Source organism: Monodelphis domestica, chromosome 2 (genome assembly GCF_027887165.1).
Source record: "Monodelphis domestica isolate mMonDom1 chromosome 2, mMonDom1.pri, whole genome shotgun sequence".
NCBI lineage: Eukaryota > Metazoa > Chordata > Mammalia > Didelphimorphia > Didelphidae > Monodelphis > Monodelphis domestica.
Genome location: NC_077228.1, coordinates 196,457,371 through 196,529,459, shown reverse-complemented (window position 1 = coordinate 196,529,459; position 72,089 = coordinate 196,457,371). Strand labels below are relative to the sequence as shown.

Below are 72,089 nucleotides of genomic sequence, written 5' to 3'. Positions count from 1 at the left end.
ACAGCTAAGAAGTGTCTGAGGCCAGATTTGAATCTAGGATGTCCCATCTCTAGTCCTGGCTTTTAATCCACTGAACTACCTAACTGCCCCCTAATATTCATTAAAAAAAATTTTTTTTAAATTGAAGTTACAAATTATCTCCTTCCTTCTTACCCTCCTTTCCTTGGTCCCTCCTATTCTTCTTTATCCCCTGAGACAGTAAGCAATCTGAGATATATTTAAAATTTTTTTCATGTAGTCATTTTGTGGAAAAGATCTCCAACAAAAAATGGAAAGAAAGGAAAAGAAGGAAGAAAGTAAAATATAGTATGTTTTGATCTGTATTCAGACTCCTTTGGTTCTTTCTCTAGAGGCAGATGCCATTTTTCTTCATGAGTTTCTAGGATTGTCTTGATTCACTGTATTGCTGAGAATAACTAGATCACAGTTGTTCATGAAAAAATATTGCTGTTACTGTTACATGTTCTTTGGGTTCTGCTCACTTCACTTTGTATCACTTCACATAAGTCTTTCCAGGTTTTTCTGAAATCATCCTGTTCATCATTTCTAATAGTACAATAGTATTCCATTTCTATTATATATATCTATATCTATATATATATCGATATAACAACTTATTCATCCATTCTCCATTTGATGGACAATCCCTCAGTTTCCAATTCCTTGTTACCACAAAAAGAGATGCAACAAATATCTTTGTACAAATAGTTCCTTTTCCCTCTTTTGGGTCTCTTTGGGATATAGACCTACTAATGTTATTGCCAGATTAGCTACCTCTTGTAGTCCCGCCCTAACATATAGAACTGTTTTTGTTGTTTCAGTAGAAAGAAAGGTAGGAGACAGGTGGGGCTGAGATACAAACAGGGTCAAAGGATAAGACAGGGGAACTACAGATAAAAAAAATGGAGTTGCTCAACTACCTGCATTCTTTATGTCCCTAACACCTGTCATCAGGCCTCATAGAGAGTGAAAGCTTAACTATTTATTGAATTGAATTTAAATATAGTCTATGATAAACTTCTGTCTTAGGAACAGTCTTACTCAAGTGAGAGGGGCTCTATTATAAGAAAGCTGGCTACCAGGCGATTTTTTTTTAATTGCCAAAGGACCTGCATTGGTAGAGGGAAGATTCCTAATTTTTTTTTAATTATTGAAGTAAGTTTTGCTTAACAATGCTTTTCATAGGTTTCTATAAATAGGACATGAACACAAAACATCCCCATTAATAATTTAACATCCCTAGCTTGAGTGAGTTTCTAAGTCAAGACAACTCCACCCTTCAAACAATGCCCCTTACTTGCAGTATTCAGTTCAAAAACATGAAGTATTCACCATCTGTGTCCTTGTCTATGGGAGAAAGTTCTGTTTTTTAAAATATTGTTGACTTTTTTAGCCACTATAATGTTTTTATTTAAGTAAGATACATTTTTCTAACAGAAGGTATCCAGGATTGTGAACTAACTAGTTTAGAATCCCCAGAAAGAACATTTTATCCTTTATTTGCTTGGTTCCATTAAGAAAAATACCCCATTTATGAAGTAGGTTTAACAGCTGGCAATCCTGGTGGATGCCATGACTCAGTCTTGTAAAAATAAATTTGTGAGCTATATAAAATAAAATATTTAGATGGAAAACCTGTTATAGATTCAAAACTGTTTAAAACTCTTTAACTTGCTACTCAGGTTCAAACTGTTCAGATACTTTTGATAGAGGTAACCAAAAGTATCCTCAGTGTTGAAGTAAAGCTCAAATGTGAACTTCCCTTCAAGGCCAGGTGCAAGGGTGCTAAAGATACTCTTATTATGAAATTAAAATATTTACTGAAATATATAAGGATAAATAAAGGATTTCTAATTCTAAGGGATTCTAAATCCACCCAAATAAAATCCCTGGTTCTGTAAGGAACCACTTCTCCTGTGATTCACAGGCTGCACTACTCCTCCCTGATCTGACTAACCCAAATTTACACTATCTAAATAAAAACTACCGCTATTATCCTTATAAATCTTAGCTTCACCTTCAAATTATAAAATAGCGAAGGCAAGCTGGTTGAGTCTCAACAAGAATCAAGTTAGGATTCTGAGTCCAAACCAAAGACCAGGTTTTTCTTTGGTCTTCTCAGAGTTAAACAATCTACAAAAACCACAATAGATATTCAATAGTGTTTCCCAAGTTGGGAAAGAGAAACACTGAACTCCTTCAGATCTTTCCCTCTGACAGAGAGAGAGAGAGGCAAAGAGGTTACCTCCTCTAGCCCTAAGAGTGAGTCTCCAAGATTGTGTCTCTGCCAACTGCCAGAGAGCAACTCCCAACTGCCAGAGAGAGTAATTGACATAGAAAAATGGTTATAACTGTCAGCAGTTGAAATTAATACGCTCTCTCAGCTCTGCTTCAAACTCCAGTTCTTTCTCAAGTCACCCACTTTACTTCTTATCCCTAAACTAATAAAACAATACTTATTTTCTAATATCATCCTTACAGTCTACAAACAATGGAAGTATAGTGTTGGAAATAAGCACTATCCAGCTACTAGGCTATTGTATAATGTATTCAGAGGGGCTCTGCCCATTGATTCTGAATGATTCTTTTTTATCTTCAGCTAACATTTTAAGATGGCAATATTTCCCATTCCAGTACTCCAATGGATAACTGACATGCCTCAAAATTGTCTATGAGTTAGGGGGATGTCTACCCCAAGCACATGAAGACTTCCACCAGTGGAATGGGAGGATGAGAACACTTTTTTCCAATGGCTATGGAGGTGACTGTGGTATGCCTAGAACTTGGTCAGACACTGAAAATCCTAAGGTCATCCATTGCATCCTGGGTCATTGTCATTCATCTTGATTTTTCCTTAGCCACTCAACATGGATGACTCTGGAAGAGAGTGTGGCTGTTAACTTTGTGCAACTCTGCCTCACTTACTCCAACTTATGTGCAAGTCGAAATGTGTACTACTTTACCCTGCAACACGTTGTCATGCCATTGGTCATCTTAGAAAATGAAACATAAACAAGAACAACAACAACTTCAATGGATCTATAAGTCACTTAATAGGGTCCTTCCTTCTGGTAATGAAGGTTATGACCCCTCTGTGTCTAACTCTCCTGTGGGACTCTCAATCCTCCCAGTGTTTGCCACATTCATTATCTATACTCCCTCCAAAAAAAAAAAAGCCTTCCTTAAGTCTTCTACTTTTCAGGTAAATGCTGGCAGCAGTTATAGGGAAGATATGCATCTGTGGTGTATCAGTCTTCGCCCTTCTCCACTACTGGTAGAATCTTATTAATTAATAATCTCAGAGTTCAAAAGTGGTCTATTATGGGCATGATCTGGAATATTCTCACTAAATTATTAAATCTGAAGAAACTTCCTTTCTAATCAACTTATCCCTACCCTGAAGTAAAATGGGAACTCTCTTCTCTCATAAGCTAATTTTCCCTCTCTCAATCTTTGCCTTATGTACTTAGACAAAATCATTGTTAGTGGCCACCTCATTCATTACCCCTATCAAACAACTTAGCAATGTAGATTAAACATTCATAGGACATGTAGGTAGAATTACTTCTTTTCTGCCTCTTCCACCCTATTCCCAGACACTTTTGAGAGCATTGCTGGAGGAAGGGATTGACATTTAAGCACTGACCATGAATTTCCCCAATAAAGGGGGAAAAGGTGTGGGGTGTGGAGGGAACAAGGGACTGTTAACTGAATTCACTTTTATAGCCTGTTACAATTGTCCTAATTACTAGTTCCACCCAGATCTTTTCTTCAGAATCATACCTCTTATCTTTTCTCCTCTCATTTTCTGGTCTCCAACATCTTCCAATCCCATCTCACTTAAGTCTAGTCAGCTCTCCCATTTGGTGCCCTTAAACTTGAGCAGAAATCCTTTCTTCAAAGCTTCCAAACTTCTCAAATAAAATGAGTTCTCCTGAATACCTGTAATAAGTCTAGCCCAAAGATTTTTTTTTAATCATACTAGATATATCCTCCAAAGTGTTTGAGATCCTTATGCCTCTATTGATAAACCAAGACAGATAGTAGAGTGGAAGAATGCAGTATTTGAAGGCCATTCCTCAAGAAATTTTTTTTCTTTTAAAAACTAGAAAGGACCTAGTAGAATTCTCTTCTCCCTCCCCATTCCCAATCAATACTATCTGCTTTTAAAAGAATGCCTGGTGGGGGCAGCTGGCTGGCTCAGTGGATTGAGAGTCAGGCCCAGAGATGGGAGGTCCTGGGTTCAAAGTGGCCTTAGACACTTCCTAGCTGTATGATCCTGGGCAAGTCACTTAACCCCCATTACCTAGCCCTTATTGCTCTTCTGCCTTAGAACCAATACCCAGTATTGATTCTAAGACGGAAGGTGAGGGTTTAAAAAAAATGTATACCTGGGAAGATATATATGAACTATACAAAATGAAATGAACAGAAGCAGGAAAGTGTATAAAGGCACAGTAATATTATATAATCAACTATGAAAGATTTAGTAATTTTTTGATACAACGATTCAATAAATCCCAAATCCCTCCAGATAGAGAATTGAAAGATTCAGTGTACAGGGTCAAACAAATCTTTCATTGTCTTGCTTCCCTCTACTCTGAACATGGTTAATGCAGAAATGTTTTGCATGACTTCATATGTATAATGAGTATTGTATTTCCTATCTTCTTGGTCGGTGGGAGAGGGGGTATAGAAAAAGAGAATTTAGAACTGAAAATACAATTTAAAAAAGCTTTTAGGAGTTTTTCTTTTTCAAATTAATCTCTTTCATTTAAGAAATGAGATCATATTTATGTGTGTGTGTGTGTGTGTGTGTGTGTGTGCTTTTTACAAAATCTTAACTTCCATCTTATATGCGTATTGATTCCAAAGCAAAAGAACAGTAAGGGCTAGGCAATGGGGGTTAAGTGACTCACCCAGGGTTATACATCTAGGAAACGTCTGAGGTCTAATTTGAACCCTGAACCTTTTGTCTCTAAGCTTGGCTCTTTATCTACTGAACTACCTAGCTGTCCCCTTTGTGTCTTTTTTAAACAGAATAAAAACCAAACCACTCTTTCCTTGCCTAATGATTTTTTTCCTATCTTCCATAGTCTTCTGAAATGAGTTTTTAAAGCTTTTGCTCCCTCTGCTGGATGAATGACAACCTGAGGTGTTTTTGTAATGAATAATAAGGCAGCTTCTGATTTTAACTGATTACTTAAAATCTTCCAATCTAGTGACTAATTAAATCCAAGAGAATCTCTTTTAATGCCTGGGGCGAGGACAAGACAAATCTTGTCTCCAGATTAATTATGGTGTTTCAAATTTTCATTGTCTACTCTTTTTGTGGTCCAAAGGACATGGTTTCGTTAGGATATATTCAGATCAAAGATATAATAGGGACTTGGAGTGGGACCCTCATTGAATCCCTCATTATATAGATAAGGAACCAAGGTGTAGAAGAATCTAAGATACTTGGCCAAGTTTCACAGGCACACAGGTAGCAAGAGACAGAGGAAAGCATGTATTAAACATCAACAATGTACCAGGCATTTTGCACTGAGCACTTTACAAATATTATCACATTTGATTCTCACAACACTAGCTGAGAAAATTAGACATGCAGAGCTTAAGTGATTTGGCCAATATCTCACAGCTGGTATCTGAGGAAGGCTTTGAATTCAGTTCTTGGAGACTCTAGGCCCAGTATGAGCTATCTACTGTACCACAGGGTTACCTAATAAATGACTCAGCAGAGACTTGAACTCAAGTCCTCTGATGAATGGCAGATCTCCCACTGTAAACCCCCCAGCATTTTAACAGAGCTCTATTGGATTTTTAATCAAGACATTTCTTAAGTAATTATGGATAGTTTAAGAAATCAGTGATCAAAGGACTAGACTTTGAATGCTAAGTCTACCATAATATCTTCCCCAGAACATTAGACATATTTGATTTGTGTTTTTCCTCAGGGCAAAATCTCATTCTTGTTAGGCTCCCCTTTCCTGTAGCTTCTCTTTTTGTGGTTTCAGTTACTTATGGTCTGGATGGGCAGAGATGGGAAAATGCCCCTCCTCTGTGCCAAGGGCCCCCCTGCCTATGGTGACCATCTTTCTTTAATTACTCTATTTTCACTGGAAAGATTTTAAAAAGTTTTTTGTGTGTAGGGGGGTGGGGAGGTGGGAGGCCATGGAATGGCAAACTGAGTGGCCAGAGCAAGAAGATAAAGCCCAGTATTAAATGATAAAGTGAGCCTGGATGTTAAAAGTTAAAAACTAAAAACGAATTTGGTAAATAATGATAAGTAATTTTTAAAAAGGGGAGAGGAGTTAACAAATGGTGGCAGATCATCTGGGCTTAGCTCCCTTCATTAGAGCTTTTGTGGCATGGTTCAAGGGCATAGTTCACCTATTGAGGTCCTCCCTATGCCAGGCCTGGTGCTCCGCTTTACCTCCCTAGCTGCTCCGTGATGTTTCTTTAATGATATTTTTGTTGAATTGGATGTTCCTGTTTAGGGACTATCTTTTGCTGTTCTTCTTGTCCAGTTAAATGTTGAAGGATGTACACACCATTGTCTTTAATGGCAGGGAATGCCCACCGTTCCCATTCTGAGGGCTGGAATCCTATAAACCCACCAAGCCTTTGAGAGGTCAAGCAGATCCCTTGTCTGGGCTGCAGGTAGTACTTGGGCCAGTAGGTGGCAAACTTACTCTTCATAAAACAAATGCAGACAGCCAGGAAGGTATCAAGGCTGTGGGAAAGCAGGCTTTTCCGCCCAGTTGCATTGCCCCATGGGGCAAAAAAGCTTTCTTGAAAGTACATTTACATCCTGAACCACAGTGAAAACAAAAAAGAAGAATCTACATTCAATGTACATCTTAAAAAGAAAAAAAGAACTGTCTGTTTTAATATGAGAATTGCTGTCAGTTCATAAGGAGACCATTGGATTTCACCTCCCTCTAAAATACCTTTAAAAACAATGTCAGATTTCCTACTCAGGCCCAGGAGAGTGGGTCTGCAGTGATTTCCGGAGCCTCTCTGCCAAAAAAAAAAAAGTTTCCACCTATTCCTTAGATCTAAAGTTCTTTCCTTTTCCTCCATAATTAAGATAAATGAACTAAAACACGAATTTAGTTATTTGCTTAGGGGAGGAGGAGTTTTAAATGAAGGATAATTATTCCATCTATCAACTAGTATCATTTACTGACTTTCAAATTGGGCACCTGAGAGTATGCCAGAAAACTCTCAAAGTAAGATTGTGGACCCGGAACTAGAGGGAGTCTAAGAAATGATCTGAGCCAAACCTCTCATTTTCAGATCAGGAAACAGGCTCAAGAAGCAACTTGCTCAGGGACACACATAGCCATTATATTGGAAGTAGGATTTAAACCCAAATCTTCCTGACTCTAAATCCCATCCCACCTCTATCTAGCATTCGTCTCTCCATATATCTAACCCCCAAAGAAACGGGTGCCATTTACACTTATCTTTGTTTGCTTTATCTTCTTTTGACTTTGGAAACACTTTTGTCCTTTTTCCTGTGTGTGGTATGCTTTTCTAAGGATCCATATCTTTCCCATTTTCTTTGGAAAGAAGACTGTAATTGAAAGATGGAGGGGGATAGTCAGAAGTTTGAAGCATCTGCCTGTGCGTGTGTATGTATGTTTGTGTGCATGCCAAGCTCAGATACACATAGGTGCTGATATCAAAGCTATTCAGAAACCGGTGCATCTGGAATTGCGAAATGGCAATTATTTCATTCATCTTGTTCTTTAATCCACCTTAAAAAAGAAAGGTGTGAATTTACAATAACAAGCTCTGGCTAGTTGAAATATCCCTGAAATATATCATTTTAGAGTTCTCCAAGAACTTCATCCAGATGTATCATGATCTTTCATTTGAAATATTATAAGATATAGAAGATAATAACCCAGAACCCATAGCTGTCAATATGGAAATTCACTTTGATAAGAATTATTGCCATTATCAATCATATTCACCAAAGAAGTCTCTATAGGACAGGGCAGGAACTAAAGTTTCTTTGTCCATTGACTGAGTCCCTCAGGCTTCTCTTGTATTTAGACTCTAGTTGACAATTATGTTCCAGTTGCTGGTTTATTGGGAGCTTGAGTGGGCTGGGGAGGAATGCCCTTATTTTTACTCAGAGTTAAAAGCAAACAAACAAAAAACAAACCATTGTGACTTTGAGGCCCTGAACTTTCTTCATTCTCCAGCTTCCTGTGACTGAGATCACAGGTGACATTCACATCCCTCTAAATAATAGCATCTCTCATCTAGAGTTGAAACAGACTTCTTTCAGAGGTCATCTAGTCCAATCCCTTTACTTTACAAAGGAAACAGCTTCAGAGAGGGCAGTTGGCATGCAGAGAGTAAGTAGCAGAACTGGAATTTGAACCCAGGTTCTCTGAGTTCACATTAAGTGCAGTTGTCCCCATACCATGTTGGTGATGGGAGATTAGGATCCAGGTTGGCCATAGAGAGAGAGAGAGAGAGGTAACTGGAGATAAGGAAATGAAGGAGAAGTATGGGATGCTAGAGGCTAGAATTTGGTACTTGAACTTGTGCTCTGATGTCATCCAAACACGAGTGTCACAGTTGTTTTTTTCCTTTGATCCAGACTTGTGACTTCATTCAGTGAAGAGATCTCCCACTGCAGAAATTGCCTCCACTAATAGAGAAAGACTACTAAGCTATAACTTACAGAATTGGAGATTTTTCTAGGGAAAGTAAGACATTAAGTGATTTTCCTATGGTCAGTTGTATAGTCAGCATGTATCAGAGGCAAGACTTAGACACAGACCTTCCAGACAACTAGTCAGGCTCTATAAGTGTACCATGATGCCTTTCTGTTATGTAGTAGTAGTGGTAGAAGTAGAAGTAATAATAATGGTAGTAATGTAGTGGTAATAATAATAATTATAAGTAGTAGTAATAGTAACAACAGCAGCAGCAGTAGCAGTAGTAGTAGTACTAAAGTAGTAGTGGTAATCAGTAGTAGTAGTAGTTGTAATATATTGGTAGTAATTATTGTAATATTTATAGGGAAAGATGTGGGTGGATATGAAGAACAGGGGATATGGAAGATTTGTAGCAGGGAATGGAGGAGTTGAAGGGAGAGAGGGAATATGGCTGCTGGTGAGGCAAAGGAGAGAGATGCCCCCTGCTGAGAGGCTAGTTTTGAACAAAATGGGGTGTCCAAGAAATGAGCCTGCAAGGATGTCTTCTCTATGGATTGATGCCGAAGATGCCCCATAGCAGGTAAACACGGACCCTCCTAAGGGACAAACCTTTCCCCAGACTTTGGTTGCCCAGCAGGGGTCCAATAAGGACCATTTGTAGTTGGATGAAAAGATAGTCCACTTATCTGACTGCAATTTTCAAATAAGATAAATTCTAATAATCAGTTTGGATGGAGAGGTATCAGGGAAAAGGGAAGAGGGATGTCCCTAAAGAAGGTTGGATTCTTTCTCATCTTTGGAGCTGAGGCCAGGCCTCACAGGCTGGTGGAGGGTTTCTCTTATTCCTGTCTACACTATATCTGTGCTAGTTTTCTTAATTTCAAAATTTTAGCAGTAGACAGCAAACAACAAGAAAAGTTCTGACTTTCAGAGCTGGTTGGGCCTGTATCTTCTGGCTGAAGAAAGTAGAGGCACCTCTATCCAGACTGGGAAGCCAAAGCTCCTCCCACTTCCAATACCAGGAAGGAAGTCCTAGTCCCAAGACCCAACTGTCACTCCCAGTTGCCCCTTCTGCCATCAGCTGTCAGTCTTGTCAATTTCTTCTCTCTTTAATATTCCCACTGTTGCTTGTTCCAACACAGTGACAGAAAGTCCAGAACTTGTTTTAATTTCCTTTCCACATTATTATTATTAATAATATTATTAGTAGTAGTAGTAGCAGCAGCAGCAGCAGCAGCAGCAGCAGCAGTAGTAGTAGTAGAAGTAATAGAAACAGCAGCAGCAGTAGTGGTGGTGGTAATAACAGAAGTAGTAGTAGTAGCAATAGTGGTAGTAATAACAATAGTAGGAGTAGGAGTAAGTCGTGTTAGTCATGTAAAAGTAGTAATAGTGGTAGTAGTAATATACTAGCACTTTAAGGTTTGTAAAATGCTTTAAAATATTTCATTTGATGACAGCAATGGAAAGTAATGAATTCTGGAGGGGACACTAATGCATTGCTGGTGGAGTTGTGAATTGATCCAACCATTCTGGAGGGTAATTTGGAACTATGCCCAAATGGCGCTAAAAGACTGCCTGCCCTTTGATCCAGCCATAGCACTGCTGGGTTTATACCTTAAAGAGATAATAAGGAAAAAGACTTGTACAAGAATATTCATAGCTGCACTCTTTGAGGTGGCAAAAAATTGGAAAATGAGGAGATGCCCTTCAATTGGGGAATGGCTGAACAAATGGTGGTATCTGTTGGTGATGGAATACTATTGTGCTCAAAGGAATAATGAACTAGAGGGATTCTATGTGAACTAGAATAACCTCCAGGACTTGATGCAGAGTGAAAGGAGCAGAATCAGGAGACCATTGTACACAGAGATGGATACACTGTGGCACAATTGAATGTAATAGATTTCTCTATGAGTAGCAGTGCAATGATCTAGGACAATTCTGCGGGACTTATGAGAAAGAGCATTATCCACATCCAGAGGAAGAACTGTAGGAAAAGAAACAGAAGAAAAACAACTGCTTGATCTCATGGGTTGATGGGGATATGATTGGGGTTGTAGACTCTAAAAGATCACCCTAATGCAAATATTAATAATAAAGAAATAGTTCTTGATCAATGATATATGTAAAACCCAGTGGACTTGCACGTCAGCTACAGGAAGGGGGTGGGTGGAGGGAAGGGAAAGGACATGAATCATGTAACCATGCAAAAATATTCTAAATTAATTAATTAAATAAATAAACTTAATTAAAAACACTTCGTTTGATCCTTACAACAATCCGGGGAGCTAGATACTATTAATATTCCCATTTTTAGAGACAAATAGGAGTAGACAGAAGTAAAGTGACTTGGCCAAGGTCACATAGTAACTAATAAGTTTCTGAGGCAGTATCTGAATTCAAGTGTTCATTCTAGGTCCACTGCTTTGTCCACTGATCCATATGGCTATCATTGCTCTGATCAAATATTCTTACTCTTCTTTGTTAGATGAATTAATAAATAGATGAATATTAGAATAACAATCATTGACCTTATTTAAAGGATTTAGATCCAAATTCTGCATTATGTGCTTAATAACTATGATTTTGGGACACATGTAAAACTCAATGGAATTGTGCATCAGATATGGGAGGGGGTTAGGGGATAGGGGAGGGAAAGAACATGATTTTTGTAATCCTGGAAAAATGCTCTAAATTAATCAATTAAATAAAATTTAAAAAATATAACCATGACTTTGGCCTGTGGTATGACCCTCTTTTTGTGGCACAGCAGATAGAGTTCAGGTCTTGGATCCAAGAAAACCTGGATGCCTTCAAGTGATTCCTTTAATATTTACATTAGCTATATGACTTAAGGCAAATCACAGAATCTACCTAGCCTCAGTTTCTTCTTCTACAAAACTTAGGAATTGGTCCAGATAGACTTGGAAGTTTCTTCTAGCTCTAGCTCTTTTGTGTGTGTGTGTGTGTGTGTGTGTGTGTGTGTGTCCTTGTTGGGTGCCTGGATCTGGAGTCATTAAGACCTGAGTTTCAAATCTGATCTCAATTATTTTCTAGCTTTGTGACTCTGGACAAGTCACTTCACCCTGTTTGCCTCAGTTTCCTCATTTGTAAAATAAGTTAGAGAAGGAAATGGCACACCATTCCAGTATCTTTACCACAAAAACCCCAAATGGAGTCAGGAAGAGTCAGACATGACTTAACAACTGACCTCCCAAAGTTGTTGTGAGGATTAAATAAGACAACAATTGAAATGTGCTTGTCACATATTAGGTACTATATAAATGTTAACACTGTGAGGTGGAACTAGAGGTATTAATATAACTTTCATAGATGAGAAAACCATGCTCAGGGAGGTCAAGAGACTTACTTATTCATGGTCCCAAAGCTAAGAAAGGGTAATGATAATAGCTCTAAATGGTTTTTTTCTTTTCTTTTCTTTTCTTTTCTTTTCTTTTCTTTTCTTTTCTTTTCTTTTCTTTTCTTTTCTTTTCTTTTCTTTTCTTTTCTTTTCTTTTCTTTTCTTTTCTTTTCTTTTCTTTTCTTTTCTTTTCTTTTCTTTTCTTTTCTTTTCTTTTCTTTTCTTTTCTTTTCTTTTCTTTTCTTTTCTTTTCTTTTCTTTTCTTTTCTTTTCTTTTCTTTTTTCCCTTCAAAAAGATTATAGATTTAGATCTGGAAGGAATCTCATTGAGTTCAACTCTCTCATTTTCCAGATGAGGAAACGGAGGCACAGAGAGGTTACATGACTTGCTTGTGGTCAAAGTGAGTGAGAGTCAAAGGCAGTAGTTGAATGCAGGTTTTCCTGACTCCATAACTGATGCCTTATCCATTGCCTCTTCCTCCCTTCTGAGTCATTCCTCCAATAATCCAGGCATTCCAAGGGCGATATTTAACTCTCAGAGCCCCTGGGGATAAGACATCTCAACTCGGATTCAGAAAGCTGCATTCTGTTGCACTAACTGATTACTACAGGTTGGGTCACTGCTGGTAACTCAGGTGTGACTGAAGCTTCCTCTGGAACCTGTCATTCCAGTAATGACAGCCGCCTTCAGAAAAAACACAAGCCAAGGCATCATTAGGGGCAGGTCTGGGTAGTAATGAATGGATATTTGAGAAGGATGGAAGATTAGTAATAGGAATCTGTGTATTAGCAAAAGGGAAAAGAAAAATAACTTTGAAAAGGTTTTTAAGTTAAAACTTAGTTGCAGGCAGAATTCCAGCAAGGAAGGGGTGTGTGTGTGTGTGTGTGTGTGTGTGTGTGTGTGTGTGTGTGTGTGTGTGTGTGTGTGTGCCTTCTACAATGGAGAGATGTATGTTTTCTTTTTGTTTTTCTAAGCCCAAATCCAAATACTTCTGTTGACAGGACAGACATTTGGAGAAACAAAGGTAGTAATTATTGTGGTTGGATATGCAAGATAATTTGGGCTACCAGGATGTTTGGTTGGGCAAAGGATGGGTTTCGGTTCTTTATTTCCTTCTCAAAATTTCCCATTTTTAGAGCTTTCTTATCTTGAATTCCTCCCAGTGCCTACCAGGGTTCCAGGCATATAACTGAGATAATACCTGTTGAGGGATCATCTATTCACTTAAATTATTTTTTATTGTTGTTCAGGCATGTCCAACTCTCTCTGATCCTATTTAAGGTTTTCTTGGTAAGAATACTGGAGTCGTTTTCTGTTTCCTTCTCCAGCTCATTTTACAGAAGAGGAAACTGAGACAAACAAGGCTAAATGACTTATCCAGAGACATACAACCAGTAAATATTTGAGACCAGAACTGAACACAGAAAGATGAGTCTTCCTGACTCCAATCCTGGCATTCTAGCTTATATTCCACCTAGTTACTCCTTAGTAACTTTGTTTTGTTGTACAAAGTTGTACAAAGGATTGTACAAAGTAACATGGTCCAGCTTTTCTGGGTTGGGAATGGAAAAAAACAAAACAAAACCCAGAATTCTCTACTTCTTTCAAAATCTTCATTTAGTTTTTGGGTCTCTTATAGCATTACATATTAGGGCTTCTGAATGGGAATGGTATTTAGCAGTGTTTCCCCAGGTGACAATGGACTCAAGTCTTCTTGTTTTGTGGTAGATAAAATTCTGAAGTTGGTGCCAAGGAAACTCAGGCTTAAATCTCTCTTTTAGGGAGAAGAAAATAATTTAACCTTTATGAACATCCATTTCCTCTTCTGTTAAAAATGAGTATAATTTTTTAAAACTCTTACATTCGGTTTTAGAATCAACATTAAATGCCAGTTCCAAAGGAGAAGAGCAGTAAGGGCTATGTATTCAGGGTTGTGACTTGCCCAGGGTCACACAAAATGAGAATAATCTTGCCTGCAGTACTTATGTCATAAGGTTGTAGTAAGATTCTAGTGAGATAACATGTGGAAAGTACTAGTAATATCAGGTCAGTTCATTTGAACTGTTAACTTCTAGACTAAATATGTAGTCCTGAACAACAGAGGTATTACTTTTCTGTTAAAATGATATGGAGGGAGGGGAAAGCTATATGTCTCAGTGGATTAAGAGTCAGGCCTAGAGACAGAAGGGAGTCAAATCTGGCCTCAGACACTTCCTAGTGGAGTGACCCTGGGCAAGTCACTTAACCCCCATTGCCTAGCCCTTACCACTCTGCCTTGGAACCAATACACAGTATTGATTCTAAGAAGAAAGGTAAAGGTTCTAAAAAGAAGAAGAATGATAAGAGCTAATATTTATAGGTCAAGGGCTTTACCTGAATTATTTCATTTATTATTCCCATTTACTACTGAGGAAACTGAGGAGAGAGGTTAAGTGTTTACACAATACTGGTTCTAAGATGGAAGGTAAGCATTGTCAAAAAAATGATGTGGGAGATTTGGAGTTGGGCCATCACCCAAGGCTGTTTTTTCTAAAATAAAGGAAGCCATGAAAAATGCAGAAATTATGAATATGACTGTTTAGGAATGTTTCCTTTCTCTTATGGTATTGCATTATCCCAACTTTTCCTTTAATATATCGACTGTGATATGAATCTAGATAAGTTGTGGCCAGTAGCATCTTCTTCCAAATGACATGATGTAGGCAAAGTTATTGTGTACACCTTAAAGAGCAATATAAATATCAGCTATTATTATTTTTGCTGATATTATTACAAATGCATTAGTGATGCCTCTCTGGTCACTTATTTCACTAACAGAATACTGCTAAAGTAAAATCTTTTTCTGCTACATATATTCTGTGGGAGGCAGTGTGGAGAAAAAGGGAAAGAACATTGACTTGGCTTGGGTTCAGATTCCTCCTTCATCACTAACCATATGACCTATTCCTATATTCCTCTCTTGGCTCTGTTCCTGGCTTCTGGATTTTTACCCTTTTCCTTAGCTTTTCACTTCCCTTTTCTGCATTGTCTGTCCCCATTAGACTGTAAGCTCTTTGAGAGTAGGGACTGTCTTTATTGCTTGTATTTGTTATCTCCAGTGTTTAATAGATGCTCTTATCTTCCTTCCTTCCTTCCTTCCTTCCTTCCTTCCTTCCTTCCTTCCTTCCTTCCTTCCTTCCTTCCTTCCTTCCTTCCTTCCTTCCTTCCTTCCATATACATTTCTTATTCTTCTACCAGGAAAAAAAAGTACGTTTAGTATGTGTTTGTGTGTATGTATTTATGTGTATGCATTGTGGCCACATGTATGATTTGCCTTTGTATGTATTACAGAATTGATATAATTTGCTTAAGTTTGTAATTATTAGCATATGATTAATAAAAGAGATTTTATTTTTAGTAGGTATTACTGATGTGCTGTTCAAATGGACAGTAGAGTGAATTATACCATTTACACTTGTAGAAAGGTCTCCTCAGAAAGGTTACATCATCAAAGAATTTAATAGATCAGAAACACTGGCTTCTCCCATGCAGATGACCTCACTGAGAATCTCTCTGGAATTCTCCATTCTATTTGAGCAAGACCACAGGATGTCTCAATGAAGTATATGATGAGTCAGACACATAGGAATGAAAGCAAATATGTCATCCCAAAGAAGTAGAAAAACCAGTCTTGTTATGATAAATAAATATCAAATGAGATTACTTCAGAAGACTTGTAAATCTCAGAGACAAAGGATAGGATCATAGGTTTAGGGGTCATCTATTTTAACCACCTAACTTTGAAGATAAGAGACTTTAAGAGGCTAAAGCCACCCTCTCCCAAAGCTGACTTGTCTAAGGTCCCATAGATAGTAATCAAATGATTTGACAGGATTTGATCCCAGGTCTTTTAACTCCAAATAAAGAGTTTCCCCCCTAACTTTTCCCCTTTATGAGGTCTCTGATTTACATATATTTATTTATTTTGAGAACATGGTAGTTAATGAGATTGAGACAAATATAGTTTGCATAAAATGTTAGTCTTGGATTTGAGAGGACTTGAATTCAATCCTGCCTCTGGAATTTACTGGTCCTGTGACTAGATAAGTCACAGATGGATATAAATCACAATTACATAAATCATACTCGATCCCACACTAATGCAGCCACTGGTACTTGGCTCATTCACATGAAATCACAGAACATAGAATTGTAGGATTTGAAGGGACTTTATCAGCCATTTAGTCAAAAGTATACCTGAAAAAAAAAGGAATTACATTTATTATTATTCCCATAGGCCAAGACCCAACCTCTACCTGATGTCTCCTGGGGAAGTTTATTTCACTTTTCAATACTTTTAATTATTAGGAAGTTTTAAGCTTATATCTGTTGTGCTTAGGTCTGTCTCTTTGCAACTTCTATATATGACTCATAGCTCTTGTCTCTGGGCCCAAGCAGAATATTTTCAATCCATCTTCCACATGAAGGTAAGTCCTTAGATAGCTAACATAGGCAATTAGGTAGTACAGTTGATAGAATGTAGGATATGAAATTAAGAAGACTCATTTTCCTGAAATCAAATCCAGCCTCAAACACTTACTAGCTGTGTGACCCTGGGCAAGTCACTTAACCCTGTCAGCCTCAATTCTTCTGCAAAATGATCTGGAGAAGGACTTGAGAGACCACTAGTATCTTTGCCAAGAAAACTCCAAATGGGGTCATGAAGAATTTGTTATGATTGAAATGAATGAACAACACTCACAGCTCTCATGCTTCTCTGTCACCCTCAAATTTTCCTTTCCCAGTGTTCTATTAATTGGGCTAAACATCTCCAGTTCCCTTAATCATCTCCATGTGGAATGAATTCAAAACTTTCTATTGGATACGTTCAAGTTCCTCAATATCCTTCCTAAACTGTCTCTTAATCTCATTAATCTCCATGTTCTCTAAAGTGTGGTGGCTGGAACTGAATCCAAAACTTGTTGTGGGGGACTGGAGATTTTTAACCCTTCGTCCAGGGAGGGCGCCCTTTCAAGAATGACAGACTGGTGAAAAGCCTTTCAAGCTGGAGAGATTTATTGATTTATTTAGGTTGAATGGATGGGAGGCAGTATGCAGGGAAAACTGCCTCTCTGAAGAGAGAAAAGTTCAGGATTTTTATATACTAAAGGGATGGGTCTACGTGACTTGGAAAGGGAAGATAGGGAGGGGGATGAACAATGGGAACAAACAAGGGGCAATCAAGGGAGAACAGGGAACATAACAGGTGCCTTTGGGTCTGGCGGCTTAAACATAAGCATACATTGTTTATGACATCCTGATCATAAAGCCGGGGAGGTTACCTATGGAGAAACCTAGGGATGGTGGAGTTCATAAGTGATGTTTGAGATGTAGGGATCAGAAAGGTGGGTAAGTTATCTCAAGAAATCTAGTGTGTTTGAGATGGACACAAGAGGGATCCCCTCATGTTCAGACCCTTATCTTAAGGCTCCTATGTTTGTTCAGTTGCTAGCCCTGCAAAGCGAGTTCCTCATGTAATCTTTGATCTATGGTCTCTCTAGGAATTTGGGGTGTATGGAGGCAGGGCAGTGCCCACCACACACTGAAATAAAGTCTGACCAGAGCAGACTACATGGTGACCATTACCTTTTCTTTCTAGATATGTTCACAGCAAAATGAAGCTCTTTTGCATAGGAAAGTTTGACTAGACAGACTGAGTGAGGCTAGGGATAACTAGGGCAGGTAGGTGACCAATGGATAAAGCAGTGGACTTGGAATGTTCATGAGTTTGAATCCAGCCTCAGGCACTTATTATCAGTGTGATGCAGAGCAAGTCACTTACCACTGGTTGTTTCAGTTTCCTCATTTGTAAAATGAGTTGGATAAGGAAATGTTAAAACAATCCACTCTCTTTGCCAAGAAAATCCCCAAGTAGAGTCATGTGGCATCAGATACAACTGAACAACAACAGCAGGATATCTAGAGTCTCTTTCTAGCTCTACCACAACCTTGCTGGAGTTTGGAAGAAACATGGGCCTGTCTTTTTCAATCTGACAACATTCAATCTACTTAACCATTTAAAAAGCTTAAATCTGAAGGCCCAATAATGATGAGTTGTCCTTTTTCTGGAGCCACTTTACCGGTGAGTTCCCCACTGGAGATGACAGATTTCTTTAGGACATGTAACATTACCCACCCACCACTGAAATCCAACCACCATTGGTGAAATTGGAGCTGTAAGGGAGTACATGCACAAATATTGAAGGAAAGCTAGTCAACTCCCTTGGAATGAGGAACCTGAAAGGACTCTTGGTCAAAGGGGATTGTAATTCAAAGATTAAAGCGAATAATTGACCTTGGCAACCCATCATGCTGTGTGGAGGAGGGGAAAACACATTTCCACCTGCACATGGGGTGGGCCGAAACTGGTCAGAATGACTCTGCCCATGCCTTTAACAGGCAGAAGGCAGAATGTGGGGAAATATCTCTGTCTGTCTGTCTCTCTCACACACTCACACACAAAGAAGTCCTGCTATTTACCCATGGTGCCCCAAGGGAGCACAGTCATTGAAACAAAACTAGTTAAACTCCTTTCTTGAATAAGGTTTACTCAAAGGTTGCAGGCACAAAAGTTGTGCCCAGCTCCATTTTATTCAATTGTTGGAGGAAAAAAAACATAAGTGAAAAGCACAATGGAATAATAATGGGTGAGCTTTAAGACATTGGCTGTTTGTTTTAAGGAAACAGCAGAATTAAATACTAATTCACATTCCTATTTAATTTAAAGGTTTGCAAAGGGCTGTTTTTTCAACAATCCTGTGATGCAGTTCAAGTTTGTAACCTTTCACTCAGAGATGTTGCTACAGAGACTTGATGGAGGGGAAATATTTCTGTGAAGGCATCATGCAGATTTGCCTAATTTTCTAAGGGTGTTTGACCTTGGAAAGAACTTCCCAAGAGAAGCTATGTAATCAAGAGAGAGAAACCATATAGCCAACTCAGAAGAGAAGGACTGTGAGCTGGACTTCTCTTGCAAGTGGTCAGGAAACAGGGGGAATGGGTGCTATGTCTGTAACAGGAAATGAGGAATGTTGAGGAGTTAAGACTGTGGTGTGCTAGAGGATGTATAAGGGCATAGGACCATCATTGAGTGGATCAGCCCTAGCGTATTGGAGAAAAGAGCAGACTGTGATTTCTGAAAACTTGGAATCTAGTCTATAGCACCTGTCTTCCCTGTACTTTCCTAGAACCCTCTTAAGGAAAGATCAAAGCTCCCCATTACCTATCTGCCCACTTTATATCCTATTTCTCCTTTGATTAGCAGGAAGGGTATTAGGAAAGGAAAACATTCAACCTCTAATCTACAGCCAATTAAGCCTACAAGTGGAAGTCTTTTCAGTTTTTATTTGCATTTCAGTGTTATTTTAAATTGCTGTTAAAAGAAAAGGCCATTCTGATGATTTTAGTCCAAGCTAATAAGTGCACACATTGAGAGTAGGGAAGGCTATCCAAAGGGATACCCTTGCATGGCCTTTTTCTGATTCAGACTGAGGTGAAGGCAAATCAATTACAGAGAGAATTTCTGCAAGATTAGTAATCTTTGGAGTATCCATAGCCCAGACTGCTTTCAGATCTGGAGTGAGGCTTAAAAGGAAAAGAGACAGTGGGAGGGAAAAGCAGAGGTCCGAGTATTTCTTCAGATGATTATACATCCTGCACACAGCTCATGGCCAACCCGTCTTGATTCCTGTTAATACTGTTAGGGTACGGGTTTTCGCCCACCACCACAGAAGACCAATAGACAATGCAATTAAGCAAGAGGGTTGTTTATTGATCTGGCGTGCACCAGGGGAGCTCAGCCAAGAGAGTTCCGATTTTCCTTCTGAATGCTGGGACTTATATACTCTCCAGCATGTATGCCACCCCCCCCCCCCCCAGTCTCTATCTGTTACATACCATTGTTGGAACGTTGCCGGCATGTATGGCTTCCCCAGCCCTTATCTGGTATATACCATTCTTGGAACCTTGACATGTTAGTTGTTGGGGGCTGCTTGGCCCCTAAGTTCTTATCTGGTACATACTGCTGCTGGGGCCTTGACATATTTATGTTTCTGAATTTCCAAGGCTGGGCAGTTCCCTGCTCAGGCCTCCCTCAATACTATTATGCATATGAAGATACTAAGGTTAAGAGATATCAAATGTCTTAACCAGGGTTATGTGGGTTTTGAGTGGAACCCAGGGCTCCACATGTCAAAGAATGTCCATCCTTTGTACTATGTTAAACTGCCTTCATTCTATTTTTGTTTGTTTTTGGTCCAGTTTTGTGACTTTTTCAGTGTAGGACAACTGGTATGGAAACTCCTCCATACCATACCATACCATTCCATACCATCCATCTACTAATGTAGAATGGCATCCTACATGAAACTTTGAGAGGTTAAACCCATGATCACATAGCTAATACGTGTTAAAGGCAAGACTGGAACCCATGTCTTCCTGACTATAAGACTGACTCTCTACCACACCATGCTGCTTCTCTTTACATTATTTATACCCAGAAAATGGTACTATCATTAAGTGCTTTCTAATATATATATATATATGTATATATATATATATACATATATATATATACACACACACACATATATGTATATGTATATACACATATCCGTACTTTGTGTATGTAGCCACATTAGCAAATATAATAGTATATTTGGTTTTTAGTTCACAAATGTATATCAAGGATATGAGTCAATTTATATTTCTTGGCTTGAAGGGAAACTACATTGAATAATAGTTAATTTGAGGTCAATTTTAATCTTTATTGCTAAGTAATCTCTATAAGCCCTGCAATTATCTTTATGTCCCTCAATGTTTATTAAGAAAATAACAAGTCAGAAAACAGTGGTGAAGACTCCACCCAGGGCTTAGCTTTTATGGTTTCTTTTGAGACATTATAGCTTGGTCTCAGTATAATAGGATAACTCCTCAAATGTTGTTTTTTGCCAATTCATAAAATGATGACTTATTCTGAACCTGTTTTCAATATTTAAAAGGTGATATCCCCCTTGTATTTCTGATACGTGACTGCCAGTTTATTGAGCTTTTTTCTCCATTAAACATTTTTCATTAGTTAAATTGAAAACTTTTATTTCCCCCAATTCTGGATATGTCTAAAGAGTTCTTTATATATATGTGTATGCTTTGTTTGTTTTAAAGAGGGTTTTAATCTTTTACGTGCCATGACAACCTGCTAAAGCTATAAAACCCTTCTTAGAATGACATTTTTAAATGCAAAAAATAAAATACATAGGACAAACGAAGCCAATTACATGTAATAAAATTGTTATTAAAAAAAAAAACAAGTTTATAGTCTCCAAGCTAAGAATCTTTGCTTTAAAATATCCTTCATATATTTAGTAACATTTAACTAGGAGTCAGGAAACCTGGATTCTAACTCCAACTATGTAATTTACTACCTATGACTGTGACCTTTACCTTTCTGGGCATCAATGTCCTCATTTGTAAAGGAAAGAATTGCATTCGATGAACTTAATTAAAGTCAATTCCAGCACTAACATTCAATCATTCCAAACTAGGTGTGAGACTCTTGTCCAATAAGTATCACTTGATTATTCCAAGGAATCTGTGATCTCCCTGAGTAGTGCCCCCAGTAACATAGCCCCCTCTTCCCTGCTCATCCTCTGTGCCTCTTGTCTGTGTCTTCCTATAATTTTGCAGCTGGTGGGGGTGGGGGGTGCTTCCTCCCATCCTCTATCTAACAAAGATGTGGTCTATTACATCAGTTGTGCCTCACTCTCACAATATGACCAGTCCATCTTCTTTTTTCACTCATATAATTCTTCATCCTCCGTTTCACTTATCTTTAGAATCCTTTATGTGCAATGTGCTGCAACCTGCTCAGGCCCAGTGTCTTCATTGCCCTTTAGGATATATACATTTCAAAGCTTTCCAGACTGCAATATTCTATGACTCATGTCCATAGGCTGCATATGTGTGTATCTATATGATCCATACACTGAGGTGTGTAATCCATCCACCAGTACTTTGTTTTAATTAGGCCATTAAAATGTTGTTAACCATTCATCAACTAGCAGAAAGGAAGAGAGTCCAAGGGCAAACCCCGGCAACTTGGCCTCAATTTAACCTCTCCGTCCCAGGTCATCTAGAATCATCATTTATAGGTGAAGGAGTCTATACATAGGATATGAACCACATACTCAGTGTTCCATATAAACATGGGAAGGAACTAGAGGTCATCTAGACAACTCCTCATTTTATTGATGAAGGAACCGAGGCATAGAGAAATCAAATGACTTGACCATATCGCACGGGTGGTAAATGTCAGAGGTTGAAATCCAGTTCATGTCTCCAAATCCAGCACTTCTTCCTCTTTTCCTTCTGATATTTTTTTGTTGAGAACTTTGCATTTCGTCAGCACCTTTCTGTCTTCCCTATGGAGGTCTGGCTTGTAAACTTAGTGTGCAAGTGTATCCTCCTAGTTGACTGGGAACTCCTTGAAGGCAGTCATTCTGGTGATTTCCATCTTTGTATTCTCAGGACAAGTACCTTGCCCATTCCTCAGTGTGGTGGCTCATTGGGCCACTGTGAAGCATGTGTTGAAAGTAGAGGGTCCAATGTTAGGTTTGCTTGATGCTTGCAGGACTTGCCCATGGTCGTATGATAATTAAGCATGAGAGGTGGGATTTGAACTTAGATCTTCTGAACTCCACATCTACATTTATCCATTCTCATGCTTCTACACACATAGAAATTCCTTAATAAACAATGAATTGAATTTTGTTGACTACTACAGCATTAAAGAAGAATCACTAGAGTCACAATAAAAATACAAAAAGAGAATAACCCTTCCTTCATTGATTCTCTAAATATCTTTTTTTTAGCTTACCTTGTTTTTCCTTTTTCTGCTCTTCCATCCTCTTCCTTTTCCTCTTCTTCCTTCCTTTCACCACCTGCCACACTGTCCCATTCTCCACATACTCTGTGGTCCTCACACTAGCTTCTTTGCTGTTCTTTAAACAATACAATCCATCTCTCTACTCTGGAATATTCACTGGCTGCCCCCCCCCCCCAATACACTAGAGTAAAGTTCATCTCTGCTCCTTGTCTTCTCTGGTTTTTTTCAAGTCTCATCTAAAATTCCACCTATTTTTTACAGGACCTCTGCTAATTACTTCCAATTTATTCTGTATAAATTTCCAGTTTTTCCTCTTTTATTGCCAAACAACCCTGTAGTTTTTTTTATATAGTTGTTTCCCCCCAATGTATTATGAACTCCTTGAGAGCAAAATCTTTATTTGTGTCCCCAGCAGTTAGCATAGTGAGTAGAATATAGTAGGTGCTTAATAAATGTTTATAGATTATAATGATCCAAGACAGTTCTGAAAGACTTAGGATGAAAAATGCTGTCCATCTCCAGTGGAGAGAAAGAATTGATGGAGTTTGAATGCAGATTGAAACAAATTTTTTCACTTTATTTTTTTAATTAATTACTTGGGAAACATAACGAATATGTTTTGCATGATTTCACATGTATAATTGGTATTGTGTTTCTTGCCTTTTTTTTTTAAATACATTTTATTTGATCATTTCCAAGCATTATTCGTTAAAGACATAGATCATTTTCTTTTCCTCCCCCCCACCCCCCATAGCCGACGCGTAAGTCCACTGGGCATTAGATGTTTTCTTGATTTGAACCCATTGCTTTGTTGATAGTATTTGCATTAGAGTGTTCATTTAAAGTCTGTCCTCTGTCATGTCCCCTCAACCTCTGTATTCAGGCAGTTGCTTTTTCTCGGTGTTTCCACTCCCATAGTTTATCCTTTGCTTATGAATGGTGTTTTTTTTCTCCTGGATCCCTGAAAGTTGTTCAGGGACATTACACCGCCCCTAATGGAGAAGTCCATTACGTTCGATGATACCACAGTGTATTAGTCTCTGTGTACAATGTTCTCCTGGTTCTGCTCCTCTCGCTCTGCATCACTTCCTGGAGGTTGTTCCAGTCTCCATGGAACTTCTCCACTTTATTATTCCTTTGAGCACAATAGTATTCCATCACCAACATATACCACAGTTTGTTCAGCCATTCCCCAATTGATGGGCATCCCCTCGTTTTCCAGTTTTGGGCCACCACAAAGAGCGCAGCTATGAATATTTTTGTACAAGTCTTTGTGTCCATTATCTCTTTGGGGTACAGACCCAGCAGTGCTATGGCTGGGTCAAAGGGTAGATATTCTTTTGTCGCCCTTTGGGCATAGTTCCAAATTGCCCTCCAGAATGGTTGGATCAGTTCACAACTCCACCAGCAATGAATTAATGTCCCTACTTTGCCACATCCCCTCCAGCATTCATTACTTTCCTTTGCTGTTATGTTAGCCAATCTGCTAGGTGTGAGGTGATACCTCAGAGTTGTTTTGATTTGCATCTCTCTGATTATAAGAGATGTAGAACACTTCTTCATGTGCTTGTTAATAGTTTTGATTTCTTTATCTGAGAACTGCCTATCCATGTCCCTTGCCCATTTATCAATTGGAGAATGGCTTGATTTTTTGTACAATTGATTTAGCTCATTATAAATATGAGTAATTAAACCTTTGTCAGAGGTTTCTATGAAGATTTTTTCCCAATTTGTTGTTTCCCTTCTGATTTTAGTTATATTGGTTTTGTTTGTACAAAAGCTTTTTAGTTTGATGTAGTCAAAATTATTTATTTTACATTTTGTGATTCTTTCTATATCTTGCTTGGTTTTAAAGCCTTTCCCCTCCCAAAGGTCTGACATGTATACTATTCTGTGTTTACCCAATTTACTTATGGTTTCCTTCTTTATGTTTAAGTCACTCACCCATTTTGAATTTATCTTGGTGTAGGGTGTGAGGTGTTGATCTATTCCTAGTCTCTCCCACACTGTCTTCCAATTTTCCCAGCAGTTTTTATCGAATAGTGGATTTTTGTCCCAAAAGCTGGGATCTTTGGGTTTATCGTATACTGTCTTGCTGAGGTCGTTTTCCCCCAGTCTATTCCACTGATCTTCCTTTCTGTTTCTTAGCCAGTACCAAATTGTTTTGATGACTGCTGCTTTGTAATATAGTTTGAGGTCTGGGACTGCAAGGCCCCCATCATATGTGTTTTTTTTTTCATTATTTCCCTGGATATCCTTGATCTTTTGTTCTTCCAAATGAACTTTGTTATGGTTTTTTCTAAATCAGTGAAGAAGTATTTTGGTAGTTCAATGGGTATGGCACTAAATAGATAAATAAGTTTGGGTAGGATGGTCATTTTTATTATATTGGCTCGTCCTATCCATGAGCAGTTAATGTTTTTCCAATTGTTCAAGTCTAGTTTTAGTTGTGTGGCGAGTGTTTTGTAGTTGTGTTCATATAGTTCCTGTGTTTGTCTTGGGAGATAGATTCCTAGGTATTTTATTTTGTCTAAGGTGATTTTGAATGGGATTTCTCTTTCTAGTTCTTGCTGCTGAGCTGTGTTGGAGATATATAGAAAAGCTGATGATTTATGTGGGTTTATTTTGTATCCTGCAACTTTGCTAAAGTTGTTGATTATTTCAATTAGCTTTTTGGTTGAATCTCTAGGATTCTTTAAGTAGACCATCATGTCATCCGCAAAGAGTGATAACTTGGTCTCCTCCTTGCCTATTCTGATGCCTTCAATTTCTTTATCTTCTCTAATTGCTACTGCTAGTGTTTCTAGTACAATGTCAAATAGTAGAGGTGATAATGGGCATCCTTGTTTCACTCCTGATCTTATTGGGAATGCATCTAGTTTATCCCCATTGCAGATGATATTAGCTGTTGGTTTTAGATATATACTGTTTATTATTTTTAGGAATGACCCTTCTATTCCTATGCTTTCTAGTGTTTTTAATAGGAATGTATGTTGTATTTTATCAAAGGCTTTTTCTGCATCTATTGAGATAATCATGTGGTTCTTGCTAGTTTGCTTGTTGATGTGGTCAATTATGTGGATGGTTTTCCTAATGTTGAACCAGCCCTGCATCCCTGGTATGAATCCTACTTGATCATGGTGAATGATCCTTCTGATCACTTGCTGGAGTCTTTTTGCTAGTATCCTATTTAAAATTTTTGCATCTATATTCATTAGGGAGATTGGTCTATAGTTTTCTTTCTCTGTTTTTGACCTGCCTGGTTTTGGAATCAGTACCATGTTTGTGTCGTAAAAGGAGTTTGGTAGAACTCCCTCTTTGCTTATTATGTCAAATAGTTTGTATAGTATTGGGGTTAACTGTTCTCTGAATGTTTGATAGAATTCACAGGTGAATCCATCAGGCCCTGGGGATTTTTTCTTAGGAAGTTCTTTGATGGCTTGATGGATTTCAATTTCTGATATGGGATTATTTAAGAATTCTATTTCCTCTTCTGTTAGTCTAGGCAGTTTGTATTTTTGTATATATTCATCCATTTCTCCTAAATTGGTGTATTTATTGCCATATAATTGGGCAAAGTAATTTCTAATGATTGCCTTAATTTCCTCCTCATTGGAGGTGCTGTCCCCCTTTTCATCTTTAATGCTGTGAATTTGCTTTTCTTCCTTCCTTTTTTTAATTAGATTGACCAGTACTTTGTCTATTTTGTTTGTTTTTTCAAAGTACCAGCTTCTTGTCTTATTTATTAAATCAATAGTTCTATCACTTTCGATTTTATTAATTTCTCCCTTAATTTTTAGGATTTCTAATTTGGTTTTCTGCTGGGGGTTTTTAATTTGATCGCTTTCGAGTTTTTTCAATTGCATTTCCAATTGATTGATCTCTGCTCTCCCTTGTTTGTTAATATGAGCTTTCAGGGATATGAATTTGCCTCTGATTACCGCTTTGGCTGCATCCCAAAAGGTTTGAAAGGATGTTTCGCCATTGTCATTTTCCTTGATGAAATTATTAATTGTTTCTATGATTTCTTCTTTAGCTAAACGGTTTTGGAGTATCATATTGTTTAATTTCCAATTGGTTTTAAATTTGGTTTTCCATGTACCATTACTAATCATTATTTTTATTGCCTTGTGATCTGAGAAGGCTGCATTCATTATTTCTGCTTTTTTGCATTTGTGTGCTATGTTTCTGTGACCTAATGTATGGTCAATTTTTGTGAATGTGCCATGTGGTGCTGAGAAGAAGGTGTATTCCTTTTTATCCCTATTTATTTTTCTCCATATGTCTATTAATTCTAATTTTTCTAAGATTTCATTCACTTCTTTTACCTCTTTCTTATTTATTTTTTGATTTGATTTATCTAAATTTGATAATGGTTGGTTTAAGTCTCCCACTAGTATGGTTTTATTGTCTATTTCTTCCTTCAATTCTCCTAGTTTCTCCATTAGAAATTTGGGTGCTATATTATTTGGTGCATACATGTTGATTAATGATATTTCCTCATTGTCTAGAGTCCCTTTTAACAAAATATAATTACCTTCCCTATCCCTTTTGATCAGGTCTATTTTTGCATTGGCTTTATCAGATATCATGATTACCACTCCTGCCTTCTTTCTATCAGTTGAGGCCCAGAAGGTCTTACTCCATCCTTTAATTCTGACCTTGTGGGTGTCAACCCGCCTCATGTGTGTTTCTTGAAGACAACATATGGTAGGGTTTTGGATTCTAATCCATTCAGCTATTCGTCTACGTTTTATGGGTGAGTTCATCCCATTCACGTTCAAAGTTATGATTGTCATTTGTGGACTCCCTGGCATTTTGATTGCCTTCCCTAATTCTAACCTTTTCTTCTTCGGCTCTACCTTTTAGTCCAGTGATTTACTTTGAATCAGTCCCCCTTGTCCCCTCCCTTGATGTTTCCCTTTTTAGTCCCTCCCTTTTTGTTCCCTCCCCCTCCCCCCTCTCTTTCCCTCCCTTTTTGTTCTCCCTCTCCCCCTCCCCCCCTTGGTTTTCCCTTCTCCTTACCCTTGTTGGGTAAGATAGAATTCAAGATCCCAATGGATCTGGATGTTTTTCCCTCTCAGAGTTGATTTCCCTGAGATTGAGGTTTAAGTAACCCCCCCCCCCTCTTCCTCTCCTTCTTATAGGAGTTTTCTTCCCCTCCCCTTCCCCTGTGAATCTTTGTGTGAGAACCATTATTCTATTTGGTCTTTCTTTACCCCCTATTTATACATTACATTTTCCCCACATATTAGTATACATAGGTTGATATAAATGTAGTCCTTATAGAAGAGAGTTTGAGTAAAAGAAGATAACATTTTTCCCCTTTCCTTAATATTTACCTTTTCAGGTATTCCTTGCTCTTTGATTTTCGGTATCAAACTTTCCACAGAGCTCTGGTCTTTTCTTTGCAAAAAGTTGGAAGTCTTCTATTTTGTTGAATGCCCATACTTTCCCTTGGAAGTATATAGTCAGTTTTGCTGGGTAGCTGATTCTTGGTTGGAGACCCAGCTCTCTTGCCTTTCTGAAGATCATGTTCCATGCCTTACGATCATTCAGAGTAGAACTTGCAAGGTCTTGTGTGACCCTGATTGGCATTCCTTTATATCTAAATTGTCTTTTTCTGGCTTCCTGTAGGATTTTTTCTTTTGTTTGATAGCTTTGGAATTTGGCAATTACATTCCTGGGAGTTGTCTTTTGGGGGTTTAGTGTAGAAGGTGTTCTGTGAGCTCTGTCAGTGGATGTATTGCCCCCTTGTTCTAGAATCTCTGGGCAATTTTCTTTGATTATATCTTGTATCACCATGTCCAGTTTGGTGTTTATTTCTGGCTTTTCTGGGAGTCCAATTATTCTTAAATGTTCTCTTCTCCCCCTGTTTTCCAGATCTATCACCTTGTCGGTGAGATATTTTATGTTCTCTTCTAATTTCTTGGTGTTTTGGCTTTGCTTTATTAGTTCTTGCTTTAAAGCCTGGTTTTCTTTTACAGTTTGGTCAAACTGGTTTTGTAGATGCGTGAATTTCTTTTGCATCATTTCCCACTTTTCCTCCCAGAGGGCTTCCATCTTTTTGGTCCTTTCTGATTCAAATTCTTCATGTGTTTGTGGAGAGTTTCTATTTCCTTTGGAAGATTTTGGAGAATTTTCTTGTATATCTTCTTCTATCTGCTCTGTATTTTGTATTTTGGCTCCATAGAATGTGTCCAGAGTCGCCCCTTTCTTCTTATTTTTCTTGGTATTTTGGGGCTTCTGTGCTTCTGTAGAGTTTGTCATCTCTGAACGTGGAGGATTGGCTTTTCTTGTCTTTGTCTGGTGATCCGAGGCTTTAGTCCTGGGCAGATGTTGGTTCTATGAGCGTTCCCTGGGTTAAACTGAATATGCCTCACTGGAACTGGAATGGAAGGGTCGGACCACGAGGCCACACTCTCCCCCTGGCTCGATTTCCGGAAGTTGCCTTCAGAATCCCTGGCCGTGAGGCTGTTTCATTGGCCTGCGGGGGGATGGGCTGCCGCTTCCCCAAGCTCCGAGAGCACAGACTTTCACTGAGACTTGGATAGCAGGATCCAGCCCGTGAGGCTGTCTTGCCCGCCCTGAGGGTTGCTGTTGTTTTGACCAGCTCTCTGCAGCGGAGGCCCCAGGCAGTAACTTTCACCCGGACCAACCGGCTCTCTGCAGCGGAAGCCCCAGGCAGTAACTTTCACCCGGACTGGGACTTGGGTAGAAGACCCTGAGGGTTGTTGTTCCTCAGACCCTGCTCTCTGAGCCCGGCGCGGCTGCCGCTTCCGGGAGCCTTGGACTCTGCGCTCCTACCCCTGAGGTCCGAGGGATCTCGGGTTCTGGCTTTTAAGGGGAGCCGTACCTTTTGAACCGGGTCCAGGTCCAGGAAGAGGGTTCCCAGGGTCTGTGCTGTTGATCATTTTGAATTTCGGCGCCTTAGGAGCTTCTAGTTTTAGATCGGTCGGGAAGGGTTTTCCGGAGATCTGAACTTCAGCTTTCTCTAAGCCGCCATCTTAACCGGAAGTCCCGTTTCTTGCCTTTTCAATGGATGGGGAAGGGTGGTAGGGGGCAAAAGAATTTGGAACTGAAAAACATTTTTTAATTGTTAAAAATAAATAAATAATAAATTAGAAAATATAAATGCTTATTGATTGATCACCAGAGCCTAGCTGCTTAAATCTATGGAGATTCTTTTTTTTTTTTAAACCCTTACCTTCCATCACCAAATCAAGACTGTGTAAAGGTTCCAAGGCAGAAGAATGATAAGGGCTAGGTAATGTAGGTCAAGTGACTTGTCCAGGGTTACCCAGCTAGGAAGTAACACCCTGGGGATTCTTAAAAGAGAAACTTCCCACATACTCCCTTACTAGCAAAGGTAGGAAGGTGAAAGGTCTAACTAATAATATTGAAATCAAAATCATCCCTGTGGGTTTATAGTTAGGTAAGGAGATTATCCACACAGGATTTTTATTTTATTAGACATTGCATTGCCCTTTGGGTTACAAATAAATATTTATTTAATACTAATTCTGTTTGTATCTTCAGATTAGCCAATTACTATCTAAATGGGTGTTTTGTGTACTTTAGTCACTTTAGCCAATGGTTTTATCAAATGGAAACAATAAAATTCATCAAAAGTGCCCAGAATACTTCTTAGGAAGTGGGTGTGTCAGAGCTATGTAGGTGTAAACACTTAAGGTGGAAATCACACCTAAATACACACACTAATTGATTTTCAATGGTCTTGGAAAAAAATTTTAGATGTTTGGGATTTTAGAGGTGAGATATTCCTATGAACCCTCACTGACTTCCCACTCTTGGCAATTGGGTTATTTTCTCTTTATAGGCTTCTATTTCCTCTAGTCAAGTCTCTGCACAGCCTCCTCTGGGAATGACCTTGCCTTGGCTTCTTCACCTTTTCTAATCTTTCCAAATTTAAATCTAATCCATTGAAAATCAATTCGTGTTTCTGTGAAGTTTCTACCAGGGGAGTATTCTCTGACCCTTGGCTCCATCTTGGAGGCTAAAGTTAGTTAAAGTTAAAGTTAGTAAGTTTCTACCAAGATGAAAACGTTTCAGCTTCAGCTCAGGACAATGTGTCCTCCAAATAGAAGTCTGAGCATAGAGATCCATTATTGGAAGATGAACCATCAGGTGATTTCCCTTTTTCTTTCTTTTTTTCAGATATAGCAACTTAGGAAAACTTTCTTAAAAGGAAGGGATAAAAATATGTACAGGTAGAGGAAGTGTCTAGTGGGATTCATTCAGTCAAGTGGCATTTTTATTAAGCATCTACCACATGCCAGGAACATACTAGACACAGAGAGATGGCTCAGTGGATATATAGTGGGTCAGGAGTGAGGAAGACCTGAGTTCAAGTCCAGCTCAGGCACTTACTGTGTGACCTTGGGCAAGTCATTAAAACTTGTTTGCCTCAGATTCCTCATCTGTTAAATGAGCTGGAGAAGTAAATGGCAAATCACTCTAGTATCTTTGCCAAGAAAACCCCTAAGGGGGAAGGGGGGAAAGAGTTGGATGTGACTAAAAAACTACAAAAACAATAGCAATAAATACTTCTCTGCATTTATTATATTTATTGTTTATTATAGCACAGTATTAAACCATTACATTTATGAACTACAATGTTTTATCCATTATCCAATTAATGGGTATATGCTTTGTTTCCATTTCTTGGCTCCAGCAAAAACTGCTGCTCTCTAGATATGTTATTCTCTAGGAAGCCTTTCTTTTTGTTATTAACCTAGATATTGACAACCTGGTTTTAGGAAACTCCAAATTGACCCTTCCACCTGACAGTCTGCCTCCTAAGAAAACCCTTTGTCCCAGACTGAACCATAAATCCTCAAGCATCCTCAGATTACTTCAGATAGGATTAGCAGCTATAATCAAGCCTTAGGTAGCCTTTTGTCTTCCAAGCTATTTTATTTAGACTATTTCCAGGGGTTCCAGCCCCTGGCTTGGATCTTCCTTCTCTAGCCTCCATGTAGCCAATCAGTTTTCCTTCCTTCCTATATTCCCTAAAGTGTATATAAGACCCCAAGTTCTTGAGCTCAATGGATCCCATTAGTGGTACCTTTTCCCAGAGATATTGTTCCCAGAGTCTCAGCTTAGCTCTGTGTGCATGACTCTGTGTGGTGGCCGTCAGAGCATTGTCTCCCTTGTCCTGATTAAACATGTGCTCTTTCTAACTGCTTTAGTGGTTCTGTGTTTTTCAAGTTTAACAATATATACCTAGTGCTAGAATCTCTGGACATTTCAGTTCTATTCTCCACCCCTCTTTTCTCCCCTTTACTTTTATTAGCAAAGTTCGAATTTGTTCTTAGAAATGTTTGTATCATTTCTCATCTCCATCACTAATGCATTAAGGTGGAGAGGCTCAGTGGATTTAGATCCAGGCCTAGAGATTGGAGTTCTGATGTTTAAATCTAACCTCAGATACTTCCTAGCTGTGTGACCCTGGGCAAGTCACTTAAACCCCATTGCCTAGCCCTTACTGCTCTTCTCCCCTAGAAATAATACACAGTATTGATTCTAAGATGGAAGGTAAGAGTTAAAAAAATGCATTAATGTGTTCATTTTTTCTCTAGTAATATAATTTTTGTTGCTTTTGTTGTTGATGCAATTAACCTTTCAACTTTGATGATTCCTGCTTTTGTCGTATTTACCAGTTGGGGCAGCTAGGTGGTACAATGTATAGAGTCATAAGCCTGAAATCATGAAATCCTGAGTCCAAATCAAGCCTCAGATACTTACTAGTTTTGTGACCCCTGAAAAATCACTTAATCTTTATCTTAATCTTAATCTTCCTTAGTTTCCTGACCTGTATAAGGGAGAACAATAACACCTATTTTCTAAGGTTGTTATGAAACTCAAATGAGATAATAATTAGCACTTAGTTCAATACATAGTAAGCATGGCATAAATGTTAGCTATCATAATTATTTCTATCAAAGAATTCTTGATTAGTGCCATTATTAGCAGAATTTAAAAAATCTATTGTAGTCCAACCACTTATGAGTTAGGCTTCCAGAGAGTAATCTTATAGCTCAGAAATGTAATTCCTCATTGCAAGAGGACGTTTAATGAGGTTTGAGATTGGATTTAGATCTTACAGTTGAACAACTTTATTGATGGGAGTACTTGACTCACTGAATATACTTCACAAAGACATATTGGGTTATATCATACATATATTTTAGTGCCATATGTCTGAAGTCAAAATTACTATCAAATACACATTCATATTTAGACAATTTTTTCTTTTCTTTTCTTTTTTTAACTACATGCCTGTTTTAGTTTAATACAGGTTACATGACCTGTGGTGTAGTATATTCTTTTCTCTTTTTTTGTTTGGTGGAATGGTGTTCTAAGGACCCAAGAGATTAAGTTATTAAATATTAATCATTTGTCTTGTTATTAAATATATATGCAAAATTGTAGATTCTTAAACTCTTTCTCTCTCTCTGATAAACTCCTTGCTCTTTCTAGTAAAGCCAATGGTCCACTTTGCAGAATAATGCTCCTAAACTACTGAAATGATAAATTTCCATTGGAGGCTAGTGGAAATAAAGATTAATTTCTTCTCCCAATTCAAGTTCATGGACCCTGTGAAACTGGAGGTCCATGGAACTCAGGTTAATATCTGTTGATTTTGATGGGGAACCTCAATGGCTTAGTGGATTGAGAACCAGGCCTAAGAGATTGGAGGTCCTAGAGATGGGCGGTTCAAATTTGGCCTCAGACACTTCCTAGTTATGTAACCTTGTGCAAGTCATTTAATTCCCATTATCTAGCCTTTACCATTCTTCTGCCTTGTAATTAATACACAGTATTGATTCTAAGATAAAAAGTAAGTTTTTTTTTTAAATCATATTGAAAAGAGGCAGCCTGTTGGACTAGAACTAACACTGAATTTGGAGTTAGAGGATTTAGGTTTTGATTTTACCTCTGCCCTTTAAAAGTCATTTAACCTTGGGAATACATTTAATATCTTTGGGTTTAGCTTCCTCACCTATAAAGTGAAGGACTTGTTATAGTTTTAAATCCTATGGTCCCAGTGCTTCTTCATTTTTTTCTTTGGAATATTTTTCCATGGTTACATGATTCATGATTCCTACCTTTTCCCCTTTCTTCCTCCTCCCAGCACTGACAAGCAGTTCCCCTGGGTTATACATATATCATTGTTCAAAACCCATTTCCATGTTATTCATATTTGCAGTAGAGTGACCTTTTAACATCAAAACACTATTCATATCCCCACTGAACCACGAAATTGATCATATCTTTTTCTTCTGCATTTCTGCTCCCACAGTTCTTTCTCTGGATGTGGATAGTGTTCTTTCTCCTAAGTCCCTCAGGATTGTCTTAGGTCTTTGCATTGCTGCTAGTAGAAAAGTCCATTACATTTGACTATGCCACAATGCTTAAGTCTCTATGTACAATGTTCTCCTGGTTCTGTTCTTTTTTTTTTCTTTCCAGTTCACATAGAAATCCTCCATTCCATCACCACCAGATACCACAATTTGTTCAGTCATTCCCCAATTAATGGACACCCCCTCATTCTCCAATTTTTTTTTTGCCACTACAAAGAACATGGCCATAAATATTTTTGTACAAGTCTTTCCCCTTATTATCTCTTTAGGATACAAACATACCAGCAGTGGTATAGTTGGATCAAAGGGCAGGCATTCTTTTAGAGTCCTTTTGGCATAATTACAAATTGCCCTCCAGAATGGTTAGACCAAATCACAACTCCACCAGCAGTGTATTGGTGTCCCAATTTTGCCACATCCCCTTCAACATTTATCACTTTCCTTTACTGCCATATTGGTCAGTCTGCGAGGTGTAAGGTGGTACCTCAGTGTTATTTTTATTTGCATTTCTCTAATTAGGAGGGATTTAGAACACTTTTTCATGTACTTATTGATAGTTTTGGTTTCTTCATGTGAAAACTGCCTAAGCATATCCCTTGACCATTTGTCAACTGGGGAATGTCTTGATTTTTTTTTTTTTTGTAAATTTGAATTAGTTCCTTATATATTTGGGAAATAAAACCTTTGTCAGAGAGTTTTGTTGTAAAGATTTTCCCCCAGTTTGTTGCTTTCCATATAATTTTGGTTGCATTGGCTTTGTTTATACAAAAACTTTTTAAATTTGATATAACCAAAGTCATTCATTTTACATTTTGTAATGTTCTCTATCTCTTGCTTGGTCCTTTCTTCATTCTTAAAGGCTCACATTACCAGAAAGATTTAGGTTAGATAAACTTCCTGAATATCAGGAATGTGAGATAGGAGCAGGAGCCAGAGTGAAACTGTGACCTCACCTCTGAAAATCTTCAAAAATAGGACAGTAGCCAGGATATGTTGGCTACATAGGATGATCAGAAGATGGGTCAAATACTTCTGGTTTCAAGAGACCTTCACTGCATCACATATCCTAAGTCTTTCCAGTTTGGTGGAATTTCTTAGAGTTTATGATCTGTCCAGTTTTTCAGAACCCAAAGTCACCTTCACACTTAGATAAGGTATCAAGGAAGAACTTCAGTGGAGAGAGGAGGCAGTTAGAATGCATAGAGACATAATTTCCTTTCTCTACTCCCTTCAAAAGGGTAAGGGAGAGACACAGAAGGACTCATGTAGGCATGGCACTAGGACAAAAAGATGCCATTTCCTAGAATGCTGTTTGCCAAAGGTGCATGTTAGAAAATTTCCTAGCCGAGAAAGAAAAACCAAAACCTCACTTTCCCAAAATGGTGTGGCCAGAGAACTGTGGCAGAAATCACCAAAGAGTATAGGGAAAAGAGCCAGAAGGGAAAAGAATAAGGAGGAGGAGACCTGTAAGAGATAGCAGAGATGAGAGGAGCCATGAATTGGCCTGAAGTAGGAACTGGGACTAAAAGACAAGTAGTCAGAAATGTCTTACCATCCAAAGACTGTAACATTGTACTGAAAGGGGATAATATGGGAACTCTGGAACAGGATAAAGCAAGAAGAGCAGACAGCAAATGTCTTTGAGACTCATCCAGCAGGTCCCCAAGTTAATGGGAACTTTGAAACTTTCTGAATTGGTTCTGATAATTTCTAAGAACACAAACCAAAATGTTTCTAGGGGTGAGAAGAAAGAAACTATATTCTCCAGAGGAATGAGGTTATATTTATAAAGTGTTTAGCCTGGTGCCAGCACATAATAGATGCTTAATAAATTATTCCCTTCCTCTATAATTTTATTCAATACAGGAGATAATATACTGGCTCCCTCTTTAATCTTTTTGTGTGTATATATTTTTATGTATCTGTATATTTGTAAGTGTGCATGGGTGATGTTTGTGTGTGTGATTTCATCTATGTGGGGAACTACTGAAATAGAAACTCTCCATCAAAGCATATGTGTACCTTATATGTAACTTATAGTCTAAAAATTGGCCTCGTAATGATTAATCAGTTATTGTTTCTATGTTCCTTTGGTTATTTATAGAGACTTGGGGAAAGTGGGACACTTCTTCTGAGTTTGTGGAATTACACCTATTCATTTTGCCACTCTCAACTTGGAAAGTCCCATAATCTTTCCTTCAGTTAGAAATCAGATCATCTATTCTAATGCATTGTTTATTTTTTAATTAATTGGTTTTTATTTAATTAATTGTTTTTAATACATAAAAATCTATTTCCCCTTGTATTTGTGGTTCAGGACCAAGCTGAGTAAGGACACTGGTTCCAATTTGTTGGGCAATTGCCATGCATTCCTTAATAAATTTATATACTTGGAAGTATATAAACTTTTGTTTCCTTAGTCATTTCATCTTTCACGCACCACAGAAGTCTTTCTGCCTTGGTGTTATGGAGGAGGAGGGAAAGTAGCTGCTATGTGCTAGGTACAGGAGACACAAGTATATGGAATTAAACAATCTAATTAATTGTCAGGGATGATAACACCAATATCACTGGTATATTACTTTTGTCTATTTCATCAGCACAATCTACCTTTGAATTCAAATACTGAATATGTTCAAGCTTAGACTAAAGAAGGCAATATGGTATTGTGAAAAGTGAATCAAAAGTTCTTAGTCTATCAATCAGCAACTTTTAAATTAATCAATCAATAACTTAAAGTACCCTTACTTGACACTAAGGAAGAGAGCTCACAAGTCACTTTCTAGAGTAAGGTCACATCTCCAAAGGTTACTGTCACCTGCCTTGGACAATGCTAAGCAAATTGAAAAACTGCGATGGGTTCCCATAAAGTGGGGAAGGTACAGGAAGTGATGTGGAAAAAAGACTATAAAAGTCCTGAACTTCCTGTCCAGGAGATTGCTCCTTTGGACTTCTCCTTTGGACTGCTTCTTTGGAGGACTTCGTGTCAGTTAGCTGGGTGAATAGCTTGTCTACCTTTCCTGGCTTCTGGAGAGATTGGTTCCAGATAGTCCTTCCTTTCCTGGAGGAGGCTGTGTTGGTGGAACCCTTGCTGAAGACACTACCAGGTCTTCTGCCTGAAAATTACCAAGCCCCGCTGGGGATGAGCTGGACACTGGAGTAACACTTAGGGTGGTAGGCTAGACATTTCTCTACCCTCTTCTTACATTTTTCCACTTTCACTCTTTCTACCTCTTTGTAAATAAAGCTACTAAAAGTAATTTTGACTTAAGCTATAGTATTTTAAAGTCTGTGACCACAGTATTACTTTAGAACTTTCATATTAGCATAAAAAAACTAAATTCTATATTTGTACAGTATCGTAGAAAGGATGTTGGATTTGGATTCAAAGGATCTATTCAAATATTGACTCTGCCACTAACCACCTATGTAGAGAACATAGAGAAGTTACTTTACTCCAAAAGTTTTAGTTACTTTATCTGTAAAATGAAAGAGTTGGATTGGATGACCTGTAAGGTCTTGTTTCCTTCAAATCAAAGATTCTACATGGAAAAGAGTTTGGATTTATAGTCAGAGGATCTCAGTTTAAATCCTGGTTCCAAAGCTTCCTATCTGGATGACCTCTTTGGTTTTCAGTTTCCTCAACTAAGATGACTACTAAGGTCCCCTCAAGCTCTACTTTCTATAAATCTTATGAAGAACTTTTTCAGCTACCAGCTTCATGAAGTACATTCTGAAAAGCCCTGAGTTAGACAATCTCTTAACTTCCTATCTTACTTTCTAATCTAAAAAAATTAATTAAACTTAAATAATAAAAACAACATACTTTATACAATTGACACAGAGCTTTATTGAGAACTGAGATTCAAAATGAGAAGAATCTGGAACTGATAATAAGAGAGGAGATGTTTGAACTTGTATTAATTTACACATTAATTTGGCAAGCACAGTGAGAAAATAATTATGCTCCAAAGGAAAAAAATGAGTTCTAAAGTTTGGTATACTAAAAACTCTGAATTCAACACTTATAACACTTTCATAAGTAGTTTGTTCCTGCCAGTATTTTCATTAGAAAAGTATTTACAACTGGCAAGGGCTTTTATGTACTTTATTCAGGCTTCTGGATTTCATTGACTTTCAAAAGGGTAACTTTTCCATTCACAGTCTCCTTCATTATGGCCATGATCTTTGGAGCTGAAGAGACAGAGACAAAAAAAAATTAGAAAAAACACAATGAGCATGTTCTTCCCTCAGTTTATCCCCACTAAAACTTACCTTTTCTGAAGATTGCATGTTTTGTGCTTCTTGAGATAACAGGATCAAAAATACTCAGCAAATCTGGGTTCTTGTGAGCTTATTAATATAGAAAACCTTGGACAAAGATTTCTCTCATCTTCCCTAGCTTCTGGGTGCAAGTGTACTTTTAAAAAATAATATTTTATCCCCCCAATTGTATGTAAAAACAATTTTAACATTCATTTTTAAAAATCTGATTCTAATTTATCTCCCTTTCTTCCATCTCTTTCCCCTATCCTGAGAGAGTAAGCAATCTGATGCAGATTGTACATGTAAAACATTTTTTCCATATTAGTCATTTTTTGGAAGAGATTTAGAACAACAAAAAAGAAGAAAGTGAAATATACTATATTTTGGTCTACACTCAGACTCCATCAGTTCTTTCTCTAGAGGCAGATGGAATTTTTCATTATGTCTTTGGGATTGTCTTGGATCATAGTATTGTTGAGAATAGCTAGGTCATTTACATTTATTCATCATATCAAGTTGTTGTTACTATGTACAATGTTCTTCCTGTTCTACTCACTTCACTTGGTATAAGTATATTTTAAGAGAGAGGTACTCTGTGGATGATGTCTTGGTTCTTAGGTTAATAACTCTTATTTAATTCTAATGTGGATGGAGGACAACTATAATAACTGGACATAGTCAAATGGATAAGCAAACAAGTTAAAATACATTCTGCTAGAGTGCCCTTGACTTTTAATTTTTAATATTATTTCAGGTTAACTTCTTGATTGGCACCAAATCCCAGTCACTGTCTATGAGCAAATAGCCAAGGATCTTTTGTATATATGTGCTTGGTGTAAAATTGAGATTTGAACTCTGGACTCCATTCCCAGAGTGTCAATGATAATAAGCTACATTTTTGAATTTTAAAGCTCTTTTATTATTATATTTTTCTTGCCTGTGCAATATACTATTTTTAAAAATTTTTTCTCTTTTATATTTGAAGCACATGTCACCAGTATTAAGATTTTCTTTAACCTTTTGATTTTTCAGTAATATAAGTTTAAAACACATTTGTCAATGCATGCCCCAAAAGCTTGTGACTATAAAAACGATGCCACTAATTATTTAAAATAATTATGGGACTTTGCTTAATGATTCTGTCTGATTCCAGGACAAGAGATATACACAAAAGAGCCATTGCACAGAGCCAAAGAAAAGCCAATCCAGGATGGATTGATGCACTTCTAGGTCAATACAAAGGTCTTGAACCTAGTGTGAAGACTCGAGGTTACTGTGTTTAACATTGCTAGACATAGGCTTTCCTTGTGTCCACACTCACTCTGAAGATACTCACAGACGAGTATCCCCGAAACCTTGGCTCCTACTTGGCTTCTATAATCTGGTCCCCTTCTCTGCCTTTCATAGTCTGGTACCTTTCTGTAGTCCTGGCTACTGACTGGGTAAATGTATCATTGCTTAGATCATTTTGATTGGGCCCTGATTGAAGGACCTGTTATAGATTTATTTTTCTTTTACTTGGAATTTTTACACATAAGACTTTGATAGTCTATATTTTCATCCAGAAATTTTTCTTTTTTCTTTGGATTTTTCTGATATCTTTTTACTATCTCTTGCCAATTGATTCATATATCTCATACCTCAGCCATGCATCCATAAGTGATCCTTTTTTTTTTCAATCACCCTGTTAACGGGGGGGGGGGGGGATGTAAAAATATCATTATTTAAATTGCAAAGTTTAAATTCTTTTTGAGAAGAATTTTAGGTAAAGAAGATGCTACCTCTCTGAATCCAGAACTGAACTGTTGGAGAAGTCACCATGAAGAAGCCTCCAGACCACAAGTGCACAAAAATGAACTTTGGGTGTGGTTGATTGAACATTTATTTGTATCTATACTTTCATGCCAAAGGGGACTGCCCCCTAACTGGCTTTTTGTCAATGCATTCAGCAATTATTGGTTTTATTCTTTTTTTTTTCTCTTATCCTCAAATTATTGTAATCTTTAAATTGATTATGTTTTCATGATCCTTTGGGGAAGGACTTCTTCCCACAGTATCAAACAGGGGGGAATGTAAAACTGAGATTTGAACTCTGGACTCCATTCCCCAGGAGTCCTTGCTAGCTCCCAGAATGCCCTCTAATCTCACTAAATTCTCACCTGGGACGAGAACAAAATTTTATTTAAAGGGTCTTCCCCATAGGCGGGCTCTCTTTTGGACTTCCGTTTTGGGGCAGATGTGGCTCTTTCCATAATGTAGGTGAGGTCTTGTCTAGGCCTCTGGTCTAGGCACGTGTTTTTTCTTACTTCTATATTCTTAAATTCTCAACCTTTAATAAACCTCATAAAATATAACACTCCTTGCAGAGAGAAACTAATTTCTACCTGCCTCAGTCTCCCCTAAATTTTAATCTTTACATTGGGAGGAAATGGGGTGATCAAACTAAGAGCTTGGTTTGTGCTTATCAAGTAGTATATTTAGTCCCAGGCACCATATTTTAAAGGGAAAATGACACTGTGGGATGTGTTCCAAGAATGATTGAGATGGAGTAGGACCTAGAAACAATGTAATTTTAGGTTTTTTTTTTAGTTTTTTTTTAGTTTTTTTTTAGTTTTTTAGTTTTTTTTAGTTTAAGAGAAGTCTTAAGTATGATGAGAGAATATATGAAAGCTATTCCTTAATTTTGAAATATTGAAGGAAGTGCCAATATTTTATAATCTTTTCAATAAATATTTGTTCAGTTGTACTATGTATACTATGTACACAATAATGCCTTGGTTCTTGGGTGATACCAAGAAAAAGATAATGAATACTTTGCTTTTAGGGCGAAAATACATGGAAATAAATAACTACAATATGGAGGAGAATATATTAGTGTTAGGAGGACAAGTCTTGGCAAAGCAATAGTGAATATTCAATAAATGAATTAAGAGTCTAAAAAATAATAGCCTTGATGTATGTTGCTTGGGATATAGAGTCAATAGGCAGCAGGACTTCTTAGTAGAGTTTATGTAGAATGGAATGAGTTGCTACCATTCAAAATGTTCAAATAGAGGTTGAATGCCCATTCATCAAGAGATGTCATAGAGGGGAGAGGAGATTGGTTCATTGGGTGGGAGGTCAGATTATATGATTCCAAAGGTGCCTTCTAACCCAGAATCTATGCTTCTCTGATTTCTGGGAAGAGATTTACTATAGATGGATGATGAGATTATTTTTCTCTTCATTTCTTAAGTCTCACAAAGCAGAGAAATAAGGATATAAACAAAAGGATCCTAACTTAGGTTATAAATAGAGGACAACCTGTTTATTCTTGTAGGCTCCTCACACTGTGCAACTGGTCAGTAAAGGTAGTGTAGGCTACCCATCATTTTTTATTATGCCTTAGAACCTATCTGTAAGATATGAATTTTGACATACATAAAATTAGGGCATTGAATTAGGAAGAATAGTTTGAAACAACAGAATTCTTTACCTTTTGTTTCTGATTTGTAGTCTTCTCTTTTCCTGTAAAAGTTAAAAGGGTTTAGAGAAAAAAAAAACCTACCATGAATAATAAAAATTGACATCATTTTAGCTGCATTGGGAGGATGATATGATTGGTGTTATATTCGTTCTGTAGGTGAAGAAAGAGACTCCAACAATTTGAGCCTTGCCTAATAAACCATCAGAGATTGGATTTGAATGCAGGTCTCTGGTTCTGGTGGTTAGATGGTACAGGGGACCAGGTCTGGAGTCAGGAAGATTACTGAGTTCAAATCTGGCCTAAGACGTAGACTAGCTGAGTGACCCCAGGCAACAAGTTATTATTTTCAGTCCCTCATCCCAGTCCTAAGTGACAAATGGGATTCCCATTTCCTTACCTGACCCCATCCTGAGATTCCCAACCCTGGTGCCTTTTTCTTGGGACCCTATAGCTAAGAGAGGCATAAAGGAGTCCTCCTAAGGAATGAGCCATTGCTCTCTGGGCAGAACTATATCCATGGTTGGACTGTCTCCTATGCTAGCAGTACTACTCAGCCTTTCAAGCCACTGCCCTCCCTACTCCTGCCCAGATAAAGATTTACTTCTGGGATCCCTTCCAAATTCAGACTCCAGAGCTATGACTCTTTTTCTTCTTCTTTTAAATTAAAACCCTCATCTTCTTCTTTAGTATCAGTTCTAAGACAGAAAATCAACAAGGGCTAGGCAATTGGGGTTAAGTGACTTGTCCAGGGTCACACAGACAAGAAGTAACAGAGGCTAGATTTGAACCCAGGTCCTCTCAGACCTGGCTCTCTATCTACTGTACTACCTAGTTGTTCTTAGAGCTATGATCCTAATCCTAATACCCCAGTTAAGGCTCTGTAGACAGAGCCCCAAATGAGAACATGTAAATAAATAGTTTCCACATGATTGAAAACCATAGTTTTAGAGCTAAAAATGTCCACATAGGCCATGTAGTTTAATCCCTTCATTTTACAGGGTAACAAACTAAGTTCTAGGGAAACTAAGTAACTAGCCCAAGATTACAGGTAGAAAACAACAGAGACGAGAATTGAACTCAGCTCTTTTAACTCCAGAGTCAGCATTCTCTCCACTGTACTGTGTGGTCCCTTGTCCATGCTGCGCCTGACTTACCCTTTGCCCTCTCCCTCCATGAGGTGGCGGTAGGTGGCAATCTCTTTCTCCAGGTGGGTCTTGATGCCCAGCAGTATCTTGTATTCGTTGTTCTGGCGCTCCAGGTCATGGCGCAATTGCATCAGCTCCTCCTCATAGTGGGAGATGATCTGCTGCATGTCCTGGAGCTGGCAGGAGTAGCGGGACTTGGTGTCTTCCAGCATGCCCTCCAGGGCACATTTCTGAAAAGAAACAAATGCATGAGGTGGTCACAGTTGTGGATGCATTGCCCAGAGCCTTCGTCCTAGGGGTCTCTCCTGGTATTCAGCACTCTCCGTCTGTATGTGGCACTCCTTGGCCAATGACTGTGTTCCATCTGCCTGTTGAGTTGGTTAGTCATCTATTCGAATGTATATGTGTGCATGCCTTGTTGAGGGCCATGCCAAAGTATCTAGATGAACTCAGAAAAGAGGAGCATGCTGGAGCCAGCTCACACTGGTCAGCGAGAGATAACTGTAAAAATTTCAGGACCTCAGAAGTCAGCAAATGCTACAAAGCAGGGTTTTATTTACAGTTTTGTTGATTTTCTAGTCTTTAAAAATTCATAGAGAAAGTGCTAATGCAGATTAAATGCAAAAGTGTGTCTTTTGGAGCCAAATGTTAAATATTTACCCGCACATTTCTGCCTTCTTGTTGTTGGAAGGCTACATTCTTCACTGTCACTCATGCAGATTTGGCATAACTAACTTCCTCAGTGTTACAGCAAAGATTTCTCAGGATTAACATGCTGTGTCTTTATAAAAAGGAATGTATCTTAAAGGGTCCCTTGTTGCGTTCTCTTTCATGTCTTGCCTGACATGACTGGCTCTCTGCTTTGCCTACCTCTGGTCTCTCAGATCTGGTGTCTTAAATTGGATGGTGAGCTCCCTGAGGTGAGGATCATGACTTTATGCTTGCAAAGTTTTTCCTTCTCGTTATTCGGCAACTTCACCTCCACAAAGTTTTCCCTGATCTCCTCTCTGGGTGGAAATCTCCCTCCTCAAATTTACTTCCCTCCCCCCACTCATTTAAATATTGATGTTATTGGTTTTATTCTTCAATAAAAGTCAATTTTTGACATTCTCCTCTCTCCTCAAAATTTTCAGAGAACTTTGCTGGTGTCTCTCCTTAACTCATTCTTCCTTGCATCACAATTATTTGGTTTCCCGTCTTTTCTTCCTTGGGGATACAAATTAATGTTATCCAGTCTCAAAGGTGGGGCAGTGGATAGAGTGCTGGACTTGGAATAAGGAAGACTCTTCTTCTCTTTAAATCTGGACACAGACACTTAGTAGCTGTGTGACTCTGGGCAAGTCACTTAACTCCTTTGGCCTCAGTTTTCTCTTCTGTAAAGTGTGCCGAAGAAGGAAGTAGCAAACTAGCCCAATATCTTTGCCAAGAGTACCAAAGAGTCAGATACAACTGAAATAATTGAAGAACAACAATTGTAACAGGACCCTCAGTAGGTAAGGCTATTATTTTACTTTTCTCTAGTCGATTCTCTATTCTGTTTAGTATAATTTTTTTTTTGAGGTTTTTCTCTTCTTTATCCAACCTTCCCATGGCTTCCCTTTCCCTTTCTCTCCCAAACCTGCTCTCCCTTTCTAAAGACTTTGCCTCAGACTTTGCTAAGAAAACCAGGATCATTTGTCTCAAACTCCATCATCCTTCTTGCTCCTCATCTCAAACGCTCTTGACATTATCCCCCACTATTCCTCTTTTCTCTAGCCTCTAATAAGACTGGTGTATATTAGGGGCTTAATACATGCTTTGTAATGCTTGGCAGATAGATTGTAAGCTCCTTGAGAGTAAGACCTCTTTAAACTCCCATCATCCATCATAAGACCTTGCAGATACTAGGTGCTTAATAAAAATGATTGAATTATACTCCTTTGTATCTTTGTATCCTCCACTGCCTAGCATAGTGCTCTATGCATAGAAGGAAGGTAATAAATTTTTTATTGTTGTCAGTATTGGACGTGGATCAGATCCATGTTCAATACTCTAATGGTGTAGAGTAACTTAGAAACAATTATGTCCAAACACTTCCATATATGTGTGCACATGTATGTATCTCTATTATGTGACTAGCCTAGTACAACAACAATTATTTAATTTTTGCTAAAGCCTTCTTCATAAACTCCTCAGAACATCCCCAAGGCTAGGATAGCCCTCATGAACTGTAGCTTCCAGCCTCTGTTGCTATTCAGCCATGTCTGACTCTCTGTGACCCCATTTGGGGTTTTCTTGGTAAAGATACTAGAGTAATTTGCCATTTCCTTCTCTAGTTTATTTTAAAGATGGGGAAACTGAGGTAAGCAGGTGACTTGTACAACTAGTAAGTGTCTGAGACCAGATATAAATTTAGGAAGATGTCTTCCTGACTCCAGGTCTGACACTGTATTCACTTGCCATCTCGCTGCCCCAGCATCCTGCTTAGATGATAAAAATCCCTGTAGTCTAGAATGCTCACTATCCCTTGCATCATGACTGTTCCAGTAGAATAAAAGTCCTTTGAGGGGAAGGACTACTTTGTTCTCCACCTCTTCCAATCCCCTCCCTAATAGTTGGCATTTTGCCTTACCCATAGTAATAGGAACTAACTCAATGCTTGTTGAGTTGAATGGAACTGAATTGAATCGTTGGTTTCAGATCATAATATGCCCATGTCTACCATATTGTTACCTTAACAAGGAGAGGCTGATGCTTAGTTTTACTAGAGAATAATCAGGGACTCTAGGGAAGACTTGAATGAAAGCTTCATAAGTAGAATATTCAATGGTTTCCTGAGCAGAGACTCACTTTATTCCTCTGGGTTTGGAGGTCAATCTCTAGGGCCTGGAAGGTCCGTCTCAGTTCATGGATATTGTCTTTATTGTTCTGTACAGCTACTGTTCTGCTTTCCAACTCTTGGGATACTGATTCTGACTGTAGGGGCAGAAGGAGAGGACAGAGCATTTTAGCATCAGCAAATGGGACCAAGGAAAACAATTTCCTCATCTTCTTGGGCTTTCTTTTACCTGTTCTTTGTACCATGTATCCAAGTTTTGATGGTTCTTTTTAATTATGCACTCATATTCTTGCCTCATGTCCTCTAGAATCTTAAGGAGATCTTCTCCTGGGGTTGAGTTCACTCTCACATTGACACTGATGTCCTCTGTCATTTGCTGTTTGCTCATTTCCTGTTTATTTTGGAAGCAGAGAAAAGAATGTAATTACAGTAAGGTTCCTGGTCCTCTTCACTGATCTTTTGTAACCAAATCATAAATTTAGGGTGGGGTAGTTAGGATTTTGTCCAAGGTATGACATTTAGAAAGTAGAAAAATTTAATACAATACTCCTTTAGCAATCTAGAAACCATGACAGAAACTAATCAATTGAGTTAAAATCCATAATTTTCAAACTTTATTTAAAAAATTTCAGACTTTTAAATTTCAAACATCATTATGTAGATTTTAAGTCTCTTAAAAATCAGGTAATAATTCTAATTCCCCTCTTCAACTTAGTTGTCAATATCTTAATTAATTTCCCATCAGGAGTTAAAAAATTACTTCAAGGGCAAGGTTCATAATGCTTGTCCCATCCCTCCCCTCTGGTGGTAGCAGACTTTTGAGATCATCTGGTTCAAGACAATAATTTTACAAATAGGAAACCATGGCCAGGGCAGTTAGGCATTTGTGCTGTTTGCTCCAGGTGTCCAAATTTTGAGTAATTACTCTCCTTAAATGGAGAGGTAAAACTAAGCTTTAAGGTGAAAAGAGCCATCATGGTCTCCAAGGACTTTATCCTGGTTGGAATTAGACTCTCAGATATCACTTGCCAATTACGTGCAAAAAAATAAAGTAAAACAAAATAAATAAACCCTCCATGCCTTCTTCCTTATTATTTTGTACAACAAATAACATTAGACTGTCAATCAAAAGACTTATATGTCAGCTGTTTTAATTCCTAATTGCAAAGTGCTCCAGGGTGAATTCTATTCCTTGAGTGCTTCTCTATAACCAGAAGTTCCATTTATACCTAACAAATAGCATTTACTTGTGCTGTGATTTTGAAATTGACAAATTGAGTATTTTTAGGTCACAAGTTAAAGGATTTGGGAATCTGTTCAATAACCTGCAGCAGAAAGGTGTAATAGCTTTTAAAATTCTCTCATTGTAATTGCCTGATGATTGAATGTAACCAACACCCACTAACTCATCAAGAAATAAAGCAGCCATAGAAAGGATTTATTTAACAACCATTGTCTCTGAACAGATTTGTCAAAATCAGTATGCCTAAACCTCGATGGATTACAGCAAGGAGAAAACTCCTTTGTAGTATCATTGGACACAGTGAATTAATTCAGATTGGTGACATTTTTTTTTCAGATAATTTTTTTCCCACTTAAATCTATTTGGTGCTATTAGAAAATGAACTTTCCTGGCCTCTCTATTAATTTAGTAGAATATGAACAGTGGTAGATTTGCTTAAAAATATTATCCATTAACATATTTTCATATTGTTTTAGTTAGGGAAGCTCAGCATTCATTAGATACCTCTTCTCTCAATAGTATATATCAGCCACCAAAAGGTCCAGTCAAAAATTCACTCTCCTGATTTTTACCAATTAATAATTTCTTTTGTGATATTTTCATCAATGATCTGTAAATTTATAGATATGAGATTCTCACCGTCAATGTAGATTATGGGGTAGCTAGGTGGTACAGGGGATAGAATACCAGACCTGGAGTCAAGAGAACCTGGGTTCAAATATGGTCTTAGACACTTCCTAGATGTGTCAGCTTGGGCAAGTCACTTAACCTTGATTGTCTAGCCCTTGACACGCTTCTGTCTTAGATACAAAGACAAAAGGCAAGGGTTATAAAAAAATATCCCAACCCATCTATAATTTACATAATAATGATCACAATGACAAAAACAATAGTGGCTATTATTGGAGAAAGAGCTTAAATAAACCTGGGTTCAAATTCTGCCTCTAATACATACTGTCTATATGACCCAGGGTTATTTACTTTTAAAAGAGGCAATGTTATAAGGCTATAAAGAGCAGAGCAGATGCCCATCTAAAGTGCTAGGAATTTCCTTACCAGAAATTCTTAAAACCAGTGAAATCACAAACTCTAGGGAAAAAAAAAATCCAGTAGCCGACATTGGCATAATGCGTTAAGGTTTTGTAAATCTCCTTATACACATTGTCACATTTGAACTTTATAATAACCCTATGATGCAAGTGCTATTGTTAGACCCATTTTATAGATGAGAAAACTAAAGTTCAGCCATTTGTCCTGTAGAAATAGCAGTTATACATCTTATAGAGAATTCTGGTCTTCTTGGTTCTGTGGCCAGCTTTTCATCCACTGGCCATACTACCTGTGTTCAAGATTGCATTATGTTCTTAAGTTTAAGAGTTTTATTTGATTTTTTAAACTCTTACCTTCTGTCTTAGAATTAATACCAAGTATTGGTTCCAAGGCAGAAGAATGGTAAAGGCTAGACAATTGGAGTTAAGTGACTTGCCCAGGGTCACATACCTAGGAGGTATATGAGGTCAAATTTGAACCCAGGACCTCCCATCTCTACACCTGACTCTCAAACCACTTAGCTACCACCTGTCCCACGTTGAAGACAATTAGACAAACACTTTTTTCCTTACAATCCAGGAAAGATTTTTCACATACATTTTCCATATAATTTAATGCATTATGAAAAGACTTGGTTGGCATTAGATTATGTGTCCTTCCTTCTTAGCTATTGATTTGATCCAAGACTCGAGAGTTTTTATAGAATTTCTGGATGAAGTAAAAGGCTTATGGTTTCTCCCACCTCCTCATGATGCTTCTTCATGAGGATAAGCTCCTTTCTCATGCCCTCCACATCCATTTCCAGGTCAGTAGTGATGATAGTCAGGTCATCTAGGATCTTCCGAAGTCCTTCCACTTCTGCCTCCAGGTCTTTCTTGAAAGACAGTTCATTTTCATACCTTTGGGTTAGGATGAAGGGAATGAGACATTAATTTAATGCTAGAGAATTTGTAAGAACTCATCCTGGGATAGATTTAAGATTTTTTTCTTCTTTTAAATTAATAAAGATATATCATTGGTCTTTTTCGAAGAGGGAAGTCAGCAGCACCAGGAAAACAATATACACAATGACTATAATAATGAAAATGGGGAGAAATATAATAAAACAAAATTGAACTCCGAAATTAGAATGACTCAACCTGGTCCTGGAAAAATTTTCAGGAAATATATCACACATATATTGGCAGACACAGTTGATAGGTTGTTTGGTTTTGCTGAATTGTTTATCTAATTCTTTTTAGTCTTTGTTATAAGGAATGGCTCACTGAGTAAAGAAGGAAAGAAAAAAAATTCTGAAATGAAAGTGACATAAAAAAAGAGAGAGAGAAACAACTAAACATTTATATGATGCTTACAATGTCAGGCATTGTGCTAAGTATTTTTTATAAATATCATCTCTTTTAATCCTTAAACCCCCTGAGAGGTAGGTGGTATTATTATTCCCATTTTGTAGTTTAGGAAACTGAGGCAAACAGAGGCCAATAATTTTATTGTCATTTTAAATTTGACCAAGGAAACTATTTCAGTAGATTTGCCATAGACTAGAATCATAGCTGGTAGGAACCAACCTCCTCAGAGACCATCCAGTCCAATCACCTAATTTCATTTTGGCCAGGGAGATCATAGGATCATAGATTTGAATCTGGAAGTGTAAACCTTGAAATTTCTTAGACTTGTGAATGTTGGAAATTTCACCATTGGAAAATCTCATCCTGGAAAAAATTTCCTACTGATAGTAAGAACTCTATTGGAATGTGAACCCCCTTGGCATGGGAGGATCCTTCTCCTCCCTACCTAAGACTACTTTAGGACAGAAACCTTTTGCTAAACAATGGAAAGGGCTTTGACCTATGCTTAAGCATAGAACAGGAAGTTCTTTGAGTCATGATTGATTTTAGAATTGATACAATAGAGATACTTGGAATGACAGAACCAGGTCTTGAAACTACAATCTCCACCCTACTCAGAGTAAAAGGATTTAGGAAGGGCTGCAGCAAGGATCAAGATTTAATTATTTGAGAATATGACCTGCAACAGACATATGCAAAGGGGTAGACCTCTGGGCGGTCCTGGGTTAAGCTAGAGCCACCATTGGCACAGGGAAGACATGGACAGTGATTGGTAGATGTGAGAACTGAGGAGAGGGAACTTAGATGGTTTCCTTAAAGATAGCGGGGTCTGAGGACTGGGGGGTTCGAGAGGTTTTGCTCTGAGAGCTTGTGCTCTGAGAAGTTTTGCTCTGAAGGAGGCTGGAGGTGGAGGCCCCTGAGACTGTTTCTCCATTTTGGTCACATGAGTGATAGGGACTGATCTCTTTTCTTTGCCTCAGCTATCTAAGGGCTTGGGCCTTTTGGCCCAGCCTAAACAGAGGGGGTATTTAAGCCCTATTCCCTTCTCTCCCCTTTCTCTCTCTCTCTCTCTCTCTCTCTCTCTCTCTCTAATACTTTTCTTCCTCCTGTTTGTAATTAAAACCTCCATAAAAGGTTGACTGCTGACTTGAGTTTCATTTAGGAATTACATAGCTGAATTCCTTGTCACAGAAGGAACCTGAGAGATGATTTAGTTCAACTGCCTTCATTATCTGGGCGGCTGTGGGGGCAATGGCTAGAACACCATACCTGGAATCAGGAAGATCTTAGGTCAAATCTGACCTCCAATGCTTATTAGCTGTGTGGCTCTAGGTAAGTCACTTAACTTCTGTTTGCCTCAGTTTTTTCCCCTATAAATTGAGGATAATGATACCTATCTCCCAGGGTTGTGAAGATATTCATTTTACTGTATTACACTGATCAACAAATTGAAAATCCACTATGTGTAAGGCATAATTGTAAATTGCCAGGCACATAGTAAGCACTATGTAGATGTTAGCAATTATTATTATTTATATATGAGGCCCTGAAGTTCCACAGGTAGTATAGAGCAGAGCTGAGGTTCTTCCTCAAAGCCTTTGACTTTCAAGAGTCAAACCCAAATCTAGCACTGTTCTGACAGCCTGACACTGTCCCCTCAGGTAGACATTGACTAGATAATGTTTTCTTGCAATTTCAGTTTGAAAAGTGGAAAATGGTGACAAAAAAGAACTCACTTGAGGCTGAAGTCATCCACTGCCATTCTGGCATTGTCAATATGGAGGAGAATCTTAGCATTTGTCAGTCTTCCATCCATAATCTGTAAAGCAAACAAGGGTCAGAACAATTAATTGTGACCTTGTCACTAGGGAGAGGAACTTCACCATCTGAGCATGATTATTGTTTTCCAGCTATGGGGTTCTTTCTTTGGGGGAAATTGAATAAGACAGCATGGAGCCTATACTTAGAACTGGGAGAGACCTCAGAGATTATTCACTCTATCTTCTTCATGTTACAGATGAAAAAAAAAAAACAAGGGAAATAAAGAGAATGGCCAGGTAGTAGGTTTCATAGTTGGAATTTGAACTTAGGCCAAAGGATCATTAATATCAAAGTGGAAAGGATCTCAGAAGACATACAATCCAAACCTACTTATTTTAGAGATAAGGAAATTGAGATCCAAGGAGTTCAAGTGACTGTTCTAAGGTCATATAGGTGGCCTAAAAAGCATTATTGGGTGGGCTTTCCTTTTTTCTCTTTTAATTTTACTTTTCTACTTTTTTAAACCAATAATCTTGGTGGGATTTATTTTTTCTTTTTTAATTTTTAATTTTACTTTTCTACCTTTTTTTAGCAATTACATTGGTAAAATTAAAAAAAAAATTTTACCAATTATATTAAACCCAATCCTCACTCATTCTACTGTGTCACAATGATCAACAAACTGAAGACCAACTATGTTCAAGGCATAAGAGGTATAAGAATGACTTGATAGTAAGATGAAGTGAAGAGACTAAAGAACAGTCAATTTTTGCATCTCTGTGTGTGTGTATGTGTGTATTCAGAAGACAAGATCAATAGATATTTAGCAAAAAAGCTTAGTTTTCTTTTACCAAATGATACGGTTCCAGAAGGTATCCAACAGAGAAATGGTCTTAGAATCAAGAAGACCAGAGTTTAAGTCTGCCTCTGACATATTAGCTTGTGTAAGCCCAACCTCTCAGTCCTCCAGGCAGTAGAGTATGGAGTAAGAGTATGGATTGCAGAGCAGTTGCAGGTCTGAATCGGTAGAGGGAATTTTCACACTAGAAAAAAAAACCCTGTACTAATGCAGTTACAAGTCTATGTGCGCAGTCGATGGTGCAGTAGGTAGAGTGCTCTGCCTGGAGTCAAGAACTGAGTCCAAATTCACCTTTAGATACTTGTTAGCTGTGTGACACGGGGCAAATTGCTTAACCTCTGTTTGCCTCAGTTGCCACAACTGTAAAAGGGGGATAATAACAGCTCCTACCTCCTAGAGTTGTTATGAGGATCAAACAAGGTAATTATAAAGCATTTAACACAGTGCCTGGCACATAGTAGATGCTTAATAGTAGATACTTATTCCCTTCCTTTCTCTTCCATCTGCTCTCATCCCCACAAATAAAATTAGAAACCTGTCTCATAGCTCACACTAGAACAGGCTTATTCTCCCCCCAGAAGGGATGTGTTGGAAAGAGCTCAGCCCAGTCCAGGAAAGGTGATGGTTGACTATTCAGTGTGTCCATTTCACCATGGAAATTGACTGAGACTACAAAGGACTTAAGAAAAATGTTAATAAGGCAGATTAAATTTAAAAGAGTGTCCAGTATAGTTTTCTCCCCCAGAGAGCTGGTTGTTAAATACTTACCAGTTTACTACTGCCTCCCACCCTGTGTTGGCATTTCATTGGAGGTGTTACCTATAACCTCCAAAGATCTCAGTCTGTTCTCTATGGGACCTTTCAATTTTTATTAACCAATTTTACTATAGAAAAGTTATTAAATCTGATGGTTATTACATTTTCTTAGGTCATTAGATGGTCTTTACTGGATCCACCTAAGAAAAGACAACCAACTAATGGTAAAGAATAATAGCTAGCATTTATATGATACCTACTATGTGCCAGACACTGTGCTAAGCACTATTATTATCACAAATATTATCTCATTTGATCCTCAAAACAATCTTGTGCGGTATGTATAATAAAAGCACATATATATGTTTATATGCATATATTTATAATAATATAATACTATCCCTATTTTACATTTGAGAAAACTGAGGCAATTGGAGGTTAAATGACTTGTCCAAATAATGAGTGTCTGAAGTCAAATTTGAACTCAGATCTCCTTGATTATAGGCCCAACATTCTATCTGCCAAGCTACCTAGGTGTCTATGATTAATTTTATACATATATTGCAAAATATCCATATAAATATAAAATAATATAGAAACAGAAATTAAATACAAAATACATGTATACTTTCAATCTGCATTGCTTCATGAGTTTTTTTCTTGCATGAACAATAGGTCTTTTTTCACAGCATGATGAAAATGGAAATCTGTATAGTATGATAGCACATGTATAACCTATTTCATATTACTTGCTGTCTCAGGGAGGAAGGAGAGGAGGGAGGGAGTGAGGAAGGCAGAGAGCATGGGTTACAAAATCAATCAGAAAACAATAAAAAATTGTATCATCATGTAATTGGGAAAATGTAACCAGAATAAAAAAATTATTATATGTAATTGGGAAAGTAAAATTTAAAATTTAACTTAAATTTTTATTAAAAATTTAATTTTATGTATAATTTATTTTATATATAATATAATTAATGATTTACATTTTTTGTAAAATTTTATAATATACATAATATATATTTAAAAAGCAACCAACAAATAATAATGAGTTTTTTCATTCTCTGATGATTGTAGTGACTCTCACATGAGCATACATATGCATACAGATTCAGTAGGACTGCTTAGGTATTCATTCATCTTACAGTCTGAATCTATAGAAGCAATCCATGATGATAAGAATGACAGTGGTGGCCCACTGCTAATGCTTTACTGCCTGCCTGACCTTAGATCAGTCTCTTAAGTTCCCTAGGCTTTAGTTTCCTTACCTTATAACTGAATTCCCATAACCCTTTAAGGTTTGTAAGGAGTTTTGCCACCAATAGCTCAAAACCACACTGAGTGCCTTATATGAGTCATTGTTGACCCCAAACTGAGCAGCACAAAACACAGTAAGGGCAAACATTTGGGCATTAGACATAAATTCATCTCAGGGTGAGATCTTGAACTTTAGAAATAAAGTTCCATGAGGTTTCTCTAGGGAGAAACCAAAGGAAACTTGCCTCTGACAGGAGCGTATAAAGGAGAGATACTGAGGCTACTCCTATGATGTATTTGGGGAGGTGGTGGGAAACAACTTTTCTTTTTCAAATAGTTACCACTTCTACCTTATGAGGGAGCATGAATATTCTTGGCACCCTCTATATTTCAGGGCAAAACCCTGACCATCCTCTCTGACTGTTCCATGAATAAGACATTTTGTCTCTGTCATTTTCTCTGGTGGTCCCCCATGCCTGAAACACTCTCCCTTCTTCACTCTGACTACTGACTTGCCTGACTTCCTTTAAGTCCCAACTAAAATCCCATCAAAGGAAGCCTTCCTCAACTCCTCTTAATTCCAGAGCCTTCCTTCTGTTAATTATTTCCTATTCATTCCATCTATAGCTTGCTTTGTATATATTCCTTTATGCTTTGTCTTTCCCATCAGACTATGAGCTCCTTAGAGGGTGAGACCATCTTTTGTCTCTTTTTGTGTTTCCAGAACTTAGTGCAATGCCTGACATATAGTAATCAATTAAAAATGTTTATTGATTGGTTGATTGAAATACCACTGTCTCTTTACTATGTCAAGTATAATTTTCTAAATCATACAGATTATACATAACTCAATATTGATGCAAATCTTTCCATCTCAACTAACCAATCAACAAGTATTTAATTATTTTTCTAGAATATGCCAGATTCTAGAGATACTAATAAGATGGTCTTAGAGAACAGCTTAATAAATTTTGGTGCTTCCAAGTTTCCTCAAGGCAGCATTTGTGGGTTAAACTTTATGTTTTAATGACATTTCATAGTATCACATATTTAGAGCTGGAAAGATAATTTTGTCCAAGTTTCTCATTTTATAGATGAGGAAACCAAGGACTTGAGAAAGAATACGATTTCCCCCCAAGTCACACAGCTAATGAATAGCAGAACTAGGATTCAAAACCAGACCCAAGATTTCTAATTTTGTGTTCTTTTGACATGTGTTGTTATTCAGTCATTTTCAGCTGTGTCTGACTCTTCATAACCCCATTGAGGGATATCTGGACAAATATACTAGAGTAGTATGTCATTTTCTTCTCCAGGTCATTTGATAGATGGAGAAACTGAGGCAAACAGAGTTAAATGACTTGCTTAGGTTCACACAGTGTGAATATTGGATTTAACTATCTCCTGATTGTAACAATGAAGATACTTAGCTCTTTCTTTGTTGTGAAGATAAAATTGTAATCTCCTGATTGTAACAATGAAGGTACTTAGTTCTTCCTTTATAGTGAAGCTAGAATTATAAGCTACAATCTATTTTTAGAGGTGTTAAGTAACTACCAAAGGTGAATTAATCACAAAAAGGTGTTAAGTAACTACAAAAGGTGAACTTAACAAAAGAGGTGTCAAGTAACCCAAAAGGATATAATCTAACCAAAGAAGGTGAGAACTAAAGAATAGGCAGTCCTGGAGAGGAGCATCTGCTGTGATTGGTAGATGTGAAAATTTAGAGCACGTGACACAAGAGAAAAAGGTCTTTAAATAGAGGGAAAAAAAGACTGAAGGGGGACAGTCATCCCTGGCTTGGAGTGAAGGATTAGTCACTCGGAGCTGAAGGGAAGACGGGCATTCAGAGAGTCAGTTACCATACTTGGAGTGAAGGACAGAGGAGCGACTGGAAGACCAACACATAGACTTCTTTTAGACTGTTACCATAGGTGAGTGAAAAGCTGACTTAGTGACCCCACCTTTCTGGAGGCGTGAAGCCCCCAGGTAAGGCACATCATCTGGAGACTCTTGCCCTGGATGGGACTTAGAAATTCTAACTGGTATAAGAAGAAGCCAGATTTTTTTTTCTCTCTCTCATTCCTAATATCTTCCTTCTATTGTAAATATTATAAATAAACGACCATAAATTCCATTTACTTTAGTAATTCATTTTGGGATTTAGAAATTAAATCCCTGGCTACCACCACAATTTAAATTTGACAACAGCTAGTATGTGTCTGAGACTGGACTTGAATTTGGATCTTCCTGACTCCAATTCCAATGCTCAATCTTCTGTGCCACCTAACTACCTCCTACTAACTTGGGGGTAATCATAGCCCCTTTCTCCTAGGGTTATTGTGTGGATCAGAAATGATAATATTTAAAAATGCTTTAAAAGTCTTAAAGCTATATACAAATGCTAGCTTTTATTAACAGTATTTTGGTGTCTCATGGTATTGTAGAGTTGACTTTACATTCTTGAAGTCTTTAGCAGAGAAACACAAGTGACAGTAGGTTTTACCAAGTCAGAAAACCTTTGAGAACAGACCTGGAGATGGACAGCATGACTGTTGTCCAACAATCAATCTTGCTGAATTTAGGGATACATCATCAAGAGGTCCGTAATCCAGATGAATTTTTTTTTGAACAACAAAAACTCACAAAGACCATCTTACAAGTCATGGAAGTCATAAAGGCCTTATCTTACAGGCAGGAGGCTTCACATTCTGGAAATCCCAGATTCCTGAAGTCTGGAAGGATATTTAGTCTAGTGTCATTTTAAAGAAACTAGAAATACTTTATAACAGTGAGGTTGCTCAGTGGATAGGGAGCTGGGGCTGGAGTCAGGAAGACTCATCTTTCCGATTTCAAATCTGGCCTCAGATACTTACTAGCTATGTCACCCTGGGCAAGTCACCTTAACTCTGTTTGCCTTAGTTTTCTCATCTATAAAATGCTTTGCCAAGAAAACTCCAAGTAGGGTCACAGAAAGTCAGACATGACTGAAACAACTGAACAAGTCTTCAGATGTACCAGGTACTGTGCTTCACAAATAGCATCTCATTTTAATCTCCACAACAACTGAAACAACTGAAAAAAAATACCCCAAACAGTGGATATGTGAATGTGTGCATTCGTGTGAATATATGGGATATGGTGACATAACATATAGAGTCTTAGTTGAATAGGGGTTTGAATTTAGCATTAGGAAGACGAGTTTAAATCCAGCCTTAGATATTTCATGGCTTGTATGATCCTGGTCAAGACATCTAACCTCTGTCTCAATTTCCTCAACTATAATGGGGTTATGAAGAACACTTACATCCCAGGGTTGTTATAAAGATGAAATGATACAGTATTTGTGAAATGCTTAGCCTAGTATTTGACTTTATAGGCACTCAATAAATGTTTCTTTCCTTCCTGGTTTTAAGTGGCACAGGAACTCTCAAGTGAGAGAAGAAATCTCTGCCATGTCTCTCCAATTTACAGTCTTAGATAGTTACCTGGACAATGGCAGTTAGGTGAATTTCTTAGGTTCTCACAACTAATGTGTTCTAGAGGCAGGATTGAACCCAGGTTTTAAGACCTGCTTTATATCCTCTGGGCTATGCTATTTCTCACAACTCAATATGGCTTTTAGAATTTTGCTCTCATGAAGAGTAATGCCAATCATAGGGGACCTGTTTTAAATGGACACAGTCCCATATATGATGATCTGTAAATGAAAAGATATAAAAACATATTTGAAAAAACATTTTTGTGGGATGGATTCTGCTAGGTTAAAGACCAGGGTCTCTGGCTTTCTTAATAAAGAAATTCTGACAACTCAAATTCTTCCTCAGTTGAAGTCCACACTCTGGTTGCTGCTATGCTCTCTTTTCTTCAGTTTGCTAAGGAGGCTCTTAAAGGGCTTAACTTTGTGTCCAGGCATTCCCTGCACCTCTCAGGCATCGTGTGTCTCAGGGCAAATCATTTAATCCTTTTGTGCCTCACTTACCCTATTTGTAAAATGGGGATTATCATAGCCCCTACCTCCCAGGATTATGGTAAGGATTAGATGAGATAATATTTGTAAAGTGATCTGTCAACTTTAAAGCATGATATAAGGGCTAACTATTGTTAACAGTTTTTTCATTTGGCAAATTATCTTATATGCATTTTTTCATTTGATCCTTACAAACTCTAGTTAGTTAGGTGCTAGAGAGATTATTTATCTTTATGAGAAAACTGAGACTTGAAGAGGTTAATTTTCTGTCTTTTCTAGAGCCACAAAATCTGTTAATGTTTGAGGAGGGGATTTAGAGGTAGGTCTTCCAGATTCTGAGTCCTATTGCCCCACTTCTTGGTTCTGCCTCTTCCAGCTTAGGCTCCATGAGCACATCTTTCAGATACCTTTCTACAAAGAGTCATTGAAGAATGACAAGATTAATAGACCATGAGCGAAATTTTGTAGAGTGAAGAGAAAATGATTTTGGCAATACCCTTCCTAATGACAAATCGAAATCTTTCATAAAGAAAGACTGACCACCAAGATTCTTCAATTTTAATTAGAATACCTTGCACAAAAACAACTGCTTGATCCCCATTGCACTAAAGGGAATCCTGCGGGCTTGAAAGAGTAAAGAATTCTGTTTCTTTACCACTGACACTTAGGATCCCTTCTAGATTAAGTTCAGTGCCACTCACTTCCTATTACAATCTCCTTTGCTGTTAGTTCTTTCTCCATCTTCTTGTATTTCTCTTTCTCTTTCTCTTCATCTTTCTCTTTCCTCTCTTTGTTCTCTTTCTCCCCATTCTCATCTGTCTTCTTCTCCTATCCTGTTCTCTCCTAGCTCCTCTCCCCTTTCCTCCATCTCTAGTAGAAAATATTTCCACATTGGTGTTGCCTCAAGTTTATGTCTTGAACCCTTTTCTTTTCTCTTCTATGTACCCTCTCTCTTGGCAACCTCATCATCTTTAATAGGAACACTTATCAGTTAAGGAGATGACTCGCAAATGTATGTATCTAATCCTAGTCTCTCCCCTCAGCTCCATTTCCATTAAATCAATATGGTGTGCTGGTTCCAAGACAAAAGAGTAATAAGGGCTAAGCCATGTGAGTTTAGCAACTTACTTGGGGCCGCCCAGCTACGAAGTGTCTGCAGAACCCAGGACAGTCTGTTTCCAGGTTCATCTCTCTATCCACTGAGCAACCCAGCTGCCCATCCCATCCATACAGTTCTTAAGAGTGTACTGCATTGTCAACAACATGGAAATAGGTTCTGATCAAGGACACATGTAATTGGTGAAATTCATGTCAGCTATGGGAAGGGTGAGGGAATGGAAGGGAGGGAAAGAATATGATTCTTGTAACCAAGGAATAATGTTCTTAATTGACTAAAAAAAAAGAGTGTATTGCATTATGCCTATACTGAGGAGATGGGGCAATGGGTGGGCATCTCTCACTTAACATGTCCCTAGACAATCCTCATTATTTTCCCCCTCTTCTTTCTAACCCTCCCTTCTTCTTACCTTTCCTAAGCTATCGAATTCCTTCTCATCCCCCAGGCTCTGAACCTCAGGCAGTCTCTACTCTCCCCTCTCTTCTTCACCTCTCCTCCCATCCAATCAGTTGTCTTTCTGAAATCTCTCACGTCTATACTGTTCTCTAATCACACAGTCACCACCCTGGTTCAGTCCTGCATCAACTCACCTGGTGTCTCCCATGGTATTTGTTTTGCCCAGGACTATGCTACAAGGGCTTATTTTTCAATATTTTATGACCTTAATGCTAAAAAACAGAAGAAAACAAAACAACACTAACAAAACACACCTCCATATCTTAGTCATAGAGTTCCAGCTTGAGAATTGGGTAAATGTCTTTTTGGTAATCTTGCATAAACCATAATAAGAAGTGAAGGTGACAGGGACAGCTCAGTGGATTGAGAACCAGGCCCATAGTCAGGATCTCCTGGATTCAAATCTAGCATCAGATACTTCCTTGGCTGTGTGATCCTGAACAAGTCACTTAACCCCCATTGCCTAGCCTTTACTGCTCTTCCGCCTTGGAACTAATATATAGTATTGATTCTAAGACAGAAGGTGAGAGTTTAAAAAATAAATAAAAGTAAATTATAGTTGTGGCAGCTAGATGGTTCAGTGGATTGAGAGCCAGGGCCATAGACAGGAACTCTTGGGTTCAAACCTAGCATCAGACACTTCCCAGCTGTGTGACCCTGGGCAAGTCACTTAACTCCAATTGCCTAGCCCTTACCACTCTTCTGCCTTGGAGCTAATACATAGTATTGGTTAATAAGGTAAGAGTTTCAAAAACAAAAAGAAGGGAGGGTGGCTCTTGGGATCTAAGTATCTTGATTCACTGCATGTTGTTGTAGCAGTTGACTTGAGTTCATTCTTTGAAGGCTGGACCTTAGAGGCCTATATTTTGTTGAGCATTTCTTTATATTTTCTTCATGAATGTACTGAGCAAAAGAGTTACTTAAAGTGATCTCTCTCATTGATTTGATCACATAAGCTGATGAAATTGCATTTGGGGTTAGTGTATACCTAGCCTAATACACCTGAACTATAGTAACAGCCAAGTAGTTTATCTCTCCATCTTTCATCTCCTCTCTAGGATTATTTTCCATGCAGATGCCAAATTGATATGTCTGAAGCACAGGTCTGACCGTAAGGAAGCTAGATGGCACAGGCAGTGGAGCACTAGGTCTAGAATCAGGAATATCAGAGTTCAAATCCAGCATTAGACATTTACTAACTGTGTGATCTCTCTGAGACTCAGTTTCTTCATCTGTAAAATGGAGGTAATAAACAAAAGCACCAATCTCTAAGGGTGTTGGGAGGAGAAAATGAGGCAAATATTTATAAAGTGCTTTGAGTCCCTTAAGGAGTCATGTGAGTGTTACTTGTTGTTGCTATGCCATATCCATGCTCAAGAAGTTCCAGTTGTTCTGTTTTCTCCTCAATAAAATATCTCTCATTGCCATGCCTTTGCACAACCTCTGTCCCCACTCATACTTGGAGCACATTCCTGCTTCATTTCTGCCTCTTAGAATCCTTAGGCTTCTTAAGGTTTCTGCTCAAATTCTGCCTCCTAAGGAAGGCCTTCCTTCTATTCTCTTGGTTGCCATTTCTTTCTGGTGGGATGAATTTGTATATATCATATATTTTCTTATCCATGTACACATTTTATTGTCATTCTTCAGTCATGTCTGACTCTTACTGATCCCAGTTGAGATTTTCTTGGCAAAGAAACTTAGAGTGGTTTGTCATTTCTTTCTCCAGCTTATTTTTTAATTTTTTTTTTTTACCTTCTGGAATAATTTCTTTCTTTTTTTAAAATATATTTTATTTGATCATTTCCAAGCATTATTCGTTAAAGACATAGATAATTTTCTTTTCCTCCCCCCAACCCCCCAATTTCCTCCCCCCACCCCCCATTCCAGCTTATTTGACAGATGAGGAAACTGAGGCAAACAGCATTTAGCGACTTGCCCAGAATGACAGAGCTAGTAAATGTCTGAGGCTGGATTTGAACTCAGGAAGAGGAGTCTTCTTGACTCCAGACACTGCCCTCTATTCTCTGTGACACTTGACTGTTTTCTCCCAATAGAATCTGAGCTCCTTGAAGGCAAGGATACTTTTCCCATTTGCCTCCATATTGCTAGTGCTTAGCACTGTGCCAGGTCCACAATAATAACTTTATAATAAAAGATTGCTGAATAAATATACATTCAAGGTGAAATGGAGACATTCAAGAAAGATCAGAGTTCAGATTCCAGATTTTATGTGCTATTTTTTGAACAATCCATTACTTCGATGTTGTTGGGGTTTCTTTCATAGATGGAGATCATCATTCCTTTAAAACTTAATAGTTTTTGACATTTCTAAGTAAAAAAAGTTCACGATTCTGTCTCCAATCCCATTATAAGCATCTCCCGTATTAACCAAGCTTAGCTTTGTATAGGGGAACGGTGGCTAGAAAGAGTGCTGGGTCTAGAGTTGGGAAGACTTGTCTTCATGAGCTCCAAGCAAGCCTCAGGCACTTCATAGCTGGGTAACTTGAGCAAGTTACTTAAATCTTTTTTGCCTCAGTTTCCTCATCTGTCAAATGGACCAGAAAAGGAAAATAGGAAATAGCAGACCACTCCAGTATCTTTGTCATGAAACTCAAAATGGACAGTTGGATATGACTCATGAAGAGTGGGTTATGACTGAAACAACTGAACATCAACAACAAGTTTTGAACATCTACCAGGGAATTTATCACAAAGGGATAATTTGGGGAAGGGGTGAGGGGTAGGTGACAGGAGGTCCTAGTTTCAAATCTAGTCTCAGATACTTCTTAGCTCAGGGACTCTGGGCAAGTCCCTCAAGCCCTATTGCTCAGACCTTATCATTCTTCTGCCTTGGAACCAATACATAGTATTATCAAATATGGGAAAGGTAAGGGTTTTAAAAAAAAAGGGATAACTTGGACATTGAGGAAAAGAGAAGTTTGTATATAAAACAAAGCATTGAAATCTGTTAGAATAATCAAGAGCCATCAGATAGCTCCTTTTTCTGATTAGAAATGAAAAGAACACTACGGAAGATGAAGCCATAGATAAGGAAATAGCCATAGATGTGGGAAGTGACTTATCCAAATCCAAACAGCTAGTTAGTGGTAAAATCTGAACTAGAACTCAGATATTTCTCTTTTTCCCTCCCTCACATAGGCTCCTTGAGCTTTAAAGAGCATTCCTTCCAATTCTCTCCTATACAAAATGAGTTCTCCATCATTACATGTCAGAAGTGGGATAGATCACAGGAAGAGAGCAATTTAGTATAATTCCTCCATTTCAAAGATGAGGAAACTGAGACCCAAAGAAACTAAAGTGACTTTTGTGGCAAAGTTTAGATTAGGAATCTGGCATTTTCCATTACAAGACAACAGCTCTCCCACATCCTGCTGAAACACATTATTTCTCAACTTATACAACTATGTCTTATTATTTATCTGAGATAATTTTAGGACTTAATTTTCACTTCTTTTAAAAGTAGGAAGGAAGCAAACATTAATTAAACACCTACTAAGTGTCAGCATGATTTTTAAGAATAACCCTGGTAGGTAAATGCTTTCTTTATTCTCATTTTATAGCTGAAAAAAAAACTGAGGCAGACAGGAGTTAAGGGACTTCTCTGGATGACATAACTAGTTAGCATCTAAAAAAAGTGGATATAAATTTGTCTTCCTGATTGTTGGGCAGCTACGTGGTGCAGTGGGTAGAACAAAGTGCTTGGAATCAAGAAGATTCCTCTTTGTGCATTCAAATCTGGCTTCAGATTCTACCTATGTGACCCTAGAAAATCATTTAACCCTGTTTGCTTTAGTTTACTCATCTGTAAAGTGAGTTGGAGAAGGAAATGGCAAATTACTCCAGTGGCTTTGTCAAGACCCCAGATGTGTTCACAAAGAGTCAGACATGACTGAAAGATGACTTAATTTTCTCTCCACTCTGTTTCCTGCTTCCCATAATATTTTATTTAGTCCAGTGTCAGAGTGGTTATTGGAAATGTTAATACTCTTGGCAAATTCAGTTGGAGGTGGTATTGGAGATATGCTGCCTTTTCTGTTTAGGTGCGATCATGCCAAGGAAGGGATTTGACTCATGACCGTTCAATATCTGGGAAGAGACAAATGGGGTGAGTTCCTCCATGGGTCTTTCAGTCATCGGGATTAGCAACGCAGTGCCAGGGGAGGAAATGGCACAGTTACATTGTAGATAGGGGGAATCCTGGCATAGATACAGTGGATCAGATAGATGATTGTTGCAGGGAGAAAGAATGATCACCAGATACTGGTATTCTACAGCAAAGTGATAGCTAGCCTATCTTTGTTACAACTCTATTAAAGTGGATTAAATTCAGATGTGGAAAAATCTATTCATAACACTCAGAGTCCAGATTCTGAGCCACAAAACCACAAAATGTTGAAGCTAGAAGGAGCCTAAAAATCCCCCGGAGCCCATTTATAGAGGAGGAAATAAAGAACTTTCTCAAGGGCATACAGCTAATTAGTAGTAATTCAGGTATGGTTTCCTTTTTTTTGAATTTAAACAAACTTTAACAAGATTTTTTAATAAATGAACTCTTTGTGAAGAGGAATCAGTTCTTCCTTTGAACCTGTATTCTTAGCACTTAGCACAAAGCCTGACATACAGTGTTGTTGTTCAGTTGTCCTCATAAATATTTGCTAATTGGTTCACTGTGGTCCTGGAAAAACTTTCTAACTATATCAAGAAAGAAAAGGGGAGGGGAGCAAAAATGAAGAATACCATCACATTTTGTTAAACTTTTACAGTGCAACAGGTGCTAGAAAAGTTATTTACATATATTATCTCATTTAATACAATGAACAACTCTGGGAGGTAGATGCTACAATAATCTCCCTTTTACAGATGAGAAAGCAGGCCAATTGAGGACAAAGTGACTTGCCCAGGGTCACATAGCTAATAAATATTTGAGGTGGGATTTGAACTTTCTCAGATCTCCCTGACTCCAAGATCCATTTTCTCTATCTGCTGTGCCATCTAGTTCCCTCAACATGGGTGCCCTTGACATTTTACAATTTTTCTTTGAATTTTTGCAAGCTACTGTCCATTTTCCTCATCTTTCTATTGGCCCTATTCCATTTTCAACAAGACTGCTCAGTCTTTTTTGTTTGTGTGCATTCCTGCCGCCTCTGCCAATCATAGGTAATTAAGACCTCTTACCATGGTACAGTATATATTAAAGTACTTTCACTCCTTTCATCTCCTTGACGCCTCACAACAACTCTGTGAGACTGGCAGGGCATGGATGGTCCTGCTTATTTTATGCAGAGGGAGGCAAATTTGGTAGAGGAAGTGATTTGTTCAAGATCACAGGGTTGGCAGTGAGAGAAGGCAGCACTGGAATCTGGGACACCAAAATTTATATATTGCAATATCTTTCTTACAAATGACAGAGATATTGTATTATTTCTTACAAATACCTTTGAGATTTCTTAGTGATATTGATTTGATAAATGTCCTGAATAGCATTGATTTCTAATTATTTCCTTCAAAACTTCATCTTTAATGCATAGAATCATAGCTATAGATGAAGAAGGGACCTTTTGTGGTTCAGTTGTGTCCAACTCTTTGTGACCCCATTTGGGGTTTTCTTGGCAGAGATAGTGGAATGGCTTGCCATTTCCTTCTCCAGTGGATTAAGGCAAATAATGGTTGTGACTTGCCCAAGGCAACATAGCTAATTAGTTTCTGAGGCTGGATGTGAACTTGAGTTTTCCTGACTCCAGGCCCAGTTATTCTATTCACTGTGCTAACTAGTTGCCCTGAAGTTTGTTTGCCTCAGTTTCCTCATCTGTCAAATGTGCTAGAGAAGAAAATAGCAAATTATTCCAGTATCTTTGCCATGAAAACCCCAAATGGAGTCACAAAGAATCAGACATGACTGAAATAACTAAACAACAATTTTCTGACTCTAGATCTAGCTCTCTATTCATTGAATCACCTAGCTGCCTCCAAGGCAAATAGAGGTTATATCTAGCTAGTGTCTGAGACTAGATTTGAATTTAGGTCTTCCTGACTCCAATCCCAATTCTCCATTGGTTATACTGCCTCAGAAGGGACCTTAGTGATCTTCTAGTATTCTAGTAAGCCTCTGCATTTTACAAATTAGGACACTGAAGTCTGGAGAAGTGAATGAGTTTCCCAAGGTCAAACAGGTTGCAAGCAGCCTATCTGAGCTCCGAATGGCCAATTTCCTATTATATCCAAGTTTCCCTCTTCTCAAACCAAAACACCATCATTAACCATAAACATAGTGAAGGACTGTTGAATCACCTTGTTTTTTTCCTAACACTACCCATGCACTCTATAGTTAAGATAATTACACAGTTAGTTATTAGGTTGATTATTCAGTAATTAGGGTTCATTATGAGGACAGATTTATATTATCATAATACTCAATTTGGGAATATGGGGTGTTGTAATAGTCATTCAAAATAGATTCTCAAAATCCTGTGATCCACTTTCTGGTTTGGTTAAACCATGCTGGCTACAGTGCTCCACTCAGAGCCAAAAGGTTTTATTCCTGTTTAGCCTGGCTACTTTTCTACCTTTGTGACCTTGGACAGGTCTCTGGGATTCAATGTTCTCATCTGTAAAAATGTGAAAGCTAGATGAAATGAAAACCAAGGTCCTTTTTTATTACCTTTACCTTCTGTCTTAGTAGCAATTCTAAGAAAGAAGAACAGCAAGGGCTAGACAATTAGGGTTAAATGACTTGTCGAGGGTCATACAGCTAGGAAGTGTCTGAGACTATATTTGGACCCAGATTTTCTTGGCTCTGGGTCTGGTTCTCTATCCACTGTGCTACCTAGCTACCCCTCTCTGTTGATATTCTTTGGAGGAGTGACAGTTTTTGTACACAGTCTTGAAGATGACATAACCGAACTTGTCTTAGGAGTATCTACACAGTGAATAACATGTGGAGAGAAGGTGAAACCCCAATGGGGAAAGTGGTCTTGAGGGGTAAAATTTATATTATTCTTTTGTAGTAATATTTTGAGAGAGGCATGGAGGTCCTCTGCTCCCACTGACAGACTTTAGAGATCTTGGGTTTTAATCTCCTCTTTGCTTTTTTATCACCTATGTGACCTTGTAAGTGTTTTGACATTGTGGGGATTTTTTTGCTTCTTTCTTTCCTTCTTTCCTTCTTTCTTTCTTTCTTTCTTTCTTTCTTTCTTTCTTTCTTTCTTTCTTTCTTTCTTTCTTTCTTTCTTTCTTTCTTTCTTTCTTTCTTTCTTTCTTTCTTTCTTTCTTTCTTTCTTTCTTTCTTTCTTTCTTTCTTTCTTTCTTTCTTTCTTTCTTTCTTTCTTTCTTTCTTTCTTTCTTTCTTTCTTTCTTTCTTTCTTTCTTTCTTTCTTTCTTTCTTTCTTTCTTTCTTTCTTTCTTTCTTTCTTTCTTTCTTTCTTTCTTTCTTTCTTTCTTTCTCTCTTTCTCTCTTTCTTTCTCTCTTTCTCTCTCTCTCTCTCTCTCTCTCTCTTTTTCTTTCTTTCTTTCTTTTCCTGATGCTTAGTATAGTGCCTGGTTCATAGTTGGTGCTTAAAACATGCTAGTTGACTGACTGTCTGACTCAACCTCTCTTGTTCTGGTCCTTGGTTACCTACTTTGTAAATTGAGAGTGTTTCACTGGATGATTTCCAAAATTTATATTTATGATGTTATGCCACCCTTGCCTAGAGCCAGAAATGGGGTGCTTCTTACCTTTGGTTTTTACTGATTGAGCCTCCCTTGTTTGTCAGAGAAGCTGCTTAAAAAGATTTGTTTATACAAAAAGTGATAGGCCACCCCCCAAATTTATGTCGAATTAGATTCCTATAAGCTGCATGTCTGGAGGCAGGTTACTTAACCTCAAATTGGACCTCAGTCTTCTAATCTGTGATCTATAGGGGGTGTGTGTATAAATGGGCAGTTAAGTAGCATGGTGAATAGAGTACAAGACCCAGAGTCAGGAAGAACTGAGTTCAAATCCAGCCTCAGTCACTTATTAAATGTGTGACCTTGGGCAATTCACTTAACCTTGCTGGCCTCAGTTTCTGCATCTATAAAATGAGCTAGAGAAGGAAATGACAAATCTTCCTGGTGTCTTTGCCAAGAAAACTTCAAAGGAGGTTATGAAGAATTGGACATGACTGAATGACACCACCACCAAAAATGCCTCTTCTAATTCTAGATCTATGATTTTAAGAAAACACTTGGAAACATTTACAGTGGGCCCAGATAGAACCCTCATTTTTAAAGGATGGTAGACCCAAAGCTCCAAGGGTCATCTAGTCTAATCCCTTTATTTTACATAGGAGGAAATATGAAACACATTTGGAGAAATCAAATGACTTATCCAAGGCACACAGCTAGTTGGAGAGCTGAGACTTAAAGCCACATTTCTGTCTCAATTGACTTAACATTCCCATAATTATCTAGAATAATTGCCCAGAGAAGAGGGAACAGTTAAGGTTTCTTAGTGCAGTGGCCACTTACCTGTTCTTGCAGGTTGCTGATATTTTCCTCATATTGAGAGTAATCTGGCTTCTTGTCCAGCTCCCTTTTTTTATGCCACTCCAGAATTCGACTTTCCAATTTTACATTGGCTGCCTCCAGGGAGCGTACTTTCTCCAGGTAACAAGCCAGGCGGTCATTCAGATTCTGCATGGTTTGTTTTCCATTCCCACCAATGAAGAAGCTGCTTCCTTGGTTTCCATTGAAGCACCCTCCAAAGCCCCCAGCTCCAGGGAATCTCATGGAGGAAACAGAGACTCGAACCCCTCCGGCGCCTCCATGGACACTGGGCGCCCTAGGGGAGATCCTAGGCCTCCCCCGGCTGGAGCCCTTGAAGGCAGCCGAGGGGGACTGGAAGGGACTTTGGCTGGAACTCATGCTCCCATCAGTCAGGAATGCTTTGCTGGGCTCTGCCTTCCCACTGGCACCTGCACGACTGAACTGCCTCCTGCTGCCTGGGCTCTCATTCTTTTATGCCCTTCCTTCTCTGTGGGAGTTCCCATCCCTCCCGGGGCCACTGGAGCAATAAGATCTTGTCTTGTGCAATCTGTGTTTCCTCTTGGTCAATTCTGTAGCCTTTAAGGGTTGTTGTCATTGTCATTTGAAACAACAACATACAAGGTTTTTTTTTTTCCCTTTCCTCCTTTCTTGTTGGGGACAGTGAGGTGTGTCCCATAGCCCTAAGTAGGTATTAGATTCAAGTACAGTATTAATCTTTGGGTAGAAGCTTTTGGTGTTTCCCTTTGAGATGAAAGGAATCTGACACAGGAACAGATTAAAATCCAGCAAAGTTGATGGGGTGTGTGTGTGTGGGGAGTTTCTGCATAAAAGCGGCAGAATTAGAACAAACACAAACACAAAACCTCTCTATGTTTTAATGGGGAACCAAAAACTGACCAAAGGATTCCAGTCAACCAGTTCAGAACCGACTCTAAGACTTTTCAGGATATCCTCCTGCCAGGGAAAAAGCAGTACTGGTCAACCACATACAGTCCTGAACTTTGTCAGAATGAAATAAAGAACATTAATAGAAAGTAATTTCAAAGGGGCAGCTTTTAATGTGCAAACCCTAAATTAGAATTAATTAATTAATAAATAATTATATCCCTCATTTCCAGGGAGCCTTTCATCCTAGCTTACCTGGAAAGGAAACAAACTCAGCTCTGAGTTCTGTATGTAGCCTCTGGGAGGAATTCAACAGTTGCTTAAGAATCTCCTGACAACTTGGCAAAGCAATTCAGACCTGAAAATATTATATTATCTGAAACCAACAATGGGGAATTAGAAATGCTTAGGGGGATGCTCTGAAGCATATTTCTTTGAGAAATACATTTTATTCTGGTCTTTTGTTTTTTATCATTTCTATGATTATTTATTATTTTATCCTATATTATTCTATTGTTATTTATTATATCATCTTTAGTTAGACTATGTTATTATAGGCTATATTTTCAGTGATATTTTATATGGAAAGTGGATTTTCATATCATATTTTATAGGTTATACATAGAAAATATTTTATACTTCATTCATCCATTCACTCATTTATTTATTTATTACCCTTACTTTCTGCCTTACAATCAATACTAATACTGGTTCCAAAGAGAAGACTGGTAACGGATAAGTAATTAGAGTTAAGTGACTTGCCCAGGATCACACAGCTAGGAAGTATCTGAGACCAGATTTGCTCTCTATCCACTGAGCAACCTGGCTGCCCCTATTTAATATATTTATATGGATATATAATATCTCTTATTGTATCTCTTGTTTCTTCCTCTTCTCAGAGAGTCATGATTGATAATGAATTGGAAAATTAAAATAAATTAGCAAGACAAACTTATAAAAAATCACAATTACATATGTATATGTACATATGAGATATGTACATATATACACCCACATACATATGTGCCAACACAATCATATATTTGTATGTATATATAATATGTTTATATATATGATTCTATATCCATAATCTTAAGAGTTGAGCACAGTGCTTGGCATAGGGAGGTGTTGAATAAATGCTAGTTGTCTGACTGCCTCTATAAAGAAGGGAAAGTGGGATGAGTGACTTCTTATACCTCATCTTTTTTTTTCCATTTTTTGTTCCAAATTTTACAAAATCAAATGAAATAAGTATTTCTGATATTTGGTATTGTTTCTAAGACAGAAAGTAAGGGTAATAAGTAAATAAATAAGTGAATGAATCAATGAATAAAATATACAAAGAAAAAGAACAAACTACACAAATGAAATCACAAATCTCCTATATGTTTAGCTCACTTTTCTTCATATCTCCATAATAAATCCCATCCACTAATATCCCAGCCCCTCCCCTCATCACAAAAAATATCTTCAAGGCAGCCAATATGTACATATAAATTCATATGTCACTTTTTAGACGTAATAGTTACAATTAAATCTTCTAGCATTAATTCTGTGACTGTATATAATGTTCTCCTGGTTCTATTCATTTCACTGCTCATTCTCATGTAGTTCAAGATTTAAAAAATTCAGTCTGTTTCTTATGTTGCAGGAGTACTCCATTGCAACTATATGACACAATTTCTTTTAGACTGATACACTGTGGCACAATTCAATGTAATGGACTTCTCTACCAGTAGCAATGCAATGATCCAGGACAATTATGAGGGACTTATGAGAAAGGACACTATCCACATTCAGAGGAAGAACTGTGGGAGCAGAAACACAGAAGAAAAACAACTGCTTGATCACATTGATCGATGGGGATATGACTGGGGATGTAGACTCTGAATGATCACCCAAGTGCAAATATTAATAATATGGAAATAGGTCTTGATCAATGACACATGTAAAACCCAGTGGAATTGCATGTTGGCTATGGGAGGGGATTTGGAGGAGGGCAGGGAAAGAACATGGATCTTGTAACCATGGAAAATATTCTAAATTAATTCATTAAATAAAATTTTTTTAAAACCTATTTTTTTGTATGACAAAACAAACAAACAAAAAACAACTATATGCCACAGTTTCTTCAACCATTTCCCATATGGTGGCATCTCCTCAGTTTCCAATTCTTAGCCACCACAAAGAGAGCTGCTATATATATTTTGGAACATATGAGTTCTTTTCCTCTTTCTCTGATCTCCTTGGAAAACAGACTGAGCATTGGTTTTGCTGGATCTAAGGATATACTTACACAATTTTAGAAATTTCTGCTTGTAATTCCAAATTGCTCTCTACATACCTCATCTTTAGGACTAAGTGTGGTCACTTTAATTTCCCAGCAGTCAGTTTCTCTTGTTTTGTTGTTATTTATCTTTCTGTTGACATTGTTGTTGCCCTTATGTGCATTGTTTTCCAAATTCTGCTTATTTCGCTTTGAATGAGTTCACATATTCTTCTCATGTTTCTCTTTTTTTGTCATATTCTTAAATCGCATTACACTCCTTTTCTACAACTCATTTAGTCATTCTTCATTCACTGGGCATTTATTCCATTCCTGGTTCTTTGACATAGAATTCTTATTGTAACTCATTGTGTTTTCCTTTTTTTTCCCTAACTAGTTTAAGGTTGCTGTTGTTAGTTAGTTATGTCCAACGCTTTGTGATTCCATTTGAGATCTTCTTGGCAAAGACACTGCAGTGGTTTACCATTTCATTCTCCAACTCTTTTTTGCAGATGAAGAAACTGAGGTCATCAGGGTAAAGT

General features: G+C 38.0%; 1 protein-coding gene across 1 annotated transcript; it reads right to left on the bottom strand.

The window, feature by feature from the left end:
• Positions 1-38,180: 38,180 nt before the first annotated feature.
• Positions 38,181-68,851, bottom strand: KRT23 (keratin 23). The gene is made up of 8 exons (XM_007482247.2): positions 68,379-68,851; positions 51,428-51,510; positions 49,085-49,241; positions 46,279-46,440; positions 46,061-46,186; positions 43,241-43,461; positions 42,096-42,127; positions 38,181-38,548 (listed from the first exon to the last, which is right to left on the bottom strand). The coding sequence occupies exons 1-8, from the start codon at positions 68,772-68,774 to the stop codon at positions 38,463-38,465; spliced, it is 1,263 nt and encodes a 420-aa protein (XP_007482309.2). The 5' UTR covers positions 68,775-68,851; the 3' UTR covers positions 38,181-38,462.
• Between the last annotated feature and the right edge of the window lie 3,238 nt (positions 68,852-72,089).

Excerpts from the sequence above, each read along its gene's own strand:
- KRT23 (XM_007482247.2), bottom strand. The coding sequence starts at position 68,774 with ATGAGTTCCAGCCAAAGTCCCTTCCAGTCCCCCTCGGCTGCCTTCAAG. Across the intron at positions 51,511-68,378 it reads TCAGCAACCTGCAAGAACAG|ATTATGGATGGAAGACTGAC; the intron begins GTAAGTGGCCAC and ends TTTGCTTTACAG. Across the intron at positions 46,187-46,278 it reads ATACATGGTACAAAGAACAG|TCAGAATCAGTATCCCAAGA; the intron begins GTAAAAGAAAGC and ends CTGCCCCTACAG.